The following is a 71,043-nucleotide window of genomic DNA, read 5'->3' on the forward strand; positions in this document are numbered from 1 at the left end:
GGCAAAAATGCAAGAGATGAAAAAGAATAAAATTAGCCTCAAATAAATTTCCCTTCCTTCTAGGTCAGTGTTTCAGAATCCCTGCAGCTGCTTAGATTAAAATAGCTGTTCCTAATGCAAGATCAATGTGTATACGGGGGGAGGGGAGACGTTGAATGCTCCCCCCCCCACACACACACTGCCACAGCTTGTGCAGAACAAGTCCAAAGAATAAGACACAGACCAGGAATGAGAATTCACTGACCGAGGGCTCATCTACACTTTTTATTTATTTATTTATTTGTATCCCGCCTTTTGCCCAATTGACACATGCCATATAACGCTTTCATACCACTTGGTGTAGATGTGTCCTGGGCCCCAACAGTTGTCAGTGCACTTCAATACTGCTATAAAGCAGTCGTGTGGCTCCTGCCTTTTATATACCGCTTTCATAGTGGAGTATCTTGCTTGGTGTAGATGAGCCCAGAGTTTGCATAACATGAGACTGGTTAATAAGCCATGGTAGCTTGTTAACCACCCTGCACACGGCCAGTTGTGTGCAAGTTGGATTTTACCACTGATTGGTGTGGCTTGTTGTGATGTCCAAACTTGGCAAGGGTGTGGTTGAGGCGGTTAACAAACCACATTGAAACCATGGCCTGTTCTAAGGTTGCTGGGTGGTTTGCTAACCACCCCAAACACCCATCCTAGCTAGGTTTAGATGTCACAGCAAGCTGCTCTGGCGAGGGGTAATGCTGTGAATCCAGCCTGCATGCACATGTAGGGCAGTTAACCAGCCACCATGGTTTATTAACCAGCCTTGCGCCATGCGAACTGTCCCATTGTCGTGCAGTGGTTAGTCTGGGCATGGATTATGCAGGTTAGATACTTGCTCAGCCATGGTGTTCACTGCATGGCTTCAGGCAAGCCACTACCACTCAGCCTAACCTCCCTGCGATAGTTGTTGTGAGGATAAAAAGAGATAATTATATACTATAAGCTGTCGTAGACTCTTGAGATAATACTGGAAATAAATCTAAATATAGTCAGCTAGAGTAACTTGGTAGCAGGTAATGAAGATTAGGGCCCAGAGGAATAAATCCCACTCCTGCTAGTTTGCATTATTGAAGAAAGCTGGGAGGGGAATACATCAGGGCCGCAGGCCAACTGACACCTTTGTACCCAGAGAAAACAGCAATACTGTTACTGCAAAGCTCTTTCCACTTTGCATTTGCATTGCTTGACACCAGTGCCGAACAATAATAAAAGCTGACTCACAAAAATAAAGATCACGAGAAAATCCTGCAAGTACATAATGAAAATGTTGTTACGGACTTTTGTGAGCATAAATAGTTTTCAAAATGAAATTGTCAAGGCCCGAATCTGCAATGCACTCAAAGTAAAGTCATTTTAATATTCAAGAGGACCTCAACCAGTATGGATTTCTGCTGCCTTCTTCAGCTGGGTGTTCTGTAATTTCCATTTTTGCAATTATCGGCACATGGGGAGCCATTCAACAGAGAATGGGGGGACGAGAAAAAGACAACTCAGAGGGTGAAGGGAAACAAAAGGTAGAAAAGTGAGTGAGAAGCACTCACAGAATATATCTGGAAGTGGTCTTGTGTAAATGCCACTCATTTCAAGAGGCCTGGGCAGAAGAATATTTATTTATTTATTTATTTATTTATGGTATCCGATGGTATCCAGATGGACCATGCCCAGAGTGAAGAATTTCACAAGATCACATCTATTTTGTGACACCCATTTGTCTGTCTATGATTTATATTCTGCTCTGAATTAAATAACTCAAGTGTTAATTGAGTCAGTCATTAATGTCATTTATCCAGGTTAAATACCACCCTTTGGTATTTGTTTTTGGTCACTAATAAAGAACGTGATCTCAAAGATCAGTTCACAAAAGCTGGTTAATATGGCATAGCCATCTTTTTGCTTAAATGGTCAGTGCTAAGAAGCGGCACAGATGGACATTCTTCCCTCTGCTTTCAACACAGGTTTGTGAAATCTGAGAGGATAGAAGAGGCACAAATAATGGCATTATGCATCCACCATAGTGGAGAGTAAGGAACAGGTTGTCAAGAGAACTGAGTCGGCATGTATGGAACCCAGACGTTACCCCATTCTGCATATTTTTCTGCAAGTGGACGATCTCCGCATGAGCATTGACAGGGGGAGTGTGTCCCTGCTGGTACTTTTGGACCTTTCAGCGGCTTTCGATACCATCGACCATGGTATCCTTCTGGAACGCCTGAGGGGTTTGGGAATCCGGGGCACTGTGCTCCAGTGGTTCCGGTCCTACCTCTCAGGTAGATTCCAGATGGTGATGCTTGGGGATAGCTGCTCCTCAAAAAAGGAGCTGTTGTATGGCGTACCACAAGGTGCCATACTATCCCCAATGCTGTTTAACATCTACATGAAACCGCTGGGAGAGATCATCCGGAGGCATGGGGCGGGGTGCTATCAGTATGCTGATGACACCCAAATATTCTTCTCTATGCCTTCAACAACAGCATCAGCTAAGGCTAGTGTGTCTCCTCTGAATGAATGCTTGGAGGCGGTAATGGGCTGGATGAGGAAAAACAAACTGAAGCTGAATCCAGACAAAACAGAAGTGCTTGCTGTCAAGGGCTCTGACCTAGGTTTGGAGGTGTGTCAGCCAGTTCTGGATGGGGCTACACTCCCCCCTGAAAGACTGTGTTCGCAGCTTGGGGGTGCTCCTGGATCCGTTGCTCCAAATGACGGCCCAGATAGATGCGACGGCCAGGAGTGCCTACTCTCAGCTTCGGCTGATACGCCAGCTGCGCCCCTTCTTAGAGTCAGAAGACCTAAAGACAGTAGTGCACGTGCAGGTAACCTCAAGGCTTGACTTCTGCAATGCGCTCTACATAGGGCTACCATTGTACCTAGTTCGGAAACTTCAACTAGTTCAAAATATGGCAGCCAGGTTGGTCACCGGTACATCTAGGGGTGAGCATATTACCCCAACATTAAAATCACTCCACTGGCTGCCAATTAGTTTCCGGGCAAAGTACAAAGTGTTGGTCATTGCCTTTAAAGCCCTAAATGGTTTGGGTCCAGGTTACCTGCGGGATCGCCTTCTCCCATATAGTCTGCCCCGCATACTCAGGTCCTCTGGGGTGAACTTACTTCAGTCAGCTAAAACTAGGCTGACGTCAGTTTTCCAGAGGACCTTTTCTTCTGTTGCCCCCAGATTGTGGAATGGCCTGCCGGAGGAGATTTGTAAAATTAACTCTCTGTGTGATTTTAAGGCAGCTTTAAAGACTAGCCTTTTCCGGCAGGCCTATCCAGATCAATGTAAAATCAAGAATTTTTAAGATGTATTGATTCATGTTCTAATGTTGTTCCCTGCCTCGATCCAAAGGGAGAGGTGGGTAAGAAATATATATATATATATATATATATATATATATATATATATTTGCCTTTGTCCATGCATGTTCTTGGCATTTGGTCAACATATTATAAAGCTATCCTAGACATCCCCCCACCCCCTGATTTTTAAAGCGGGATGTATTAGGTTATTAGAGAACGGTGTGAAAACATTTTGCTTTAGGAATGAAAGAGAGAGAGAAGAGAACAGAGTCCTGCATTGATGAACGATGGGCAATGTACCAGGAGAAGCAAGGAGACTTGGCTGCCATCCTGCCAGAGACGCAGCTCAATGGATGGCCTCCGGCAAGTCATTTGACCTTCACGTGCCTTTGCCAGTTCAGCCTACAGTCTGCCAAAATCTCAACGCCTTAGCCTTGGTGTCATACCCATCCTGCTTCTGCATGAGCAAACACCCTTTTTTTTCTCAAAAATGCAAGCAGAATGACACAGCTCATTCTTTCGTTTTCTTGAACGATCAGCAAGTAAATCTATAAACTTGCTCCTCTACACTTCATCCTTGAGATGGGTGACGGCTTTGTAGCTTTCACCTGCATACTTAGAAGATTGTGAGCACAAATTATATTTGTATGCATCCCTTGAAGAAGAAAAAAATGAACAGATGGGAGTCGTGTGTACAAAAAGGAATAAATAATAAATAAATAGGAAAATTCAAATTCTGCAAACAAGATGCATGTGCAAAATTAGGCATATTCAAATACTTATTTTGCATAATTTATTATTCATCCAATATCCAGAGAGGGGTTGGAAAAGTCTGAGAAAATGGAGATAGCGGTATATGTGGATTTGACAGAGGTGAGCCGGAGAAGGACCAGCAGCCTGCAAGAGAACTGCAGGAGGGAGATCAGGAACTGTCCAGGGTGCTGAAACACCATGCAACTATGACTACACTATGGCCCTGTTCAGAAGACAGCTTAAACCACGGCGAATAAGGCGTTTCGCCTTATTCAGCCTGGTTAAAGCTGTGGTTTAAGGTGTCTTCTGAACAGGGTCTATAAGAAGGACAGCATTGTATGCCCACATCACACACATACCCAGTATGTGGTTGTTGTTTTACCCCCATCATTACCTGCTTTGTATCTTCAGTAGTTGGGTATTTTAAACAGCTTACACAAATAGGTGCATCCAACTCCACATTCACTGTCTGCATTTTAAACCAAGCTACTACCACTTAATCATTCTGTGCCAACAGACAGCAGTGTATGCATTATAGCTGTTATAAATAATTTGCTTTGATTTTAAAAGCAAGCTCATTGTTTTCAAGAAGCCGCAAAAAAGAGACGTGAATGCCACCTGTCATTCAGATATAGAGTCCCTTTTTCTCATATAGCTTACAATGCGCATTTCTCTCTGCTTTCCCATAAAAGCAAGTTATAGCTTATAAAATGTAAGAATAGCATTTAGAGAAAGTCTGCAACCCAGGGGAGGGTAAGGCTGTGGAATCTGAGAAGTGCTTAATCATGCTTGTTACTAGTGGTTAACGAAACCAACAGGCTAGAAAGGATTTGGGTCTCACACTTGATCTTGCCAGTCATCAACTGCAGAGTTCCAGTATTTGGGAGGCTGTACCCCATTCCTGACTACCTGACCCAGAGTATTTCCTGAGTCAATTTGGTTGCTTTGGCGTGTGTGTGTGTGTGTGTGTGTGTGTGTGTGTGTGTGTGTGTGTTTTAAATCACCTATAAGTGGAAGAATGTGTCCTCACTCCCCCAGTCTTGAGCTGTGCTATGGAAATGAAACTGATGGATTCCTTTTTAACCTCCTATCATGAGAAATTAAATAAGGAGGCATCAATCGACCTCCATTGAACTCTTTCCAGTTGTCATTTGCTGAACAAATGAGATAGGAAGAGTTTCCCTTGGAGGCTCACGGAAGTGCATTAAAATAATAATAATAATAATAATAATAATAATAATAATAATAATAATAATCCAGCAGCTTTCCCCTCCAAAGGGTAGTTTATGTAGGCCTGATTTTACTTGAATAATTGCCTGGAATAAAGTCAAATCCCTGGTGGGAAGACACAAATCAAAATTATTATTATTATTATTTATTTATATAGCACCATCAATGTACATCCTGGGCTGCATCATTTCCCATGTTATCACTACCTGTACACCCATGTTGTAGACTACAGTGTTTAGAACTTTCTTAAAAGCAACTGAAGTGTGATGGCTATGAGAACCGGTATGATACAGTGGTTAAAGTGCCAGACTGGAACCGGAGATGGACCAGTTCCAATGCTTGCTCAGCCCTTGTGCTCTCAGGCAGATCTTGGTACAGTTACCATCTCGTAGCCTAACCTACCAAATAGAGTTGTTGAAAGGCAGGGATGGGGATGGTGTGGCCCTCCAGATGTGGATTCCTGCATTGAGCAGGGGGTTGGACTTGATGACCTTATAGACCCCATCCAACTCTACTATTCTATTATTCTATATTATTGGATTACAACTCCCATCAACCCTAGCAAGTATAGCAAATTATGAGGGATAATAGAAGTTGCAATTCAACATCTAGAGGACCACGTGTTTTCCATCCCTGTTGTAAGAACTCTCTTTACTATCCTGAGATACTTGGAGGAAGGGCAGGATAAAAATCTGATAGAAATAAAGGCCGTGCCTATGCAAGAATGACACAATAGGATAGTTGTTGCAGCTAACATTCTGATTTTGCTGTTGATAATAGAAGAAACTGATGGGCTTCAAGCACCCTATTCTTAATTGCACTTAAGGAAATGGAACATTAAAATTTAAAATGAACAGTAAATTAAGTGGATTCAATTTAACTCAATGGGGGGTCATTTTCAAGTAATTGTGTATAAGATTTCAGTGTAAGGCTACAATTCTACACAGAGTTAGGTATGCCCATGACCACTGTTTTCAAAGTGTAACTCTTACGATGAGGATGCAAGAAAAATAAAAGTAATTTGCAGTTTGACAGTAATTGACAGTAAAAAAATAATAATAATCCAAAGTGGGTGGGGAAAAAGAAGTGTATTAACAAATACATGACATTAAAAATAAAAAAAATAATGAGAAATAAGATACTTCTATGCACCCAGTAATGTTAATACGTTGGTCATATACTTTCATTTTCTGTTTGCATTGTCATATTTTAGAACAATATTCAGATTCTTGTTTATTCTGAAGATGATTTTGTTAGAGAGGGTTTCAGCAAAGCAACAGGAATGTTGGGTCTGTTGTATTTGCATATGGGCAAAGGCCGCTCATAACGTAGCAGAGCTGTATTGGTGAAACAGTGACTCCCAGTGTCAATCATGAAAAACGCACCCTGAAAAGTAATAGCAGGCAGGAGACATGGCGCTAACTATGAGCTCCATCAGACGAGTGTTTTATTGCACTCTCGGTGCTGGGCATGCACGGATTTTCGTGGGTCCCTCTCATGACGCCGTCTGCTTCCCCACTCCCCGCCTCCAGCCTTCTTCACGCCACAAAAAAACACCCCAGTAAGTCCAACTGATTTTTAAAGACGGAAATTGCCGCTGATTCCTGCTATGTGCAGGAGAAGCAGTGGGATCAAAATGGCCCCCTGAATGGATCACATGCTTACTTGTTTACTTCCTATTTCAAAAGAGGAAGTAATAAGGGACAAATGTGTGGGCGGAGAAGCTATGGTAAGCAAACACAATTTCCCCCCATGTGATGATGCTCTATGACCCTATCTGGATAGAGAAAGACTAGCTACACCTATCCATGCCCTAGTAACCTCTCATTTGGATTACTGTAGTGTGTATGTGGTGGGGCTGCATATGAAAAAGGTTTGGAAACGTTAGTTGGTCCAAGATAGGGCAATGAGGTTTTTAGTGGCAAATGGTTGATGTGATCATATTATGCCAATGCTTTGTGATGGCTTCCAGTCCATTTCTGGGCCCAGTTTAAAGGGCTGGTATTAACATTTTAAGCCCTAAATAGCTTGAGGCAAGGTGACCTGAAGGATCATCTCCTCCCATATATACATGCCTGGAACCCAAAATCATCTTCAGATATATCCTCCTTTGGGTGCCCCTGCCAAATAAGATGAGCCATGTGGCTTTTCAGTGGTGGCCCCCAGGTTATGAAATGCTGTCCCCAGAGAGGCTTGTCTGGCATTTACATTGTGGTCTTTTCAGTGCCAGGTGAAGACGTTTTTTATTTTCCCAGGCTTTTTAGTCCTTCAGTTGTTTTTTAAAGGCATTATTGTGTTTTTAAAGCTTTACACTGCTTACTTTTACTCTGGTTTTATTCTGTTTTAAACTTTTAAAAGTTTTATATTTTATCACACTGTAGCTTAGGGTTTTCATATTTGTGGACTACTCAGAGAGCTTTGGCTATCAGGAGGTATAGAAATATAATAAACAAATACAGTGCTCTTTTATTTTCAGAACTGGGGTTTTATGTGCTTATGAGCACTGAAGTTGTTGGGACTTACTTCTGAGTGACAATTGGTAGAATTGCACTGTACAACTCGTAAAATTTTCATTTTAGAAACTGAGTAGATTCAACAATAAACCAGAAAAGCCCTTTTTGTATTTGATGGCCTGTATGGCTGCATTTGGTTGTTTTAATTTTCTGTGTATGAAGAAAGGCATTAATCTTGCATGATTGGCACGTGGAGGGAAGTGGAGATAGGAGCTTCTGTAATATGTGGATGACATAATCTAAGTACAAAAGAGCTGCCAGATTAAAATGTCAAAAGATGATACATTACAGCTGTATTTATGTGGAAAAAAATGTGTTGTGTATATCAGTGAATTTATTTTTCTTCTTTATTTAATAATTGATCATAATGGCTCTGAAAATGCCATCAAAAACTGAGATACTGATCAATTCAAAATGACAGCTTTTTGTCTATTCCTCTGCCTCTTCAGCGTTTTCTGTCTCCAAAGACAGTCCTCTATTTCAGTTTCTCCATAACTAGCATAGCAGTTTCAGGCCCTTTCTACACCTAAGGATTATCCCAGGAAAATGGAGGGATCGTTCCTGCCTGCTCCCGGGATCCCCTGTGTGTCATTTGCATGCACAGGGATGATCCCGGGATAAATGGCTGGTGTAGACATGCCCTTATTCTCAAGTTACTCTTGTTGGATGATAGGATAGCTTCTAAATCTCTCTATACCAAAAAAAAAGAACAATACTACATAAGTAGTATGTAGTATGCAAAGATCATCTTCTTGGCTCGCCGCTCTGACCATGTTACTCCGCTTCTGAAATCTCTTCATTGGCTTCCAATTCACTCCAGAATCCAATATAAACTTCTCCTGTTGACCTTCAAAGCTTTTCACGGTCTAGCTCCTTCCTATCTCTCCTCTCTCATCTCACACTATTGCCCCGCTCGTGCTCTTCGCTCCTCTGATGCCATGCTTCTCGCCTGCCCAAGGGCCTCTACTTCCCTTGCTCGGCTCCGTCCATTTTCTTCTGCTGCCCCTTACGCCTGGAACGCTCTTCCAGAACATTTGAGAACTACAACTTCAATCACAGCTTTTAAAGCTCAACTAAAAACTTTTCTTTTTCCTAAAGCTTTTAAAACTTGATGTTGTGCGGACTTTATACTGTTAGTTTTACCCTACCCTGTGCCTGTTTGCATTCTCTTCCCCTCCTTATTGTTTTACTATGATTTTGTTAGATTGTAAGCCTATGCGGCAGAGTCTTGCTATTTACTGTTTTACTCTGTACAGCACCATGTACATTGATGGTGCTATATAAATAAATAATAATAATAATAATAATAATAAGTCCATGGCAGGATCTACACTGTTCATTACACCGTTGTTTAAGTGCATTGTTGCGTCCTCCCTTGCTACGTTACAAAATGCAACTTGAGCCCAGTCAATCGAAATACTTTTTCTTCTATCGTTTTACGCCGGCACACTCTTCTTTAGAACGTTCTTCATTATGCTCATACCGGCTCTGAAGTAAACCTCCTTCTTCCGGTGACTCTGAGCTAGACCTGCCAGGATAAGCCGGCAGTCCCCTAGAAAAGCCCTCACTTGTCCTAATCAGGAAGCAAAGACCATGGTCACGAGACATGGCTTTGAAACACGGCATTGAATACAACGAAAAGTTGGGGCACATTGTTAGCTTTAAAACGATTTTAACAGAAAGTGGAACGGTTTTAAAAGTCAGAAGAAACGTAACAACAACAGCATCACGTGACTGCTGACGTCATCTCTGCCAACTTGTTACGTTTCATCGAGACAAGTGTAGACGGGCTCCTGGTCTGTCGCCTTTAAAGCGCTTTATAACAGTTTTATAGCGCTTTAAAGCAGTAGTGTAGATAAATAAATACAGATAAATAAAATTCTGTAGATAAATAAAATTCTGCCTTGGAGGTCTCCTTTCGGCAGAAACCATTAAGGCATTTCTTATTCCACCTTTCTGAAGCCAGCCAAGGCGGTTTACCAATTTTAAAAAAACAACAACCAGAAGACAAAACTCATCAAATAACTTGGTAAAAAACAAAAAGGAACTTTAGAAACCAGCTATGTATTTATTTATTATTTATTTATTTAGAATATTTATACACCGCTCCTCATTGAAAAAATTTCGGAGCGGTGATCAGTGTAATCAGTGCTGGTTTCCTGAGGACACAAAGGAAGGAGCCTTTTACAGACGGGAAAGAGAAGGGCGACCTTCTCCCGCGCCTCCTCACAGGCGCCTTTTTCCTTCCCTCAGCCAGCCCAGCCCGCCATTTCATGCTGGCCACGCCCCCTCGCGCCCTTGGCCGCGCCCCTTCTTTCTCTCAGGGCTGGCCCCGCCCCTTCCCCGCCTCGCGCCGTCTCCATGTTTGTTTCCCTCAGAACTGGCGGAGGCGGCGACGAATCAAGGCAGCGGGGCGAAGCGCGGAGCGGCGCTTAAGGGCGGGGCTTGACGATTGTCCGTCCCCCCCCCCCCTACCTCCCAGATGCTGCGGACGGAGAAAGTGCTCCAGCTGCGGGGCCAGCAGGGCCGCTCGGTGCGGGTGGTGCGCGAGCACTACCTGCGGCCCGACGTGCCTTGCGGCAGCGCCCTCTGCCGGGCAGCTTGTCCCCGCGGTGGGTGAGAGCGCGCGAGGGAACGCGGGGGTGGGGGGCAGGAGGAGCGTCCGCCTGAGGGAAAGAGGGCGGGGCTTCGGGGTGGGGGGGCAGTGATGTGACGTCAGATTTGAGGAAGGCGTCTCCAGGGAGCTGAGCCTTGTGGGAAATGCCTTCTTACAGGTCCAGGCTTGGATTTGGTAATGAGCAAGGGGAAAGGTGCTGCTGTGCATGTGCAGAGCGCCTTTCCTGCACTGGGCAGAGCTGATAAAAACTTCAAGTCAGGCTTGAGCCCAGCAGAACTGGTGGGGCACCTACTGTGTGTGAGAGAGTGAGCGATAGACACACACTTTGGCCCTGTTCAGAAGACACCTTAAACCACGGCTTTAACCACAGTGGATAAGCCAGAAAGCAGGGCTGTGTTCAGAAGACACCTTAAACCATGGCTTTAACCATGGCAAATAAAATTTTTAAAAAGCCTTCATTGGCTTCCAATTCACCTCAGAATCCAATATAAACTTCTCCTATTGACCTACAAAGCTTTTCACTGTCTAGCTCCTTCCTATCTCTCCTCTCTCATCTCACACTATTGCCCCGCTCGTGCTCTTCGCTCCTCTGATGCCATGTTTCTCGCCTGCCCAAGGGCCTCTACTTCTCTTGCTCGGCTTCATCCATTTTCTTCCGCTGCCCCTTACGCCTGGAACGCTCTTCCAGAACATTTGAGAACTACAAGTTCAATCGCAGCTTTTAAAGCTCAGCTAAAAACTTTTCTTTTTTCTAAAGCGTTTAAAACTTGATTTTGATCTTACTTTATACTGTTAGTTCTACTCTACCCTGTGCCTGTTTGGTGCATTCTCTTCCCCTCCTTATTGTTTTATTATGATTCTATTAGAATGTAAGCCTATGCGGCAGTGTTTTGCTATTTTATTGTTTTACTCTGTACAGCACCATGTACACTGATGGTGCTATATAAATAAATAATAATGTGGTTAAAGTCGTGGTTTAAGGTGTCTTCTGAACTCGGCCTGGCTTTCTGGTTTAACTGCCATGGTTTAAGGTGTCTTCTGAATGCAACGGGGGGAGGCCCCACACACATACACACGGCTTGCTGATGCCACATGTTTGGGTTCCATGGATGTGGTGTAATGGTCCCTGGATGGTGATAGTGGCACCTAGGGGGTGGTAGTCATCTTGAATGAAGGCATGTCGGTCAATGTGCACCCACAAAGTTTGTACTGTTAGCCACCCTTCCCAATCTGGCACCCTCAGGATGTGTTAGACTATAATTCCCATCGCTTTCTGATGTAGGAATGATGGGAGTTGTGGTCTGACGTCTGGGGAAGGCTGAACTAGAAATAAGTGTATTTTCACCATCAGATTGGTTTGCTGGGTGCTGCTGAGAACAATATTTGTAACTGCTGTAACCCTTGTACAAGTTTTGGGATTCTCGTATTTGTTTACGGCACTTTTCTTGCTTGTGGAAACAGGATTACTAGAAAATCAGGAATGGTGTAGTGATGTGGAGAAGAACCAGTGTCTCCACTGCACTATTTTCCATTAGAACTTAATGTCAAGTGTTTTATAATGGGTAGAACAAACCCTTTCCCCTGAAAGTAAATTGATTGGTAGCCAGCTCTTTCAAGTGACCTGTGTATTTATTAATAAAACATATTATTAATAAAATAAAAAATAATTAAAATAGTTTTTTTAAAAAATGTTGCCAGGCTATTACTGCAATGGTCCCCTATTTGACTTGAGTCACCATTCACAAAGAGAAAAGAAATCTAATGCTATATAAAACTTTATCTGTCTTTGAGGTCCTCCGGAACTTTATACTTTTAGTTCCTATAGAGTAAATTTAATGAACCAAAGCCAGGTTTCTTCTTGTACTTCCTTCAAATGTCTTCCAAGACCTGCCTTTCCCACAAGGCCTTTGGCTCACTTCCCTCGTTCCCATGCCACATTGCAACTTAGGACTAAACATAATGACATGCAACCACATCTGGGTTTTATTAAAAATTAAATACCAGGTACAATGGGAACTTTTTTCTACGATTATTTTGTCAGGGTTACAGGTGGGGAAGGAAGGATTAAATCTCCCCTGCCCTTCCAGTGTTCTGCAATCCTGATGAAAATTCCCCCCCACATGCTCATGTTCCAGGTATTTTTTAAAAGTCCAGACAAAGTTGCCAGTCATGCCATTAAAGTAACATCCAGTTTAGTCCTTAAGCGTGTCATGAAACGAAAGCAGGTGTAACAGGAACAATTACATATTTTCCCTGGGTTTCTGTGGTTTCCCCCGTTTCATAACATAGAATGTAAGTTACTCAGAGATGGGACCTGTGCTTTTGTACACTGTAAAGCAGGGGTGGGCAAAATCATAGAATCGTAGAGTTGGAAGGGCCCTATAAGGCATCGAGTCCAACCCCCCTGCGTAATGCAGGAATCCACCTCAAAGCATCCCTGACAGATGGCTGTCCAGCTGCCTATTGAATGCCTCTAGTGTGGGAAAGCCCACAACCTCCCCAGGTAACTGGTTCCATTGTCGTAGTGCTCTAATAGTCAGGAAGGATCTCTAGATGTTTTGGACTTCGCTGCCAGTGTTCCTGACTGTTGGCTGTGCTGGCCAGGGCTTCATAGAGTTGAATTCCAGAACATCTGGAGAGCTACCTTCTGTCCACCCCCGCTATAAAGTATCTGATTGCTGTAAGTGACTGAATAAATAAATACTTTTAGTAATCTCTGAATTCTGTTTCAGATGGGAAGCTGTTGTCTGATGATGTGACTCACTATGTTGTGCCTGACTGGAAGGTGGTCCAAGATTACCTAGAAATATTGGAGTTCCCGGAGTTGAAGGGCATTGTTTTCATGCAAACGGCCTGCCAAGCGATGCAGCATCAAAGGGGCCGCAGGTATCTAATTTACCTTGGTGGTTCAAATGTTAGTCTCATGTAGTTCTTCTCTATATACTGTCTCTTGCCCTTTTCAAAAATTTAATCTAGAATTGACTCATATTTGAGCACACAGACCTAGGGCCGATCCACACCAAGCAGGATATAACACTTTTAAAAACAGTATGAAAATGATATATCTAATGTGTCCTGGGCCTGAACGGTTGCCATAACCATTATAAACCATTATAAGCAATAGTGTAGATCCTGCCCTAGACAACCAAACTGCACAACATGCATCCATTAAATTTTAAACTGAACAATTTTAATTTGCTTTTTTAATCTTTCTTTTTACTGTTTATACCTATGTTCACTGCTCTCGAATCTTTTTTAGATATTGAGCAATATAGAAATACTGTAAATAAATAAATAAATAAATAAGAATCTTCAGCTGCAGTCCTAGACACACTTATCTGAGAGTGAATCCCATTGATCTCTACAGGGCTTACATTTGAGTAGACATGCATAGGGTTTTGCTCTTCATATTCATTTGCTTTAGGGTGCTGCAATATTTCATTAGGGTCATATGCATGTACATTACTTGATTTTTCAATATGTGATTGCTCAGTATGTTGATGACTTGTAGCTAGATGTTGAAAATGTTTTGTAACTTGGAATCTGTGCTACAAGACATCCCTTGATGTTCAAGCCATCAGAATATGAAACAGTCCAGAGAATCAATTTTTTAAAGGTGAAACTACAGATATTTTGGCCCATCCACTATATAACGGTAACCTCTTCTGCAAGTTAGTTGATATGGCTAAAGTTACTTCATGTTTCAAATTTATATGTAGCAGATTTATTTCAGATTTATCATGACACTGTAAGGCCAAGAAATATAGAGCCAAATTGTGATCCTTTTTTTAGCTTGACAAAGGTTAATGATATGCTGTGAGTACATCTGTATTACAAATGCCCTTGGGACCCCGAAGGTTAATCAGGGATTTCTCTGGTTGACATTAATTATAGCATTATTATCTATGAATATATTTCAGAGGTAAGGGAAGGATTCTAATTCTCTGTCATAACAAGGCAAGTTAATGAAAATGCTTAATGCTTTCTTTCTGCTTGCACTTTTTAACCTTAGGCCACTCCTTAGGTTGTGATAAAATTTTCATGTGGGTGCCTGCTAAGACCACTTTAATCTTTTTCCCATTTATGACATACAGTCTGGCCTTGTCTTTCTGTGTAGCCCTTGGGCAGCCTGAGACTGGCGGGCGAGCTTATGGAACAAAATCTGCAATCTACAAACTGCTTTTTCTACATTAGTTTTTTTTTTATGGGATTAATCTAGAATAAATGGAGTGAGGTTGATGTATGTGCAGAGTGACTACGTATTTTTGAAATCCCAGGCATTTTTCAATTGGGCATTAATTACTTGATGGACACCTTTGTAATACAAATTATTCTGCATATTTTAATATTTTCTGCTTCAAAGGATTCTTAATTGTCTTTTTTAGATGTTATTTATTGGATTCCAATGTTGCGGGTCTTGACCAGAATTACAAGCTTTTAATATACAGATGTATAAGTCTAAATCTATTATTTAGTCATATATTTTGTATTCTGAGTGATATATGACTTAATCCAGATATTGGAAAGTATAGCAAGAACAGCAGAGTCCCCTCTCCAAAGGATCAGTAAGAGGGAGAAGGAGCGTTTGTACTGATTGTGTCTGTCCACACACACCCCTCCAACGGGTGTGTGTGTGTGTGTGTGTGTGTGGAGGGCTTCACAGGTACAGTTTGCTGCTGTATTCATGAATCTCTGGATCAATCAGGATCCACCCCACCAGCAGCCTCTTGTATGTGCAATGGAGAATGGGGAGGGAATTCTGAATTTGGAAAGCATTCTGTGCACAGATTGCCACAAATGAATTAGCCCTATTCTCTATGAACTGGAAAGTGATAGATCTAATAGGTAGGGGGCATCTCTCTCTCTGTCTCTGTGTGTGTGTGTGCATGCGTGCATTTAAACCATATTTAATTTATTAAGTTCTGATAAGATCTCAGTTATTTGCAAGGTAGGCTTTTTATATTTGCACTTTATTTTGAATAGAAAATGTTATCAAAGGATTATTCTGTGAATTGCCAAGGCAATGTATTTTTTGATTAATCATCAATTTTAAATTATAAACTTAAAATGGTCTTTTTCTTTAAATTGATTTATTATCAATCACTTATTATTATTTGTTACATTTATATACTGCCCCATAGCCAAAGCTCTCTGGGTAGTTTACAAAGATTAAAAAAACATAACATTAAAAATCAATATACAAAATTTAAAAACATAAAAACAGCTAACATTTAAAACAATTTTTAAACACTCAGCCAGGCCAAAGCTAGTTTTGGAGTCAGTTAAAACTCAACATATGATGTTAAATTAGGGTGACCATATGAAAAGGAGGACAGGGCTCCTGTATCTTTAACAATTGCTTAGAAAAGGAAATTTCAGCAGATGTCATTTGTATATATGGAGAACCTGGTGAAATTCCCTCTTCATCACAACAGTTAAAGCTGCAGGAGCTATACTAGAGTCACCATTTTAAAAGAGGGCAGGGCACCTGCAGTTTTAACTATTAAAGATACAAGAGCCCTGTCCATTTAATGTTGTTAGACATTTTACCCATTTTACCCAGTGAGCAGATTCCTTGGTAGCAATAGAACTGCTTGTAGATGTTTATAATGTGTACAAGATGGTCTAAATATTAATTATCCTTTGTTACAATTAAAGTTACTATTTGTAAATAATAAAGTTGTATTGCTTTGACACAGTATCTTATCTTCCCTGTTTCTTTTACAGACAGTACAATAAACTGCGAAATTTAGTGAGGGATGCCCGTCATGATTGCATTATGTTTTTTAATGAATTCCAGCTGCTTTCTTATTTGCCGAGACAAAGAGGAGAATCTTTGGAGAAATGGCAGACAAGGTATGAGTTCAGGAAAATGCAGTTAAAAGTATCACTGACATTGTTACAAATTTCATCCCATGGTCCTGTGTGTGACTGTTACTTATGCTCAGACAAAAAATACCTTATAGATGTTTTTTGCATGCAGTTAGGAGTGTAACCAATAAGTAAGCCTGTGTGCACCAGTTGCTGGGGAACATGGGTGGGAGGGTGTGGTTGCACCATGTCCTGCTTGTTCATCCCTGGCCAATGGCTGGCTGGCCACTGTGTGAACAGAGTGAGGACTAGATGGACCATTGGTCTGATCCAGCATGGCATGTTCTTAACATACTGCCATGAATTGGGACTACTTCTGAATAAGTCCCATGTGGGAGAGCACTTAGAGATTTATTTCTTCCAGCAGAAGGCAGATAAGCTAATCTCCCAAAAATGGGCTTCTTAAAACGTTCCCTCTGCTCTGTTAACTTTTCCTCTCTCCCCTCAAATAGGGATAATGCCATGACTAAAATGCTGGCTTTGTTCTCATAGGGCAGTGAAGAACCATCATGGCTTTGTAATTCTATCTCCAGCCTTGCAAGAAGACCATGGGGAAGGAAGGCAAACCGTGCAAATTTAGCCTTCAGTCCTTGGCCTGTTATGGCATTTCTCTCCCTGCCGCTTGTATGAACAAGTCTGTTTAACATATCAATCTTATTAAATGGAATTGATGGGTCACATGACAATACAAATACTAGGACCAATATGAAAAGAGAAGATGTAATGGCATAGCTTAGTAAATGTGAATGCTTGCTCTCCTAGGAGTATTTACAATGCATCTGTGTGGTATTATAATCACTTCTTGGGTCAGATGCCAATCGTTATGGTAACCGATGACGAAGATTCTATCCAGCAACTTGGAAGTGAAACGGAAGGTGTCTTTGTGATTTCGTTCAAGGTAATAGTTCACAATATAATGGTAAAGCCAGCAGTTTAAGACTGATGTTCTTGAAGTTTGCCTGCGGAAATGCCTCTGTTCCTTTCATTAAGTTGCATGAATTAAAAGCAACATAAATTGACCTGTTTTGATATAAACATCAGGCAGCTGGTTGGCCCCTGTGTGAACAGAGTGCTAGACTAGATGGACCCTCAGTCTGATCCAGCATCAGGGCTCTTCTGATGTTTCTTAAGTAACTGTTCAATTCCATACGGAAGAAAAACTGTTCCTCCCAGAAAAAAGAGATGGGACTTAAATGTCTGTTGACAAAGAGTTCAGTGCCTGATAACAGTTGCAGTCTGTTGTGCTTGTTAGTCTCAAACCTTTAAAAGAGAACATATTATTTCATTTTGCTCTTACGACATTTCTCTTAATCGACATAGGGTATATTTGTGGCTCTTCAGAGGGATGAATTAACAATTTGGATGCCTGTACTGTACTTTGTGTATTTTATTGAGAGGGCCAGTGAGATCTGTGGTTAGTGCTGGACTTGAACTGGGGAGACCCAGGTTCATATCTCTGCCCATTCATGGAGTTCACTGGGTATCCTTGAGCCAGTCATTGCCTTGAAACTTAAACCCACCTCTTAGGATTGGGGCCATAGCTCAGTGTGATGGAGCATATGCTTTGGGGGCAGAAGGTCCCAGGTTCAATCCCCGGTTTCTCCAGGTAGGGCGAGGAAAGAATCCTGCCTGAAACCCTGGAGAGCCATTGCTGCCAGTCAATGTCAACAATATGGCAGCTTCCTATGTTGAGAAGGAAACAGACAAGATCATCTTGTATATACTAACCTGAAGGAATGGATATAAATGTAATAGGAATATTACTCAGTAGATGATCTTCAGAGAAGACCAGTCCCCCGAGGTCAGTCTCCTCCCACCTGTTCTCTCATTTTCATTGGCCCTCCTTTTTCCTCTGCTGCTCGTGGTTGTTACCCATGTCCCAGTCCTGATTGCCCTGTCTCCTGAAGATCCTCTGCCTCCATCCATCATAAGGAAACTTGATGTCTGGATTGGATCTCAGTGGCTCTCAGAATATTCAGGTGCCTGGGACAGACTATGGACCTGTGATGGTAGATCAAGCTTGTTTACTGTACAATATAATTACTTTATGGTGGGGAGCCTTTTTCTATGGAAGGCCACTGACCCGTGGGAAAGGTCACTTGGGAAGTCTAGCCAATATTGGGTCAAGTCAGAGCCAAAACAGGGCAGAGTTCATGGTATTTAGTGCTCTCTTGCTCTTTCCTTGTCCCTCTGTCACCGTATCTCTGTGGACCAAATGAAATTAGGCTTGCATGACATTAGGCCAAGGGCTTCACGTGACCCATGGGCTGCAGGCTCCCCACTCCAAGTCTAGGGTAATATGAAACCACTGATATTTAGAACAATCTAGCTCGTAACAACCTCTCCATAGAAGTCTGTAGTTCCATAGAATGGTGTTAAATACCCTGTGCTATTGTGGCTTGAGCCTCACAGGGGAAGTTTGCAGAGTCTGGGCAGGTCAAGCCTAGTCAAATCCAGTCAGGTAAAGTCCAAATCAAAGCAGGCCATCAAGGCAGGTCTCTTGAAGCAAAAAATCAGGGTTGTAGAAAGCTGCTAGTGGGACCTATTGGCTGAGCTATAGAAAGAGGTTGCCTCAACAGGTTGCTGAAGCCCTCAGGGGCCCTTATAAAGGGCAGACATGGCTTGATCTGCATGAGGCCTCCCTGTCTTCTTTCAAAGGCCCTTGCTCCCACAACTTCTAGGAGATGGAGGGGCTGCTGGGAACTATCCCCTGAGCCTGAGGAGGGTTCAGGGCTGCATCCTCTAGCTGGGAAAAGATATCTGAAGGATGCGGCCTGAACCTCAACCTTGTCCTTTACAGAGCTCCATGGGATCCCAGGATCAGGGGCCCTTACATTCAGAAAACCTCCAGTGCCAAACTTCTTCTTTGTCTATTTGTACAGAATTACTTGGACAACTTTTGGCCTGACTTAAAAGCTGCGCGTGAGCTTTTCGATTCTATACGCCAGTCGCGGCGTGAACGGGAGAATGAAAGCCAAGAGAATCATGGGAGGGAGTACCCTGAACACGTCCCCATGGAAACACTGGAAGCTGGGATCAAGTCAGGGAGATATATCCAGGTCAGATTCATGCGTAGAAAGCCTACCTTTAAATAACTGAGGATATTTTCATAGAGACAAAAACTGACCAGATCAGCCTGATGGAGGGTTGGCTTCATGGCTGGCCAGTAGTCCACACACCCAAATTTAGTAAGAGGTTAACTATCAGAACTTTACCTCTTTTTGATGCACCTTATGTGAACTTGGCAGGATGAAAAATAGCTCAGATAGAGAAAAGTGTACAAATAGCTTTGGTAATAATAAAAAATCTTGTCAGTTTAAAGCAGGACATTTTGAGGTTTGTAGGCTAGATCTGATAACAGAAAGGCTACCAATAGTATGAATTCAGTCCCAGGAATTTTAGACATACATGGAAGTGTTTTTTAATATCATTTCTACACCTTTCTATAAAATGTTCAAAGTGGTAATGAATAAAGTCCCTTTAAAACACTGGGGAAACTCCTGCAAATAAGAACCTTTCATATCTGTCTTGCCCTTTTGCCCTGACACTATAACATGGGCATTTATCTTTGTGGGATATGATAAATTGGGAGTCCCTTGCTGAAATGTCTCCAATTGTCTTTATAGGTCAATATAGAGGTGATGGAAAATAAAACCATCGCCTTGGAGATCTGGCATTTTGTTCAGAAGCTATTTATTAATTGATTTGAATCTCACCTTTCCATTTGAAGATGTCCAGTGAAACTAACAAGACAAAATATCAAAACGAAAACACAGCACAGGGGAGAGAACATAGAAAATTAAAAACAAAACAAAAACAGATTAGCCAACACTTGCTGGAACAAATGAGCCTTCAAGTGGTGACAAAACAGATTTCCTGGGGCAAAGAGTTCTGTAATGTGGGTGCTGTGTCACCCAAGAAGTCTTTCCCGCATTCCTGCCAGTTGTGCTTCATATATCAGTAGGATACATTAGAGAACTTCCACTGCTGACCTTAAGAAATGGGCCAGTTCATACAGGAGCAGGCGGTCTTTTAGGTTTCCTGGACTGAAACCATTTAGAGCTTTGAAGATGGTCATTGGCTCCTTAAATATAGCTCGGAAACAGATTGGAAGCCAGTACATCTGGAACAATAGGGGAGTTATGTCATTCAGCAAGTTCAAGTTTCTGAATGCTTTAAGGGTAGCTCCGTGTAGAACCCATTACCATTACAGTAGTCCAGAGGAAAGGAAAGGTAGTTGTGTGTCACCATGGGCAGACCAGTTTTTCTCAGGTACAGACATAATTGGTACACTAAGCTGGGCAAAGATGTTGCAAACTAGAACCACCGGCCTGAACATCAAGCAGCAAGGCTGGATGCAAAAGCACCCCAAAACTTCCAATTGTTTTTTCAGAAGTGCAGCCCCATCCGAAACAGGCAAGAACTCTATTCCGTGATTGGCCTTCTTTATGATCATAAGCACCTCTGTCTTGTCCTGATTAATCTTCACATGTCTAGTCCTTCAGTGTAGACAACTATTTTTAGGCTTTCTGTCACCACCCTGGAACTAGATAGAGATAGAGAGCTGGGTGTCATCAGCATACTGATGGCACCAATCCCCAACTTGCATAACTGTAGAACTGAAATAAACATAGGATTGTATGTGTGTCTTAGCTGTACACGTTTCTGAATTTAATTTATTGTAGGGTGTCTTGAATGTGAATAAGCACAGAGCACAAGTAGAAGCGTTCGTGCGACTTCAAGGAGCCAGCAACAAAGAAAAAGGTTTGGCAGAAAAAACCTGGCTTTGGCTTTGTTATGATTTGCCTTCTTCAGTAATGTATGGCTTGGCTTGCTTCCTTGGGGCCCTGGGAGCTACTTTGCTTTGGTGGTCTGGACTGATCATGTCGGGGGCTGGACTGAACAGGATGGTGGGGGCTGGCGGTTGGGTGGTTGCTGCCTTATGCTACAGTATTTCTTCAATTCTAAGACACGCTTTTCCCCCCATATAAACATCTCTAAAAACGGGGTGCATCTTAGAATCGTGGGTGTGTCTTAGGTTTTTTTTTTCTGTTGGTGCTACTGAAATTAGTGTGCGTCTTACAATCGATGGCATCTTACAATCGAAGAAATACGGCAGGTACCTTTTTAATTTTAGCAAGTGTTGATTTGTGTTTGAGTTGTCCTCTGCAGTCACTTTGGGAACAGGTTTCCCAGGTGCTCAGGAGTAGAGCACCATTTGGAGGAAAGAGTAGATCCCTTTGGGCAGTATCCATTGTTGCCCATGCACCAGAAAGACCCACTGCTGGACCAAAGGGAAGTTAGTGCTCCCTAAAGCAATTGGAAGCGAGCCAAAATGCTTATTTCTGGAACAGAACAGCTCAGTGGAACTCAGAAGGAAGCTTGTTTCCAGGTTGTGCCAGCGTGGGTCCTGCTGGCGTAGTAAATCAGTGGAGGTGGGTGGGGCAGTGTTGGATGCTGCCCATTGCCTCCTTGAACAGAACAGTGGGGGAGGAAGTAAGAGGTGGTCTGACATTTCCCTGTCTCAAGGCAGCACCTCCTTATTGTTTCTGTAAGTTTCCCATAAGGTAACAATTATTAGATCAATATTTCAACAGGAAGGGATTGGATTGCGATAAAAATGAGGATGGTAAAGTCTTGCAATATTGTACAGTTCCTTAAAGACACTTAGAAACCCTAGTATAATACACTTGTTATGTTGACAAACCATTTGCCCATATCTTTTTAATACTTGGTCTTGCCTCAATATTATGTTATGTTATGTTACACGTTTAGTGTTGGGAGGGGTCTCATGGCAGTGTGGATTGGAAGCCTCATAATTTTTTTGCCTGAGATTCCAGCTGCACTTGTACAGGGCAGTGTCCCCCTTTTGTGAGAAATTCCAACACTGGAGGCTTCAAGAGGCAGCTGGACAGCCAACTGTCAGGGATGCTTTAAGGTGGATTCCTGCATGGAGCAGGGGGTTGGACTTGATGGCCTTGTAGGCCCCTTTCAACTGTACTATTCTGTGATTCTATGAGCTAGACTCCAAAATGACTGTCAAAGAAAGGGCATTCAAATCTGCTGCCTGCTCTGTTCCTGCTGAGTCATTCCTCCTTCTCTTGCACTCAGATCTCAAAACCGATGTCCTCATTTATGGCACCAAAGCTCGGAACAGGGCAATCCATGGTGATGTAGTCGCAGTTGAATTATTACCTCGAAATGAATGGAAGGGACGAACCGCCGCCCTCTGTGAGAATGAGACTGAAGAAAAGACCGCTGGGGAGGTTTGCTGTGAGACTATGCCCACAGGTAAGGTGTGGAGACCACAGGACTTGCGCTTGGATGCACTGGCATCACCAACAATTTCTGCTGTATTATCAAATATAGGCCGGGTCTTTGTTGATGGGATACTGGGCCAGATGGACAGAAGTCTGGTGTTAGTTATTGTGGTTAATCATATAATTTGCATGTACAGAAACTAGTTCTTATTTTGTGTGCGTATATGTATCTTATAGAATTTAAAGTCTTTGGGAAACATGTTCTGGGGCTAGACCATAACTACTGTCCCACTTTACAACTCCTCCTCTACCCCCAAGTTTTCTACCTAAGAAAGCCACCAGAAAAATTGCAGGAACGTTTATTCAAACTTCTCCTGAATCTCGCTGCATCCCTGTGGGTAAATTACGTGTTAAGAGAGGAAGGAAGAGTAATCGTGTTTGCATAGCCTCCGTCCCTCCTACAGCATAATTTCCGCACGTGCCAGGGCAGAACACAGCTGGTTAATGCACATCGTTACCCCGGTCAAGTTGAGCAGTCACAACACTCTACTCAACCAGCAGCTTTTTAGTGGCATTTGGTTTATCTACAGTGTAAGCTGGAGTTCGTAAATCATATTGGTGTCCTTTGGGCCTAAGATCATTGTTCCAATCTTGCTAGAAAATACCATTTTTAAAAACAAGCTCATATTTAAGTAGAAGGCATTATTGATCTTGTATAAAATGTATTGTAGCATTTTAGAGTTTCAGGCTAGTCCTGTAAGCACGCTCTGTAGACCTTCCCCTGCTTATTATATCATGTTAGAAATTCTTTTATTGCCCCATGGGTATGATAGATCTTCCTGTAAATGCCTGTATCTATCAAAAGTCCGCTATTATGTTCTTTTGCTTCTCCTTCCTGCCGCAGATGTATAATCATCATCCTTCCTCTTTTAAAGGTAAAGTTGTTGGCATCATACAGAAAAACTGGCGTGATTATGTAGTCACTTTTCCATCCCAAGAAGAGAGCCAATCACATGGCAAAAACGCACAGAAAATCCTTGTGACACCTTGGGATTACAGGATTCCCAAGATCAGGATTAGTACACAGCAAGCTGAGGCATTGCAGGTAAAAACAACCCCATGGTATTTGGCATCCAGGTACCAGCCACATTCCAATCTATACTTGCTGCTTTTGGTGTTCTGATTGCAATATGGTTTTCTACAGGACTTCCGGGTTGTTGTGCGTATTGATTCTTGGGAGTCGACATCGGTGTATCCAAATGGACATTTTGTACGGGTTTTAGGACGGATAGGAGACCTTGAAGGAGAGATTCAAACTATCCTGGTGGAAAATAGCATTTCTGTCAGTCCTTTTTCCGAAGCACAGGTCAGCCTGTATTACTGTTTTTAATGATTTGGCTGATAAGTTGTAATTGTATAGTTGCTCCCAATAGTTTGTAAATGACATCATTTAGTGCAACTTAGTCTCTTCAATTGCATAAAATGATTGGTACATGCATTAGGGAAAAGGTTATGCAATTTTAAGCATTTTGGGGGTGTTTTTTCTGATACTGTGTATGATGGTTTATAGGGAGCTGTCGGGTCTGGGTTTACTTTGCAATACCCTCCACCCACTTTCCAGACAAAGGTAACCTCAAGAAGTCAGATTCCAGCTGGACATCAGGAAAAATTTCCTGACTGTTAGAGCAGTACAACAATGGAACCAATAACCTAGGGAGGTCGTGGGCTCTCCCACACTAGAGGCATTCAAGAGGCAGCTGGACAGTCCTCTGTCAGGTGTGCTTTACGGTGGATTCCTGCATTGAGTAGGGGGTTGGACTTGATGGCCTTGTAGGACCCTTCCAACTCTACTATTCTATGATTCTATGAAATACTTTGCTGATGTCACAATACATCATATCCACAGCATTTCCATGATCTACTAAGAAAGTTACCTGATCACAAAAGGAAATGAGGTGGGCGGGACTTCATTTATTTGTTATGGGTTGTACCCCAGATCTCCTTTCCTTTGACAGAAGGGCTCTAGTCATGAAAGGTGCCTCCACCTGCTCTTCAGGAATCTCCCCTCCGACTGCACCACACCTCACCCCATTCAGCAAGGTCCCCGAGCCTCTACGTTGCACTTTCAAGGGGCTGGAGGGGGGGCTGCCCTGGGGAGGAGAGAGTGGGGAAACTCCTCTTCTGTCAGCCCAGTTGCACCTGCCTAAATCAAGATCCAACCCTGTATTTTTACTCCGTCCAATAACAAAAGCTCTCTCGGTTTCTGCAGATGTGTGAGATGCCGGTCGTTACTTCAGAGAAGCCATGGGAAGTGACTCCAGAAGAAGAGCTAAAACGTGTCGATCTGAGGGATACGCATTTAGTATTCAGCATTGACCCGAAGGGCTGTGAAGACGTGGATGATGCACTATCGATTAGAATGCTGCCCAGTGGAGACCTAGAACTAGGCGTCCATATTGCAGATGTAACTCATTTTGTGGCTGCTAATTCTTACACTGACATTGAGGCAAGAGCAAGGTGAGTTTGTAAATCAGCCACCTGTGTTCAGGCTGTGTTCAAAAGAAGGGGAGCTGCATAAAAGGAGAGCTACGTAAGCTTCACAAGTTTGACATTTCCATGGTTTCTTTCCACTCAATTATTATTGTGAACAAAACATGTTACAACTCCCAACGTTTGTGAATGCTCTGAGGAAAAACATGGATGACTGTTCTTTTGATCGTGATTTAATAACCTGTACCAAGAACAATATTCATGAGCACATTTTCATGTAAGTTCTAGTGGCTAAATAATAAATAGTAAAGAGAAGATGTGGCAGAACCAGTGAAGGGTTGCAGCCAACTCTTGTGCAAGCAGAGGTCTCTTTCTACAGTGGAACTTCCCCATCCTCTCCTTCCCCTGTGCATGCCCCAAATCTGCTCTGGGGGTCCCCAAACCCTCCAGAACATATCTGGGGGAGGGTGCAGGGGGTTGAGGAAATCCATTCCACCGCTGGCGGAATGACATCATTGGATACAACCCTAAGTGTCATCAAAGGGAAATGTTTTCTTGTAACTTTTGTTTGGTTTATTTAGATCAGAGGTAGGCAGTTTTTTGTGGGGGGGGGCCATGGACCCATTTGGCAACTTGAGAAAGTGTCCTGGACACCACCACAAAATGGGCTGCAGATGAGTGTATCGACTTGCAACCACCTGCATCTTCATTTCCTAGGAAAGTCTCTGAACCCTCAGAGGCATTAATGGGAAAAGAAAATGGGAGCAGCTAGAGGCTTTGCAGCGACCCCTGTTGCTTGTAAGATTTGTCATTAAAAAAAATTAAATTAAAGTGGGTGGTGTGTAGGGCTCCTTTGCAGGCACCAAGAAAGGTGTTTGAGGGTACACTAGTAGCTTCCCTGAAACGAATATCTGTTACCTACATAAAAACGTTATTGGCCAATAGCCAATCCTAAATTGTTTAATGTTCACTGTAGAAAAAATGAACCATTTTGCAATACATGTCCAGATTTGCTGAAGCTTCATGAAGTGCAGTAAGAGAATTATAATTATTTCCCCAATTTCTCAGAGCCACCACTTACTACTTCGCTGATCGTCGTTACGACATGCTGCCTGCCGTCTTGAGTGCCAATTTATGCTCTCTTCTTGGGAATGTTGACAGGTGAGCTCCAAAGTCTGACCTGCCCCTGCCCTCTGGGGGATTAAGGCAAGCTCTTGGTTTTCTGCTTTTTCCTGCACTAACCCTTTGGGAACCATGTCTCTAAATAACCTCTTGTGGTACTCTAACTAAGAAAATGAGTTCTGCACCTTTACTCGGTTTAAAAGCATCAGTCATGGTGTGCCTTAGTTCACTAGAAGTACTAGATATGAGGGTGTTTGGACAATTGTGAGGTGGGGGTGGGGGAAGAAGTCATCATGGCTCCCCCACCCCCACCCCGCATGCCATGCAAGTGCCTGTTGTTTACATAATTACCTGCGTGGCAGCATGGGTTCGCATGTTGCCCGTGCTGCACGCCAGGTTCAGATGACACGGCAACCTGTGTTGCAACATGGCTAATTATGTAAATGACGGGTGCAGCACACACGGGGTGGGGAAAGAAGGCATGACTGCCTGTTTTTAGAATCTGCATAAAGATTCTTCATTGATATTTTAAAAAGCACTGCTACCTAGCAAGATATAACTATCAAATCACTTTCTTCTTTATTGACCATTGTCTTTTTCCCCTCCACCAAAAAAACCAAAAGGATGGGAGGATTGGGTGAATTTCATTTCCCCCCCCTATGACTAAGGGCGCAATCCTATGTGCATTGCCAGCAGCTTCCAAACAGAGAGGCTGCTGAGTCTCCAAAGCAGGGCAGGAGGACAGCGGAGGCGATCTCTAACTTGGTGCTCCAGCCACCCTACATTTCTGCTAGATGGGCGATTTTGCCCATCTAGTGCCAGTGCCTTGGAGGGAAAGGGAGGGAGGCTGGGCAGCCATAGGAAACTTGTATTGCAGCTGCTCCGGTTCCCTCCCTGTGTTCCTTTTTCTGAGTGCAGAGAGATGGCCGGCGTGGTTCTCTCCGCATTGGCAATGAGGAGGAAGGGGCAGGGAGTGCGGTTTCCTGGCTCCAAGATTGGAGTCCTATCTCTGACCTTGGAGCCAGGAAACCTAAATATCCTATCTCCCCCCCCCCCCCCCCCCGATACTGTCTGGGGGTGTGGGCATAGGTTTGCTTCCTAAGTATACAAGTGGATTTTGTTTTTTCTGTCAACATAGCTCTATATGTACCATTAAAAGCAATCAATTTTACAAGCATGAAACAAAATAAACCTTATGGGCTTCTCTCTTGTTCAGAATACTCCAGGGGCTATAAAGTGGAAAGTCTTGTTATTTGTAAAACGGTGATGGGCCTGTTCAGACAACACACTAAGCCATGGTTACACCACTAACCCTTTTGCAGCAAATGTCTAGTGAGCATGTTTAAACTGGTCATGTAGTCACCATGGTTCACACGACATGTTAAGGCATGGTTCACACAACACGCTATGCTATAATGTTTAGCTCAACATGCTTAACCATCACAGCTTAGCGTGTTGTCTGAACAGGGTCAATGATTTCTATTTTCAAGGTATGCTGTGAGCATCATGTGGGAGCTTGACAAAAATTCCTATGAAATAAAGAAAGTTTGGTACAACAGAACCATTCTTCGTTCATCCTACCAACTCTTCTATGAGGCAGCACAGGCTTTGCTAGATGGAGACCTGACTGCTGCAGCTGAAATTCCGGAGCTCAAAGAAATGGATGAAACGACGAGGCAACAGAAGATGGACGAACTAGTGTGGGCAATAGGAAAGCTCACTGATGTGGCCCGTCATATCCGAGCTAAACGGGACAGCTGTGGGGCCCTGGAACTGGAAGGCGTGGAGGTCAGAGTTCAACTGGACGACAAGAAGAACATACATGACCTCATTCCTCGGCAGCCGCTGGAAGTGCACGAGACAATTGCCGAGTGTATGATCCTTGCAAATCACTGGGTGGCAAAAAAGATCTGGGAGGCTTTCCCTCACCAAGCTCTCCTGCGGCAACATCCACCGCCACGGCAGGAGTTTTTTTCTGAACTCAGAGAATCTGCTAGCGCAAAAGGGTTCTTGATCGACACGCGGTAAGTAGCATGGGTGCCCTTCATGCAGGGGCTTAGCTAGCTCTTACGCTGCCGGTGGTTCTCTGTCCTGATTTTTTGTACTTTCAGAATAGGTTGGGCATAATTTCGCCTTGTGGTACTATAATAAAGTACTATAATAACCCCTCTAACTAGGCTTCCCTTTGATATAGAGGGGGACGGCACTGCTCTTCGTTCAGAGCAGAGCCAGAGGAGCCGGTGGAGGGAGGTCAGCAGAGCTTGCTATAGAAGGGCCTTCTTGCTGCAATCTGAATTGTGGATTGAAAGGACGCAGATCCCAAGACACAGGGAGAAGGGGAACCCAATCCGTGGAATTACCAGCCTGTTAAAACTTCATACAGCTCTGGCCACTATCCACTGCGTCTTTAAAAACTTAAGAGCTCGATCTTTAGGAAGTGGAATTGCTTCTTGAGTAGGTACATGCACATAAGTCCAAGGACTACATAGTTTTAGCACCACACAAGCTTGTACCTTGCTGAACTATGCAAATGTTAATGGACTATTCTTCCTTTTGATAGGTCTAACAAAGCCTTAGCTGACTCCCTGGATGGAGCAATTGACCCTGCCGATCCTCTTGTGAATAAGCTGTTGAGATCTATGGCCACCCAGGCAATGTCCAATGCTGTATATTTTTCAACCGGATCGTGTCCCAAAGATGAGTTCTCTCACTATGGTATCTGCTGCCATTTATTCTTGTGTGTGTCTTTCAACCCATGTTCCTACTCCTACATTGTGGACTTCTTGTTCATTAGTGCATTTTTTGCCTTAGGTCTTGCTCTGGATAAATATACTCACTTCACTTCACCCATTAGGAGGTATGCTGACATAATAGTCCATCGACTGCTGTTGGCAGCCACTTCAAAGGAAGATAAAATAGGTGCCAAGGATCACTTGTTTGGCAACAAAGAACTTGAGGAACTTTGTAGACACATCAATAACAGAAACAGGGTAAGGTGATCAGCAAGCATATATTTGTCTGCGTTTCTACAGTGGCTGAACAGAGAAAGGCACGTTTGATTTACCATGAAGGTCCATTCACTTCAGTGGAGGTGGAGTAGGTTAGTCCCACCTACTTTGGAGGCAGATGGGGCAGCAGCCTGGCCTCAGAACTCAAGTTTAGGCAAGGTGGGGCCAGCCAGATCCAGGCCCACCCAGGGGACCTTGACAGCTTCCATCAAAGCCTGGGGTTTCTTTTTTTACATAGCCATGCAAGTCTGAGAAGAGATCTGATGGGCTGTTTATTGTTACTCCAAAAATGTGCCCTCTGGGATTGTGATTGTCAGACCTCTGAATATAAAATCTTACTCATCTAGCTCTAATTCTAGTAGTTTGAGAGGAAGCAGAGGAATCCTCAGCTTAAAGATTTAAGGTAAGGGTGGGTCAAGAGGCCACATTACCTCCCTCCAGAACCACCAGGATTCTACTGCCACCAAAACTGCTGTTGATGCTAAAGCAGCTGTGGGGGAAAAGGCCCAGCCGTTTTCCTTGCAACCAAAGGACATTGATGGTGCTATATAAATAAATAATAATAAAATAATAATAGCCCCAGAAATTTATGCAAAATGGAATTCGGACCTCAAGCTCACAGAGGTTCTGCACCCCTTGTTTATGAGATAGCCACCCACTTCTGTTTCTGAGGGGTCTGTTATGAGGTACCACATCTGACTTGCACTAGAACGTGGGTCTGGGCAGGTGGGTGGGTTTGAAGGGGATTTATTTGCTATTTCTTGAGATATTTGTGAGGCTTCTACGGAGGGCAGTCTGATCCGTCAGATGACCAATGGCTTCTATTTGCTGCTCCACAAAAGACTTCATTCTTCCTTTGGTGGATTTAATTTAGTTTCCAAAATTCTCACTAGGACCAGTTTTATCCAACTGGCAAATTCTGGAAGAAGACGCTTAAAAATTACTGTAATTTAGCACCTGTGCTGTCAATGCTATGGCTGATAAGCACTGCCCTCAAACGGCTGCTTTGCCAGTTGGCTGCTCTGGCATCCTGAGAAGATTCTCCAGAAGAGCGGGCCCTGCTGACTTCCTCGTATGCTTGCACCTGCTTGCTAGAACTAGCTAGCTGGGGCCTCTGTTCCTTTGTGGCCAGTTCTAGTTTTCACTTCCACATGCACTAATCAGGGTCATTCTATGAAATCGGTTGGCGGGAGATTAAAACATACAATACATCATTAATTTATGGAATGTGCTGATGGCTACTAGCTTAGCTGTGTTTGAAAGGCAATTAAAGACATTCTGGAGAGACTGTCTCTCGACGGCTATCTGGATCTTCCAGGTTCAGAGGCGGTATGAAACTGGCATTCAGTAGCTAGGGGACGATGATAGGCCTGTGGCTTCCATGCCTTGCTTGTGGACTGATCTAGCAGCCAAGCTCTTCCTTCAGTATTTCAAAGCAGGCATAACTGGTGCTGGGGGGGTCATCTCTCCTCCAACTGGAAGGGAGCAGACACAAAGTCATTTGCAGAGCTTTGCCTCTGAAAGAAATGCAAGGAGTTGAGTTCTCCACTGAAGGAGAATGTGTCTGCACAGAGCTTTCCCCCAAGGATTTATGCTCCTATGAACTGCAGAGAAAGCCTGTTCTGATCCTTCAGCCATTTATTTGGGAGACTGAGGCAGAAAGGTGGTCAAAAACAAATCAGGTTAGCATTTTGTGGCAACTTTCCCCATGCTTCGTTGCTAAAGTGCTGAACTAGTTAATTGAGCGGTTTTTCCATGCAGACCTGACCACAAATAAATGTGGGCAAGGTTAAAGAATACCAATTAGTTTGCTAGAAAGTAACAAGCATGGCCACTTTAGTCACAGAGAAAGCACAGGAACAAAATTCAAAGCCATGACCAGGTAGAAATAGCACTGGAGCAATGGCCACTATTGTTTCAAGCTGGAGCCGCTTTGTCTCCAGGCACCACCACTGAGGACCACTTCGGGGCCTCTCCTGGCCCTGGCTGCCCTCTCCTCTTCCCCTTTCCAGGTCAAGCAGTGATGCTGTGCATCAGTCGCCTCTGGTGGCCTCTTCGCCTTATCCGCCAGTCACCAGGCAGGCAAATTCTGACAGGCTCAGTTGGTGCATGGCTTGGGATGGGCCCTCTCCTCATCCCTGAGGGTGCTCTGCTCTGCTCTACTCACTGCTGCAAAGGCTCTCAGTGCAGGTCCTCGTTTCTCTCGTTCTCTCACCCATATGTTCAATTTCCCCTCCACCCTCAACACCAGCGCAGCACTGCAGCTGGCCTATCGCGTTGCTCTTTGCCTCTTGGGTTCCTCCCCTGCCACACTAATTGGCCACTGACTCCTGCGCTCTCATTTCCCCCAGCCCCCTTACAGCTGATGAGCGGCAGCCCAGATCTCAGCAGTCAGCCCACTGCTAAAGCAAACAGCAGGGCAAAGCTAGAGAGCCCCTGCTGCAAGGAGCAGCTACTGCAAAAAGAGAGAGTGAGAAGGTGCAGGGAACACTGATCAGATTTGCTGATGACACAAAATTGGGTGGGATAGCTAATACCTTGGGAGACAGAAACAAACTCCAAAGTGATCTTGATAGGCTGGAGTGCTGGGCTGAAAACAGCAGGATGAAATTTAATAGGGATAAATGCCAAGTTCTGCATCTAGGAAAAAGGAACCAAATGCACAGTTACAAGATGGGGGATACTTGGCTCAGCAATACTACAAAGGAGAAAGATCTTGGAATTGTTGTAGATCACAAGCTGAATATGAGCCAACAGTGTGATGTGGCTGCAAAAAAAGCAAATACTATTTTGGGCTGCATTAATAGAAGTTTAGCTTCCAAATTGTGCGTGGTACTAGTTCCCCTCTCTTCAGCCCTGGTTAGGCCTCATCTTGAGTATTGCATCCAGTTCTGGGCTCCACACTTCAAGAAGGATGCAAACAAGCTGGAGCCTGTTCAGAGGACAACCAGGATGATCAGGGGTCTGGAAACAAAGCCCTATGAAGAGAGACTGAAAGAACTGAGCATATTTAGCCTGGAGAAGAGAAGATTGAGGGGAGACATGATAGCAGTCTTCAAATACAGAGGAGGGACAGGATCTCTTCTCCTTCATCCCAGAGTGCAGTACACAAACTAATGGGCTTAACTTACAGGAAGCCCAGTAGTGGTTTGTGAACTGCCCAGAGAGCTCCGGCTATTGGGCGGTATTGAAATGTAATAAATAAATAAATAAATAAATAAAGCCAGATTCCGTCTCGACATCAGGAAAAACCTCCTGACTGTAAGAGCAGTATGACAATGGAACCAGTTATCTTAGGGAGGTGGTGGGCTCTCCCACACTAGAGGCCTTCAAGAGGCAGCTGGACAGCTATCTGTCAGGGATGCTTTAAGGTGGATTCCTGCATTGAGCAGGGGTTGGACTGGATGGCCTTAGAGGACCCTTCCAACTCTACTCTTCTATGGTTCTATGGATTAATGAAAGAATGAGAGAGCTCTATACATCAGGTGACTGGGAGTTTCCAGCGGCCCTCGCAGTAAAGAACGCTGCACTAGAGACTGAGCACTTGACGATTTCATGGGCTGCCATTCTAAAACATTCTGAACTAGACATCGTGAGAGAAAGCTCAGTGTTTTAATCGAAATGGTTTTCTTCGCATAGGCTGCTCAGCATGCCCAGAAACAGTCAACTGAACTTTTCCAGTGTATGTACTTCAAAGACAAGAATTCTGAAGGAGATGAGCAGTGCACAGCAGATGGGGTGATCTATTCAATCCGAACAAATGGTGTGCTAGTCTTCGTGCCAAGGTAAAGCAGCCGCGCCTTCAGGCGAGAAAAGCAAGTTGCTTGGCAGGGTGGGAGGCAGTATTGGTAGGTTTGGATTTAATCCGGTGGGATTTGCTACGAACGTTTTTGTCAAGCTAGAATTGATGAGTGCGATGGGGGGAAAGAATTAAATTTAGGAACCACAATTACTTAGGAACAATACCGGTCAAACCATTGGTGCATCTAGCGAAGTATAATCTATACCAGTGGTTCCCAAAGTGGGCAGTATTGCCCCCTTGGGGGCGATGGGATTGCATAGGGGGGCGTTAAGAGGCAAAGGGGCGACAGGGGGGCGCTCGAGGTGGTCTTTTCCGTACCAGGAGTTTTGGTTACAGAAGGACATTTCTGATCGCTCTCCTGCACTATGGAGAGTGGTTCAGAAGCCCCTGGTTGCATTTCCAACATCATATTTGGTGGAACATAGTTTTAGTGTGGTCTGCCTACTTCTCTCTAAGCAAGGAAATTGACTCCAGATTACTAAATGTGGTGATTTAAGACTCATGTTAAGAGATTTTAAACCAGACGTTGGGAAACTGGTATCACTTCATCAAGCCCATCCATCCCATTAAGAATTGACAGAATAGTGAGGTACTCTACCCTAGTTACTAAATGTGATATCTAATATTCTTGCTAAATGACTATCAGACTTTGAAAATATGATATCACTGGATCACGTTCATCAATTATGTTTAATTGAATAAACTTTAAAAAAAGGTAATTTTGAATAAATATTCAATTAATTGTTACTGTTTTGAATTTTATTGCTATTATCTTCCTTAGTGGGTCGTTGAAAACCGCTATTCTGAATAATGATTTTTATAGGGTCGGCGGCACTGGGCATGAGTTTGTGGAACCAAGGGGGCGGTGACCTGAAAAAGTTTGGGAACCACTGGTCTATACTGACTGGCAGCAGTTCTGCAAGGTTTCTGGCACAGGCCTTTGCCAGTCCCTAGAGACGCAAGGATTGGACTTAATACCTTTGGGCCCCTCTTCTCTCTTGGAGGATGCCTTGAGCCTCTGATATAGGGTGGGACAATTCCTGTGAATAAGGTCTCCTTTAGCAGAGGCTGCCTAGCCTTCCAACTATTTTGTACTCCTTGTATTGCATTTCACCCATTCATTGTTGCAGACTTGCATCTTAAGTTTCAATTCCCCTGCCGTTAGATACAAAGTGCAGTGGTGCAAAGCCCTATGAAGAGAGACTGAAAGAACTGGGCATGTTTAGCCTGGAGAAGAGAAGATTGACGGGAGACATGATAGCACTCTTCAAATACTTGAAAGGTTGTCACACAGAGGAGTGCCAGGATCTCTTCTCGATCCTCCCAGAGTGCAGGACACGGAATAACGGGCTCAAGTTAAAGGAAGCCAGATTCCGGCTGGACATCAGGAAAAACTTCCTGATAGTTAGAGCAGTGCGACGGTGGAATCAGTTACCTAGGGAGGTTGTGGGCTCTCCCACACTAGAGGCATTCAAGAGGCAGCTGGACAGCCCTCTGTCAGGGATGCTTTAGGGTGGATTCCTGCATTGAGCAGGGGGTTGGACTCGATGGCCTTGTAGGCCCCTTCCAACTCTGCTATTCTATGATTCTATGGTAATTGGATCTCATTTAACTGCCACCTAATCTCTTTCTGTCACAGGTATGGCATCAAAGGTGCTGCCTATCTGAAAAACAAGGACGGCCTGGTCATCTCTTGCCAAGTTGATGGGAACTGCGAATGGAAGCCTGGTTCTCTCCAGCGTTCTTCCAGTAGAATTAGCTCTACTCCTACAGCTGGGGATTCTGTTACACTGAACCTGTTTGACCACGTGACAGTAAGTTACAAATCTGTGTCGTAGGTGCTGCCAGTTTAAATGCAAAAACAAAATAGAATCTTACTCTTGTGTCTTTTCTCAGGTAAAAATCTCTGTACAGAGTTCTCGTTGCCATACCGATATCATCCAGCTTCACATAACAAACTGCAAGCCCTACAAGTCATCAGAAATGGAACAGTCTCAGAGTTCTCACATATCTAGGACAGATTTGGTGAGGGAAGTAACAAAGACTGCAGAGGAAGCTCAGCTTGCTCACGACATGGCCAAAACTAAGAAGATAGAGGAAGGATACGAGGAGTATCGGCAGACGCAAGGTGTGAGCCTGTATCAGCTGTTGGAGGAAATCAAGGATTTGGCTTTAGTAGATGTATCCGCAGAGAGTGGAGCATGAAATCACAGTTCATACAGTTCTTGTGTAAGGGCTCTTCATTTGCTTAGCTTTATTTTTAAAATATTTGTAGATGTGTTGAACTATTTTTAGTTGGCTCTGCTTTTCATAGAACAGCCTTCCTCAACCTGGGGCGCTCCAGATGTGTTGGACTACAACTCCCACTGGCTGGGGCATTCTGGGAGATGCAGTCCAACACATCTGGAGTGCCCCAGGTTGAGGAAGGCTGTCATAGAACTTAACCCTGTATAATAATACAACATAAAACATCCTGAAAACATCTTTATTCCAAGAAGCCTTTCTTTAACATGCAGCCTTGGATTTCTGTGTTGTTGTTTTTTGCTTCTTTTTAAATTTTGTTTTAACTGTTTTATTCTGTTTTTATTTTCATTTTACCGTGTGCACCGCTCCGAAATTTTTTCAATGAGGAGCGGTATATAAATATTCTAAATAAATAAATATCTGCAAAAGGGGGCAGCTATATTTTTAGATTGCATTTTCAAACACAAACTTAATTCTATGAATGAAGTTTGGGAAATTGTAAATATTCTGATGTACCTCAAAGAATAAAAAAATAATGTGACAACTTAGCAAAATTTTGAAGAGCTATCAAATAATGTTAGTGTACATTAAGTTAACTACTTCAAATTACATTTTATCCAGCATTTAATACTCGAATGGTTTTCAGTTCCACTGATACATTATTTGTTTGTACTCAAATGTACAGAGCTACAACTTTAATAATGAAGCATTCAGGAACTAAGTTCAGAATGTTTTTCAAGTTTCCTTTCTTCCTCTGAATTCAGACACCATCAGGCTTTCCTAAATCCTGGCATCTTCTTCCGGAGAACAGGAGAAGTAAGCCAAGTATAGGACTTCAGAATCTGGGGAAGATATAGTTGAATCAGCTGAGTTTTCATTTTTGATATTTGGCTAGGCCGTTCTCCTTTCCAATGAAGGCACTAAATTGTCTAAAAGCTGGAGTACAGGCTCCTTATTAGGAGCAGAAAAGGCAATTCCCTCCACTCCTCCCCCCATGAAATATAAGCAGTCACTCCTGGTTCATTTGCTTGTCCTAGCTTCAAAGTGGATTCTGACATTCTTGTGGTTCCTCCACACTACACATCACTCCAGGGGAAAGAAAGTGTGCAGTTTCTCCCTTCCTCCACCTTGAACAAATAGTCACACCTCATGTTCTAATGCAAAAAATGTCCTACTTTTTCTTTAAGACCAACATACACAGTTTTCCTTGGTTTCCTAGTTAAAGCTTATGCTTCATCTCTGACTTCCAAGATTTATTATCTACATTTCCAGTATAAAATATGGACAGTGTAATACAAGTATTTCACAATGTGAAAGTTATAAAAAAAAATGGCAGTTGTGTTCTCATTTGTCTATGTGTAGCTTTTATTAATATGTACTGTACAAATGTTGGTTTCTAACTCAAAGTTGTAGGGGATGCTACTCTCATCCAAGCTTCAACTGCTTTAACTCATCCCACTTTAGATGTTTCAAAACGCTGGATGTTAGAGGAATGATTCTGAAGTATAGTGCTGTTCTCTCACCTAAGGAGGCTGGCAGAATTGATCAGCCTGAGCACCCAAAGTTGTTAACGGGAAAAATGCTGAAAGAAAAACACTCACTGACAAACACCCTCATCCCCTCTTTTAACAGCAAGGAATGAAAAATATGTCAGTAATATTTCAGGATGTAGGTCACTTGATTCCAAACAGTTCAAAGTCATTTTTCTTCTTCTTCTATGCTTCCGCTTTGCATCTTCTCAGCAGCTTGAAAAGGCACGCTTCCTGCATCTGCTGTAATCATTTCATCTGGTACCTGTGTCACGATGGTGTTATGCACTTCATTTGGCTGGGTTGCACACAGCTCTATTAGAAACAAACAAACCAACAAACCTGGCTGTTCAAAGTCATTCTTTTTGCATTAAGTCCTTTCCTCTGTAATTTAATTGCTAAGGCTCATAGCTTCCCAGTCAATAACTTGAAGAGTTTTATGAGGAGAGACAAACAATCAATTTCTTTCAACTCAGCTGCTTTTCTTTCTTCCTTTAAAAGTTATCACTAAGGCAGGAGTCAAGCTGCAGGAAATAGTTAACTTTAAAAACTGAGGGGAAACCTTGAAAGTGTGAGAATCGTTCTGGTTAAATATTACCACAATATTCCATGGAATTGAGAGCAGTAATTATGTATTATAATCTCTTTTGCAGAGTTCTTCTCAAAGTCAACATGAGTCCTACACTGTTTAAACACTACAAGGTTCTGTAGGTCAGTCAGATATATGGAACAAAGAAGTTACATTAATGTTTCCTGCACTCTGAGCAGTCTACAGAAGAGGTGGGGAATTTACAACCGGTGGGCTAGATCCTGCTGCTCACATTCATCTAGCCCATGGCTGTCACCACTTAACTCCCAACATCACAATGAGTTTGGGTGCGCGTACGCACACACTGCCCAGTTCCTGTAAGCAACTATTGCATGGTCATGGCAACCTCTGATAGCTAATCTACCTAGGGGTAGGCAAACTGAACCCACTCTAAGGAGCATAGATATAGACATGAAACTTCACATCCAGACCCATCCAAGAGCACTTCTACAAGAGCCTAGTTAGCAATTGGATTTTAGTTTCAAATGATGGCTGAGTCCCTTTACAACAGAGCCAGGAATCATCCTGGCCCATCTACGCATCAGAGTGGCTTTAGTTTCAGCATTATTTCAGAACAAAGCTACTACAAGTTTATTAAACTAGTTTCCCTAGTTTGAAGAGAAAAAAATAGAACCACTCCAAATTAAAGGAAGGAGCCATTTTTAAAATATTTTCAATTGCCAGAACAGAACAAGTCAGTGATTTTTAGCAGTGATTTTAGAATTATCCCAAAATCCTCCACCCAAAATTGGAGATGTTTGCACAGAATGGCAACAAATTGTGGGTTAATCATGATTTTACCACATTGTATGCCAGGTGCATTCCACAGCCTTTTTGCATATTCAATCCCCAATGGGGCCAAGTGGGGGTTTCTATGTAATGCCTGAACCTAGACCTATAGCTTAAACAATCCAGTTAACCTAGGGTGACCATATGAAAAGGAGGACAGGGCTCCTGTATCTTTAACAGTCGTATTGAAAAGGGAATTTCAGCAGGTGTCATTTGTATATATGGGGAACCTGGTGAAATTCCCTCTTCAGTACAACAGTTAAAGCTGCAGGCGCCCTGCCCTCTTTTAAATCTGGTCACTGTAGTATAGCTCCTGCAGCTTTAACTGTTGTGATGAAGAGGGAATTTCACCAGGTTCTCCATATATACAAATGACATCTGCTGAAATCCCCTTTTCAATACAACTGTTAAAGATACAGGAGCCCTGTCCTCCTTTGCATATGGTCACCCTAGTTAACCTACCTACTAATTGTAGGTTAATTATTGGTGTTCTGGTTCGGATGTCACATAGCAACTGGGTTAAATATTCAAAATGGCAGCAAAATGTGGCCAGCATGCACATTAATAAACCCATGATTTGCTACATGTGAACCAGGTAATGGTCTCAATTCATACATTAGAACTTACCATGTTCTTGTGATTCATTGTTAAGCTGCATTTTTGCTTGTCTTCTTTCGAGGGCTAGTTGCCTATTCCTTTCAATTCTCCGCTGTTGCTCCTCTGTTAGTGTGGTACTTAGAGGCAAACTAAACTCTTCTGTTGTATTCTGGATTTTAGAAAAGAAATCTAATTCTTCAGTAGCTGCATTAAGTCCGTTGCTTCCCCCATCTTCACCTGTATTGGATGTAAGAACTCCATCAGCCGTTTCCAGACAACACCTACAGCTCAGCTGGGTTGCTTCAAAATCAAGTATGCCACGACACATTTCGCCTTTTAGGTCTCATCACATTACTAGAACTACATTAAGTCAATATTTCCTCATTTCATGAAATAGCAAATGTAGCTCGAAATGCTGCCACCTACATGGCGACACAGAAGTTCCTGGGTCACTAACTAGGAAGCAATCTGAAGTGATTGCATTCATCCTAGTACCAAATGTCATTAATCTTTCCTTAAACCCAAACTTATCTGTAACTCAACACAGATGTATGGAACCATCGCACAGAAATCTGATAACTCGACAGACACTGTCGGCAGGAACCATTTTGTTAATGTATGTGGCTGCTGATGGGTGCATTGTATTGCTAACAAATGCAACCAATATTCATTGCAGCCACATTTTGTCTTAATTTCTCTGATGCTGGGAGGAATAATCCCTGGATTTCAATGTTTTACACTTTTGAGATGTTTATCATTACATGAGATGTGTGAGAATTCAAAATTTCTTCCTCATTCCAAAATTTATCTCCTACCATATACCTTAGAGAAGTGACAGCATTGAGAATTTTGACGAATTTTAGGAGTGGTTTTCACTAATTTCATCACTGTTGCATCAATTTCCAAAATTTCCACATTATCCCTCTATGAGGAGCCCAGAGCTTCTGAGAAGACTATAAAAGTTTACTATGAACATATGATCAAACTTATTTGTATCTTAAACACAATATAGAATCTAACTGTTCTAAATCCCTAGAATAAGAATCAATTAAATGCATTATACCAAGAGAGGGCAGGGAATTAAACAATTTCCAAGGAACCACTGAGACCTTGCTGTACGTTGGGATTGTTGCATAGGATGTTGGACTAGGTGATCCTTGGTCTGATCCAGCAAGGCATTGACATTCTGGCTCACTCCATATGAATGAGGTAGCACTTTTGCATTGTAATTTTAACATGCATCAATGGAAGACAGATCAGTTCACCACTACATGACATGAATGTTGTGATGCTATTTCACATTAGCACCTAAATGACTATCAGAGGAGGAATGATGCAGGGTAGGATTTACAATGCATACATGCCTTCATTACTTGTGAAGTCTTCATGCAAAATGGGTAGGTCAAGTCTAATTCGCTTTAAGCATGCCTAGAAATGAGAAGATGTGCCATTTATTACAGGTCAAGTATTTTCTGCCTTCGATTAAGCATTACATTTGATCAAAGCTGACACAGTTGACACTCACCTGAACTGGTTTTTTATTTCCCAAGCTCTCTACTCTGTCAACAAAATCTTCAAACTTAAGTTTAGGAAACAGCCTATGAGCCCAGTGCTCCATGTGCCTCATAAGTGTCTTCAGGTCCGCCTCCTGAATGCAAGAACAACACACTTTTTAAACTGCTTGATCCATAAGACTTTAAGAAAGTTTTAATAAGTTTAACTATTGGACAATCTTAAAATACTGAATCGTTAGTTTTGTATTTCTGGGCTAGAAGAAACTAATCTATAAAAGTAATCAGCTCTGAAAAATGGGCAGACTGAAGTCCCTTTCCTGACGACACTTAGGCGAAAGGCCATAGCTCAGTGAAAGAGCACATGCTTTGCTTGTAAAAGGTCCCTGTTTCAGTCCCGGTCACCACCAGGAAGGGCTGGAAAAAACACCTGTCTGAAACCCTGCAGAGCCACTGCCAGTGTAGACAACAGTTTGACTCAATATAATTAATACATGTTTTCTATGTTGTTCCTAAGATAGTGGCAATAAGCAAAATATCTAATTTTTGATTGCAATGAACAGATCACTTTAAAGCTTGTCTGGACAATCGTTGTATATGGATAATGAATGCAACTTTGTTACATGGGATGAAAATGCCTTTACCAAGCATGTACATATACTGCAGGGAAATCCATTTTTTTTCATCTGAAAATTGTATTTTGCTATTGCCAGATAATGACTAGCACATTTAACACAGTTTGAAGTGCTACATGAAGTGTGGTTATCACAAGTGGTAATGCACTACACCAACTTCTCACCATTTAATTAACTTTTTTTAAAAAAGGATTTTTGTAAGACTTTGCAAGGCAAATGATCACCATCCTTCCATCCCAGTAAATAAGTGTTCATATATCTTAATAGTTCTTAAAAATGTAATTTATACTTCTATCTTACCACCAATGCTACAATGCATATCTCCTCTTTTTTCTTTTTCAAAAGTGAAATGAGAGCTTGCCTCTCAGCAAATGTAGTTTGTCTGCAGCAAGATTACCCAAATCCATAAGATACTGCATGATTAGAGCAGTTGTCTGGAAAGGCCTTTTAAATGATTCATTAATCCCGCAAACAACAATCTCTTCAACGCTGAAGCAAATCTTTGTCCTTACCTCAGCTTCCTTTGTATTGTTATAGAGGTATAATATCAAACAAATATTACTTGAAATAGCCACTTTTAGTAGCATCATGGTAACAAAAGCGGCAATTCACAATCAATAAAAATAGCCACACTGGCATTCCAGACTCTAATGTTTTATCCAATCCTTCATTGACAGACTTCCCATTAGAACATTCCAACCCCAATATAGACCCCAGAATACATAATATGCAGGCAATGGCCACAAAATTCAAAAGAAGACTTCTCACCATTGCTTACCTCATGACCTTTACCTTTGAATTTTACATTATCAAACATATTCCGCAAAGTTGGAAGTCCTCTCTCTGAAACTAACCTGTGAATGTTAGAAGTGTCTCCAGTTATTTGTTAAAAATGTATCATTAATAGGTATTCCATCTAAAATCTTTAAATACAATGCCATGTGTATAAGCGGCACAGCATGTGTCTCAATGCCGCACAATAAATACACTATTGAGACCAACAAAACTCAGTCAAACCTCATTAAAACAAAGACGGTTTACAAATAAGGTTGCCAGGCCATTCCTTCAATGGACTCCACTACACAATGGTGTAGTGGTGTAAAGAAGGTCCTCATCCAACCAACAAGCTCTAAAGGTTTTCTGTTGCAGCCCATCTTATCCCCCCCACTCATTGCCAAGGAGGTGATATGGCAGTACAACACAACAAGGGCAAAGCACGACTCATTGATTAGACTAATCTACAAAAAACACCTATTCATTGAAATATTTCTATCCTCTATTTTAGCCCTTCATAACGTGGCTCACATCATTCAAATAACATACAATCCATTAAACAATACTAAAACAAGCTAAAAACCAAAACACAGTTATTAAAATCAAAGGCAAAACAAAAAGTAATTCGCAACATGCCAAAAATACCAAAAAAGAGGAAGCCGATTGGACCTCCCAGGGTAGAGCTCTACTGCAACTGAAAGGGCCCTCCTAGGCAACCAGACCGCTACATGCAATGGAACTCAAAACAGGGCCTGTAATGACAATAGTAGTGAGCGGGCAGGCTCATGTGGGAATTAGTGACCAGAGTTCTACACTGCAGCATTTCTTGTAACCTCAGAAGGGCACTACACAGTTCAACAAAGGATAAAAAAGCACACCTCAGATCCACACTGGGATTTATCTCAGCGATCCAGGTTCTAGAATTCTGGCATCACTAAAAAGGTGTCAAAGCAGCAAATGCATGTAAAAAGGTTTACACACACATGATTAGGAAAATGTTGTTAAATACCTTTGAGCATCCAGTTTAGGCACTGATCTTTTAACAGCTCCCCTAGTAGTTACAGATGAATCCTTGGTTTGTGACAACTTGTTTCCTTCTGGCTCTGGCAAATAAAATAACATATTTAACCATGCAATAATGTTTTATATTTGGGATGCTGTTAGAGCCTGTTATGTCTAAACTAAATTACTTTATGAGAGAGAAGGTATACAAAGAAGCTCCCACCCAGTCTCTTTTTCAGAAGATCAAACATAATCATTACCTATAACTTTGAAATGGTTATTTTCTACTATGTACATAAACTAAATTTTAGCCCTCGTAAAGAGTCCAGCATTAGCAGCAGAGTCAATTTCATGGACTTAGCTTGTAATCTTGTGCACACATCCCTCAAAGTAAGGCCCCTTAACACAGTGAGGCTTACTCCCAAGCGAACATACATAGGATTGTGCTGCTAGGTTCTAAATGCCAAGATTTAGTTCAAGTGACTAGTCACCTCCATTAACTAAGGCTTCTTCAACATCTCCCCCTGGAGAGTCTGGAGGTGGCAGAGGTAGAAACGTCTCATCCTGGATGTGTTCATAATCAGGAAGATCAAACAAATTGCCCTCTATTGGATCTATCATCTTGCTAGCAAAGGTGCTCTACCCTGGAAAACAAATATTGTAAAAAGGAGAAAGGGGTGTGGAGAGGAAAATTAGCACTGGATGATGGATACATTTCAAAAACTTTGTGGAACTGCAGGGCATCTCTCTTGTCCCAATTCAGTAATGAATTTTAAGAGGTACAAGGCAGGGTGATGAGAGGTGAAATTATTTAGGTTACAACATCGAACCCTTACCTAGGCATCTATAGATTAATACAACTCTTATTCATAACACATCTTAATCAGTTCATACTGTCAAATAACTACTCCTGACAGGACTGCACTGTTTTTACAACAAGGAAAAAATGCTAAACAAAACAATGCAAACCACCTAACTTTTACCTTCGGAATGAGGTTTCTGTGGAATTTTTAGGAATATTTTTTTAAATATATATTTGGGTTTTTTGCATTTTATGTATATTTTGAAAACAAAACAGGAAAGCAGCAGGTAGAATAGAGACTGATATTTTCCGGGATTACAGCAGGCAGGTAGGCAGGGGAAATTTAACCCTTTCTTCCCTTTGCTGTGGCCCTGATGGGAGCTTTCCTTCCAGTGCAAACAGCATCTCTAGAGAAGCTGATTCCATTAGGACCGCAGCAAGGAAGGAGATGGCTGAACTCGGCTCCTTACCTGCTGCAATCCCAATAACAATCAGCACTTCACCAACTGCTATTTCCATTTAAAACACACACCCCAAAATGACTTGTGCACATTGAAGTCAGGTCTAATTAATGACTCCATCTCTGAAAGTCCAAAACACAATGAGCAGATCTCCCACCCTCCCATTTTCCTACCACCCTCCCCTGGGAGAATGCCTTATTGACTTATTTTGAATTCCTTGTCCTCCTCAGGGCGAGTTGCCATCCAAAAATTAACTATGCACTTGTGTAGACCCAGTTTAGTAAGGGAAAAAATAAGTTTGTATCCAACGTTAGTCCCACTAGACCAGTGGTATGCAACCTTTTCGGAGCATGGGCACATTTGGCAGCTGTCCTGGGTACCACCACAAAATGGCTGCCATGAGACATATGACAAAGGACAAGTCACCTGCCCCAAAGGCTGAGTAAAAGGCAGAGGTGTTGTCTGAGCCCCAACACATCAAAGGAATCCTTCATTTACCCTATTGCACAATCTCTCCAGGGACAATCCTTATAGACTGCAATCCTAAAAAAAAGAAGTCCTTTAACTCCCAGCATGCCCTAGCTGGCTAGGGCATGCTGGGAGTTGTAGAACTTTCTTATCTAAACATGCATAGTCTCTCCTCTAACATCTCATAGAATCATAGAATCATAGAATAGCAGAGTTGGAAGGGGCCTACAAGGCCATCGAGTCCAACCCCCTGCTCAATGCAGGAATCCACCCTAAAGCATCCCTGACAGATGCTTGTCCAGCTGCCTCTTGAAGACCTCTAGTGTGGGAGAGCCTACGACCTCCCTAGGTCACTGGTTCCATTGTCATACTGCTCTAACAGTCAGGAAGTTTTTCCTGATGTCCAGCCGGAATCTGGCTTCCTTTAACTTGAGCCCGTTATTCCGTGTCCTGCACTGTGGGAGGATCGAGAAGAGATCCTGGCCCTCCTCTGTGTGACAACCTTTCAAGTATTTGAAGAGTGCTCTCATGTCTCCCCTCAATCTTCTCTTCTCCAGGCTAAACATGCCCAGTTCTTTCAGTCTCAATTGAGTCTCTCCTCTAACATCTCAATTACACAGCAAGTTGCCTTATTTTTTAGTGTAGCCCTGCAAACCAGGCCCTCTATGTCTGTTTCACGATTTACTTCTTAAGTTTTATGTACTATTATTATTATTAGATTGTAAGCCTATGTGGCAGGGTCTTGCGATTTTCTGTTTTACTCTGTACAGCACCATGTACATTGATGGTGCTATATAAATAATAATAATAATAATAATAATAATAATAATAATAATAATATATTTTTCCAGCAACGTACTTTATTTTTCCATATATTTTTATATTATATGTACGTGGTCGGTAAACCACAGATAATAAAGGACGGCTGCACTAAACATCCCCTTTCAACCCCAACTTCCCAGTGCTAACAGCAACCCCAACCTGCGAGAAAGAAAGCGTGTATTTATTTTATTTTATTTTTACCGAAAGAGTGGGAAGGGGCCTGGGGGGGGGGGCGCACGTTGCCTACCCCTGGAGTAGACCCATTGGAATGAATGGGACTTAGGTGAGGCTTACGTGGGATACGAAAACCAGTCGCTCCACCTCGGCCCCCGTTTCTTCTCAATTATTTACCTGACTCATAAACGGGGTGTTTATAAATAGGGGGGAGGAGGGGGGGAAGAGCCGCCCGAGCCTCGACGACCCCTGCCCTTCCGAGAGAGAGAGAGAGAAAGGGCGGCTCAGGGCCGCGGGCCTCTTCCCTACCTGACTAGCCTACGAGCGACTCCGGCAGCCACCGGCTCTGCCCGCCGCAGCTTTCATCGCGGACAATTCCCCTCACAACTGGCCCTCCACTTCCGGTTGTGGGGGGGAGGGGCAGCCGAGGCGAGGAGCGAAGCGAAACCGCGCCAAGCCGCGTAACCTCGCGAGAACAGCGGCTCACCGTCTCGCGGGATCCATGCGGGAGATGGTTCCCCCAGGGTCCTACTCGGGTCCGCTTCCGAGTTGGAAAAATCAAGGGTGAAATCCTCTGAGTGTTTTTAGACAGAAAAGAAGTTCTACAACTCCCAGCATGCCCTGGGGCAGTTGTGGAAGATGGTGTTTTCTGAGATTGAAGAAATTGTTGGAATAAAGAGAGAAGAAACTAGGGTGACCCTATGGAAAGAGGACAGGGCTCCTGTATCTTTAACAGTAATGTAGAAAAGGGAATTTCAGCAGGTGTCAATTAAAGAAGGTGAAATTCCCTCTTCATCACAACAGTGAAAACTACACTAGCTATAGTAGAGTGGCCAGATACAAAAGAGGGCAGGGCTCCTGCAGCTTTAACTGTTGTGATGAAGAGTGAATTTCACCCTCTTCAATTGACACCTGCTGAACTTCCCTTTTCTACATTACTGTTAAAGATACAGGAGCCCTGTCCTCCTTTTCATAGGGTCACCCTAGAAGAAACACCAAGAGTGGCATTACTCTCACTATATGAAGATGTAAAATGTAGTAAAGAAATTAAGGAATTGATAACGAATTTGCTGACAGCAGCAAAGCTGATTTTATTAGATTGTAAGCCTATGCGGCAGGGTCTTGCTATTTTATTGTTTTACTCTGTACAGCACCATGTACATTGATGGCGCTATATAAATAAATAAATATAATAATAATAGCTTGGAACTGGAAGATTCAAGGTGATTATTGTATTGAAGAGTGGTATAAAGAAGTATGGGAGATTGCTATCAATGATAAATTAACATGTAACATTAAAGTGAGAAGAGGTATAGCAAAAACGAATGATTTTGAGGAAATTTGGAAACAGTTCCTAATATTTGTGTTTTCTAAGGGAAGTGGGAAACCACCAGCAGAGGAGGTGTTAAGATTTTGGAAGCAGGAATGATCCCGAAGGGAAGGGGGAGCACTTGTTATTATGTTGATTTATGTTGGATTATGTTATGATAAAGCATTATATGTTAATAATTATATATTCAAGTAATTTGAATATATAATTATATAATTATTAACATTATATGTTAATAATTATATATTCAAGTAATTTGTTAGGTATTGGTATGTTAATTGTTATGTTGGTTTGTATTTTATGTAATAATAATTTTTTTTTTTTTAAAAAAAAAAGCATGCCCTGGGCAGCCGTACACGATGGGGGGGGGGATGCCTACAACTCCCAGCATGCCCCAGGCAACCATGCATGTTTAGACAGAAAAAAGTCCTATAACTCCCAGCATTCCCCAGCCAGCCATGCAAATTCATTCAGAAAAAGGCCTACAACTCCTAGCATGCTCCAGCCAGGCACGTTCATTCAGAAAAATGTCCTGCCACTCCCAGCATGCCCCAGGCAGCCATTCATGTTCATTTAGAAAAAAAAGTCCTGCCACCCCCAGCATGCCCCAGCCAGTCTAAACATGCAGAGATTTCATCCTTAATTAATTTGGGTTTATGGGGTTGAGGAGATTTAGGGGGCACCTGACCTAGGGTGAGTTTTCTATAGGAAGGTTTAGGCTGGAAATCCAAACCACCCTCAGCTCCTCCTTTAAACTGCAAATATCAGCAGTGGGTGATATTGCAATGTTGTCGCAAACCCTCTCAGCTGCCTCCCCATCCAGCAATAAGGGTATAATAACATTGCACTACACTGCAGGGTAGTTGTAAACCAAAGCCTCCGCTTGCCTCAATATTCCAGCAAACCCCTCCGCATGTCTATTTAGAGGTATGTTCCATTCAACAGCGCTTTGTTGTTGTGAGTATAGCATTGGACTACCTTGCAGGGCTGCTGTAAAAACCAGTCTATTTCGACTTCCCCAACCTGGAATGCGGAGAGCATTGGCAATTCCCGCTTTACTTTTCATGTCGCTTGTCAAATTATGACGCATACTCTACGCCCCGCCCACTCCCCTATGCGCATGTGCATTTTGCCTCCCTTTTCCCTTCCCCCCCGCCCCGTGTTCTGGCGCGTGCTGCTGCTGTTAGGCGGGAGGAGGGGCGATCGCGCGCCCTATTTACCTCAGAAACAGCCTAAAACGCCTAATAGGGGAAGGGGGAGCATTTGGCGCCAAAACGTGGCCGAGGCTGCGCTTTGGGTCGATTTATTTTAATCTGCTGCTGCTCATTTCATTTATTTTTATTTATTTATTTATTTATTTATTACATTTCTATACCACCCAATAGCCGGAGCTCCCCGGGCGGTTCACAAAACCTGTTCTAGTACGAATTCTAGTTAGTACTGTTTAGGGTGACCCTATGAAAAGGAGGGCAGGGCTCCTGTATCTTTAACAGTTGTATTGAAAAGGGAATTTCAGCAGGTGTCCTTTGTATATATGGAGAACCTGGTGAAATTGGGTGGGATAGCTAATACCCTGGAAGACAGAAACAAACTTCAAAGTGATCTTGATAGGCTGGAGTGCTGGGCTGAAAACAACAGAATGAAATTTAATAGGGATAAATGCCAAGTTCTACATTTAGGGAATAGAAACCAATTGCACAGTTACAAGATGGGGGACACTTGGCTCAGCAATACTACAAACGAGAAGGATCTTGGAATTGTTGTAGATCACAAGCTGAATATGAGCCAACAGTGCGATAGGGCTGCAAGAAAGGCCAATGCTATTTTGGGCTGCATTAATAGAAGTAGAGCTTCCAAATCACGTGAGGTACTGGTTCCTCTCTATTCGGCCCTGGTTAGGCCTCATCTAGAGTATTGCGTCCAGTTCTGGGCTCCACAATTCAAGAAGGACGCAGACAAGCTGGAGCGTGTTCAGAGGAGGGCAACCAGGATGATCAGGGGTCTGGAAACAAAGCCCTATGAAGAGAGACTGAAAGAACTGGGCATGTTTAGCCTGGAGAAGAGAAGATGGAGGGGAGACATGATAGCACTCTTCAAATACTTAAAACGTTGTCATACAGAGGAGGGCCAGGATCTCTTCTCGATCCTCCCAGAGTGCAGGACACGGAATAACGGGCTCAAGTTAAAGGAAGCCAGATTCCGGCTGGACATCAGGAAAAACTTCCTGACTGTTAGAGCAGTACGACAATGGAACCAGTTATCTAGGGAGGTTGTGGGCTCTCCCACACTAGAGGCCTTCAAGAGGCAGCTGGACAACCATCTGTCAGGGATGCTTTAGGGTGGATTCCTGCATTGAGCAGGGGGTTGGACTTGATGGCCTTGTAGGCCCCTTCCAACTCTGCTATTCTATGATTCTATGAAATCCCCTCATCATCACACCAGTTAAAGCTGCAGGTGCCCTGCCTTCTTTTAAATCTGGCCACTCTAGTATAGCTCCTGCAGCTTTAACTGTTGTGATGAAGAGGGGATTTCACCAGGCTTCTGTTATCATCTTCTTCACCATCATCATCATCATCTCTATATTGCCCCATAGTCAAAACTATGGCTAACTTCAAAATCCTTTTTAACTACTATGAGTTTTTATTGATTGGGGTTTTTGTCCTTATGTTATGCAAGTCTTCGCTTGCTACTAAAATGCTAGCAAAGTAGGTCCCAGGTGAGCCTCTCCACTAGGGTGACCATATGAAAAGGAGGACAGGGCTCCTGTATCTTTAACAGTTGCATAGAAAAGGGAATTTCAGCAGGTGTCGTTTGTATATATGGAGAACTTGGTGAAATTCTCGCTTCATCACAACAGTTAAAGGGCCGGAGCTATAGTAGAGTGACCAGATTTAAAAGAGGGCAGGGCTCCTGCAGCTTTAACTGCTGTGATGAAGAGGAAATTTCACCAGATTCCCCATATATACAAATGACACCTGCTGAAATGTCTTTTTCAGTACAACTGTTAAAGATACAGGAGCCCTGTCCTCCTTTTCATAGGGTCACCCTACTCTCCACAGAGGGCATTCCAGAAGCCAGGAGCTGCCACCCAAAAGCTCGCTCTGTGGCTGCCACCAGTCCTACTTCCGATGGCACCTGGAATTGCAGTTCCTGAGCCCGGAGGGAGCCAACAAAGATGTTTCCGAACAGATGAGATGTGACCCCACCACCGCCTGACGCCTCTAAGCAGTCGCGTTGGGGGCTCACTGGCGCTTGAGGGCCATCTTCAAAGGCAGCCTCAGCTAGAGCTCCTGACAGTACTCCCACCTGGTCTGACCAGGCGAGGTTGCGGTGGGCGGATCAGCCTTAGCTGATCCACTAGTGCAGCCTTCCTCAATCTGGGGCGCTCCAGATGTGTTGGACTACAACTCCCAGAATGCCCCAGGCTGGGGCATTCTGGGAGATGCAGTCCAACACATCTGGAGCGCCCCAGGTTGCACTAGAAGGATCCACTGTGCCCCGACCCTTCCGGGAGGAGGAGGACGAGGAGGCCCGCCCTCTTGCAGAGCGCACCGTCCGCTTGCGCGCCATGGCCCTGGGCCGCCCGCACGTGCTGCCCTGCTTGTTGGGACCCTAAAGAAGGAAGTCTCCGGGCAGGGCGGCTCCGGCCGGCCAATGAACTTCCAGGCAGCAGCTCCACCAGCAGCAGCAGCACGCGAACGGCGCCAAGCCAAGCCGCGCCTGCCCGCGTGAGGAAGGGCGGCCCTAGATCCCTGCTGCCGGCGCCAGCGCCGCCCTCCTCCTCGCGCGCCCCCGCTCTCCTGCCCGCCGCTCTTTCCCACGCCTTCCGGGCAAAGGAAGGGCAAGAGCGGCTTCACTCCGGCGTCACGCCTTCCGTGCACATGTGCAGGACTCTGGGCAACACATGCGCCCTGCGCGAAGCCCCAGCCCTCGCACAGGCACCCTCGCCACGGGGCGACCCCTGCTCCGGCGCTGCGCTCCCCCGCCTCCCCTTTTCAAAAAGCGCTCCGGAGGGGGCTCGGCTGGGCTCTCGCTCTGCGGAGGCGACGCAGCAGCAGCAGCAGCCTCCGCCCGGAATTTGCTTGAGTCGCGCGGAAAGGAAGAGCCGGCGGCGCAAGTTGCTTTGCAACGGGATCGGGTGGGATCAAGCGCCGCTGGGGAGGAGGCAGGGAGCGTGCGCGACCGACCGCCCAGCCAAGCCGCCGCTGTAGTCCGGGGCGAGCGCCGCTTCGGCTGCCCAGGACGACTCCTGCCTCCGTCCCTCCCTGCCTCTGTCCCTCCCTCTCTCGCCGCCTTCCTCTTCCCCGGCTCGGGCTCCGCTGGCGGAGGGGGCAACCCAGCAGCGCCTTCCTCGGGAGCCTTGAGCGCCCCGGCGGCTTGGAGAGCACCATGCCCAAGAAGAAGCCGATGCCGATCCAGCTGACCCCCACGCCCGACGGCTCCGCCATCAACGGGACCAGCTCGGCGGAGTGAGTAGGGCGCCTCGGGCGCTGCAGGGCGCGGGGGAGGAAGTGGCAGCCGCCCGAGCCTCTCGCGGGCAGCCCAGCCCGCCTTGGCGAGGTCTCCTCGGGAGGAGCGCGTGGCGGCTGCCTTTGCCTGGACGTCGGGGCAAGTGGGAGGGAAGTTCGCGGTCTTTGGTCAAAGAACGGAGGGGTGAAACAAAACACCCAAATTGCCAACGTCAAGGACTCCCTCCCTGCCTTACGGTGATGAGTTGGTGTTTTTTTTTTTTTAAAGGTTTCTGAAACCTTTTTGGCTTAAAATATCTCTTTTATATATTCTTCGAAATGGTCTAGCTAGCGTGTTATGCTACGTGTTGTGTCCTCTTCAAGTAAATAGAACAGTGAGAATCTAAATATTACGAAATTGCGCTCATTAAACGAGGTAAAAAGGAATATAGGTGTGGGGGTTAAGGATTAAACTGTATGAGTGTAGGGAATAGGATTGGAGTCTTTTTAATTTATTTTAAGTAGCTACAAGTTTCCAGCTGAGGTCAATTGTAACAGTTCTTCCAGTGTTTGCAAATATATTGCAAAACTGTATTTTCTTTGTAGATCACTGAACTGATAAAAGCTGGCATCCTTGATTCATGAGTTGCTAGACTGCCCCCTCCCATCCTTTATTTCAACCCAGTTTTATAAAAAGCAGAACTGTATTAGTTACCTTTAGGAACTGCTGTTTAAAATAATAATAATAATAATATTCATACACTTGTAATACTATACGTTAGCATATCCAAGAGTTTTCTATCCCAAACACTTCCACTTGGCATACTGAGCTGTTGCCATGATCTCCTTCTTCTGTTCCAGCAAAACAGGTGTTCTCTGACATCTCCAGATAATAGGGCTGAAGATGTGCAAATAGAACACAACAATTCAGAGGCGGAGAAGACTGGTGGCGTGCAGGATGAAAATGCAACTCAATGTTTTTCTCTCGCATGTGAAACAGTGCCAGCATTATTGCAGTAATCCAAGAAATTGCATGGGATTAGCTATGAATTGGCTTTGGGAAATCTTATTGCCTGAAAAGTCTATATTGAAGCTTTCTGCATAGTGAAGGGTGGGGGATAGAATATGTGCAACAGTTGTGTCCCCACCACTTCTTCCTTTGGAAGTTGAGGTGGATATAAGGTTTTGAAATAACTTCTCAAAGTAATGTTTGAGCAATTCAGTCTTTGTGAATTCCAGTATAAAGTGACCGGATCTGTACCTCCCAGACTAAGTTGTAGGTTGGATCTCACTTCAGAGTATTTCTGAATATTCAAAAAAAAGTGTCAAAATATATTTAGAAGAATGTATTTTGAGAGAAAATGCATTTAGGGCTCAATCCTATGCATGCTTAATGAAAAAGGTCCTACAAGTGGCTGGAGGATGCTAGGGACTGTAGGACCTTTTTGGCTAAACATGCATAGAATTGTATCCTATGCACATTTTCTTGTCAATTAAAAACAATTCCAATTCCAGATTAATGCAGACTTATGGGTGAAGACTTAAAAGTGACACCAACTGGAAATAGACCAATTCACTCATCCCTAATTCAAAGTGAGGTCTGTGCTGTGGCTTTGGCAAGCATCCTTTAATGCTTTCCATCTTTTCAGATGTCTACAAAAACTATGGATCATAATTGCCCACATAATTGGTAACCTCAAGATTGGATTACTGAAATGCGCTCTATGTGGGGCTGCCCTTGAAGCTGCTCCGTGCAGAACGCTGCAGCTCGGCTGCTGTCTGGAGCTGCCCCTTTCCAGCATGGAACTCCTCTGCTGAGGGAACTGCACTGGCTGCCTATTCGCTACCGGGCCAGGTTGAAGGTTCTTGTACTTGTGTACAAAGCCCTAAACAACTTGGGACCAGGATTCCTGAGAGAGCGCCTTCTCCCTTACCAACCTGCCCGGTCACTGGTCATCCGAGGGCCTGCTCCTGGTGGTTCCACATATATCCGTCCTCTGATTGGAATCCACCAGGGGAAGAGCCTTCAGCGTGGTGGCCCCCCTCCTGTGGAACTCCCTGCCTCTGGAGGTCAGGCAGGCGCCAACCTTGTACTCCTTTCGGCACCTCCTGAAAACATCTTTCTTCCAAGAAGCCTTTCTTTAACATGCAGCCTTGGATTTCTGATTTTTGCTTCTTTTTAAATTTTGTTTTAACTGTTTTATTCTGTTTTTATTTTCATTTTACCTTGTACATCGCTGCGAAATTTTTCAATGGGGAGCGGTATTCTAAATAAATAAATAAAATGATGTTTTATGTCTAGGAGAACCATTTTGATTCCAATTCAAGCATATATGGAAGAAAATTTACGCTGTCATTGGGCATCCATGTGGCTGCTCTTTTTCATTAAGCTGCCATGAATATTAAATGGGAAGGGAGGGTAGGAATTTTGGTTTTGTTTGTTTTTTTAAAAAAGCTTTTCTTTTTTTTAAAAAAAAATCCACATGGTTTGATGGATGGACAATGCTGTGCCATTTTCTGCTCCTTAAGGATACTCCCATTAGCAGAATTTGTGGGAAGGTCGCTGAAATGACAAACCCGTCATCTGGAAATGGTCACATCCTCAACTGAAAATGGAATATCGGTTCTGACTCTATGTATGTGCAAGCCTTTTGACAAAGTCTTCTGAGTAAACTTGGCAGTTATGGGATAAATAAATGATATTTCCTCTTATCAGTTGATAACTGGCTAAAGATCCAGAAGTAAATTATTGTAGGAGTAAAAAGATAGTTTTCACAATTCAGGAAGTACTAGATTCTCCTAAGAATTTGTGTTGCGACTCGTACTTTTTAAAGTTCATATATAATCTGGAGTTAGGGGTAGCCATGTTTTCTGATGACATCAGATTATCCAGGATGCCAAAACCCCTACCTTTTGGCGCTCTTCACACTAAGAAGAACTCCAAAAGGATCTCTGAACTGCAAGAATGGGCAATACAATGGCATATAAACTGATGGGGACTGAATTGGTGGTGGCTGACCAGGAAAGAAGTCTTAGGATCATGGTTGATAGTTTGATGAGAACATCAGGCAACTTTGTATGCAGCAGAAGTGGAAAAAGGCAAATTCCATGGTGAGGGTTATAAGGAAAAGTATTGAAAAAGCTTCCAGTATCATCATGTTTTTATATGTACATCTATAGTGCAGCAGCATGTAGATATCTGTGGACAGTTTTGGTCACCCCATTTCAAGAGAGATCATAGAGCTGGAAAAAGTGTTAAATAGGACAACCAAAACAATTAAGGAACATCTGTCTGTTGAAAGGCTAAATTGTGTGTGTGTGTAATTTGGTTTAGAATGGTCTTCCTCAATTTGATGTTTTGTACATGTGTTGGACCACAACTCCTGTGATCCCCACCAACCAGCATGCCAGTGTTCAGGGATGATGGGGGTTGTGGTCAGGAAAAGACAACTAAAGGGGGACTTAATAGAGAGTAATAAAATTATACATTGTGGATGGATATACTTCCCCCCCTCCATTTCTCAAAATAGTAGAATGTGGGCCACCTAACGAAAATGTCAAGCCGTCGATTCAGAATGGAACAAAAGTGCTTTGCATAATGCAATAATTAACTTATGGAACTCATTGCCACAAGGTGTAATGATGGATGCTTGTCTACACGGGGATTAGCCCAATTCATCGAGGACTGTTATCAATGGTTGTTACAGAGGGAGACAAAGAATCAAAGGCGCTAATTTAGGATTGGGGAGATTTTGCTTCGAAGCAGTATATGAGAAAAGTATTGTGGGATTTTAATCGGTTGTAAGTTGAATGTGAGCCAGCAGTGTGACGTGGCAGCTTAAAAAGTGAATACAGTGAAGACTACATAAAGAGAAACATCATGTGCAGATCATGAGAACTAATAATTATTCTCTATTCTGCCACATCTGGAATGCTCTGTGCCGTTCTGGGTGCCACATTGTAAAAAGGACAATCTTCATTTGATGTTTGCCTAATAGATTAGCATGTGTTATTCAAATACCAGGTTACTATTTCATCTGATACGCTCTTGCTTCCTGTTGTACTTGTTAGGAAACCTCACATGGAGCTGGTTTCAGGGCTGGCCTTATCATGAAACAGTTTCCAAAGAGGTGCCTTTTTTTTTACTGCTTGCAATAACCCATCTTTGTGCATCATCATCATAACCAACAACAATGACCTAGGGCAAGGCAACATGGTTTTGACTTTGTTTTGTTTGCTTCTGATGTTGGAGGCTAGGTCTGCTAGGTTTCTTGCCCAAGGTATGATCAGCGTGCTTTCTTTTACAAATCAGTTAAGATAGTTTACTTCATTTTTGAGATCAGGAAGGGAATAATGTATTTTTGCTCCTTAGTCATGAATGTGTTTTATCTGGAAAGTTTTAATTATGCAGCCCAGAGTTGGGAATGCCAGAGAGAAAGCCAGGCCAGTTTCTATCATCACCTTTCTGGGGTGATGCTCCAGATCATCACCTTTCTGGCTTATATAAATGTATCGCTTATATAAATGTATCGCTTACTGTGGTTTATGACTGCAATTTCATCTTTGGCATGCTTCCAGGAGGCTACCCCCTCTGACTTCGTTCATCCCCCACCCCTCAAAATCCACCTTTTCTCTGAAGTCTTGGGCAAAAATTCCCAGTCCCTACCATAATTAAGCTGATGTATCTGTAACTGCAATAAATCACATGTTCTTCTATTTCCCTTTCCTTTCGCTGTTGTCTAGATTTTAAACCCCTTGAGGAAGGGACCTGTCCTCATGTCCTTTGTAAAATGTCCTGGCCGTAGGCAGCATTACGTAAACAAGTATGTATATATGCAGGGTTGATAAAAAATCAAAGCTCTTTAAAAATAAAAAATAAAAACATGGATTATTTTTATTTTTATTGGATTTTTAAAATTTAAATCGGATTTTTTTAAAATTTAAACCACATTCCGAAGTTTTCATAAAACAATTAGTAAAAAATTATCCTAGGTCAAAGATATCATCAGGAATACTAATTACACAAGTTCTAATTATAGTTTATGAATATGTTAACAGCGGTTCATGGAGATGGGAGATAACCTGATCAGCCCTATTCTGCGCTGCAGGAGGTTTACAGAAGTGCAGGCAGGCCCTTTGTCTCGGTCTGAGTGCAAAGATGGAGACGCTCAAGGAGTAGTGAATTTGGGGAGATTTAAGCCTTAGCTAGACCTAAGGTTTATCCTGGGATCGTCCCAGGGTCGTCCCTGCCTGCTCCTGGGATATCCTGTGTGTCATTTACATGAACAGGGATGACTCTGGGACGATCCCGGATAAACCTTAGGTCTAGCTAAGGCCAGAGTAGAACTTAACAAGGAGGAGCAGAATGAATATAAAAGCCAGGGGTAGGGTAGGGTAGGGTAGGGGAATATAAAGTGACACCGAACGGGAACAGAACATATCCATGCAGTCCTGACTCCTGAGGAAACGTCTGCTGCATGCATCCTCCCTTGTAGAAGGGAAATACTTAGCTTGGCGGCAGCAGCTTGTAAAAGAGACTTCGGCCTTAGCTAGACCTAAGGTTTATCCTGGGATCGTCCTGGGGTCACGACACGCAGGATAACGCGGGAGCAGGCAGGGATGACCCCGGGATAAACCTTAGGTCTAGTTAAGGCCTGAATCTGAGAATGTTTTGTTTCTGTACCTGCTGAAATTGCCTAAATTTTTTTTTTTTAAAAAAATTACATTGATCCAAAAACTGCAACCATTCAAAAATCCATGTGCGTGTTCTATTAATGTTGTTGTTGTTTTATTCCTTTGGTTAGTTTACTTCAACAACCTTATTGGTACAATTTAAAAGCCTGTTTGGTGGCAGCGATTATGACAAAATATCATGATTAATTGCATAGTTGGAATTGGTTCATCTCCTGAATGAATTCACAAGTTCATTCTGTTTTAGTATTAAAACGACCAAATTATCATGCCATGTTTTGGATGAAAATCAATCTGAAAACAATTCAAAATAATTGCTTAGTGTGTACCTAATTCTGAATATCTATTAAGGTTATATTAAACAATAATGTACTTCTACTAAAAATGATGATTAAATAGAATTTTCCTCTGCAGTTTCAATCTTTAAAATTGAGTCCTTCAGAGAAGCGATGTAAATCATGATTTAAATCAAATCAACCCTGTATCCACCAGGCTGCAGAAGGCAAAGTTCTTGGTCCCAATCTCTCCCCCGGCCCCATTTTATACTCACATCAGGCTGAGAAATAGTGGCTGGCACAAGGTAACCCAGTGAGCTTCAGGGCTATGTGAGGATTTGAACTTGGGTCTCCCCGGGCTTAGTTTAGCACTCTAACCAAATCATCATAAAAATTGGGGGTAGTGAGGATATTACAGAATTTTTCACCCCTCTTTAAGAGTTGTATATTCTTAGCTGAACTAGTGAAAAGGTAACAAGATGTCTCTGAAACAAAACAGCACTTGTGACATGTACAGGTGGGTAGGGTTGCCTGTTCTCAACAAAAGCGGATCCTCTGCTGTGCTTTGGGGCAGGGCCTCCTTCCTTCCAAGCTGAGTCAGGCCAAATCAGAGTCCAGGAAATTCTATGATGAGGACACAATTTTGGCTTGGAATTCAGTCTCTAATGCATTTTGCAAAGGACACTCAGTGATTTATTCATCTTGCAGATTTTCATATTTGTCAGGTCATTTCAAAACCTTCAGTGATGGGAGTAGTATAGAACTTTGGCTGCAAATGGTGACACCTTAAAATACAGCATTGCATTTTTCCTGCCCCCTTTTCTCTTTCCATTATTTGCTCAGGCCCGGAAATTGCAAAAATGCCATTTCCAGCCTTAATTTTTTTGCTCTAATTATTGAGAAAATAGGATTCAATAAAATCTCCCTAATACAGACCGCTGTTTAGAAGAGCTACCAGTTAAGGTAGCTGCCAGTGCTTGATATAGGTAGCTGGGACAGAATAACATTTTACATAAAGCAATACTGTTGTGGGAGACAGTCAAATGTTTAGATAACCAGTAGCTTCAAATTAATAGGACTACATTACATTATTTATATGTGAAGAATTCTAACCTATCCTACTCTCTCGAAGTGTGTAACAAAATATATAATAAAGCATAGGGTAGATTAAAATGCACTTTCCATTAAAAATGTCTCTGATGATTCCTGAACTAATAGTTTCTGGAAATTTTGAAGCCATGGGGAAAAAAACCCTTCATTTTTTTTCTGGGGGGAAACGGAAATTTTCAGAAAAATAGAAAAATGCAATATTGGCACTTTTTACAGATTGAAAGTCACTTTGTTACTTTAGGAACATAAAATGTAAATATGTACAAGTTGATTTGGCATAAAATTATCACATATGGTATATTAAAAGTACAGTGTATTCAAACAATTATGAATTGAATTTACTCTTTACATTTTTAACCTTTTTTTGAAACAAATGAAGCTGCAAGCTCCTGAACTGTAAGGAACCTCTTTGGTTTTGCCAGTTTATGAAGAACACGCAAAAAATTTTTTAAAACAACAACAACAGAGGAAACCATCAACATTAGTAAAGACGAAAATTATGTCTCCGCTAGTCCTCCACAGTGTCAAGCGGACATAAAGCACTCATTCCCATAAAAAGAACTGAGGGGGAAAAAGGGGGGGACCAGGATTCAATGAATATGCATGAAATTTAATCAGACTCATTTTCTGAGCTATTGCCATCACTATCAGTTTCCGTCTCTGCTTCAGTGGCAGTGCTGCCCCCTAGAGGCAGAATTGCTTCTTGCGCTTGCATTTGAGAGTTGTAGTCTCAGTTTGCATCCTAGGACTTGCTTGTCCTTGGTGCACAGAAGTTGTAATAATTCGATACTGAACATAGTTTTTAGAAATCATTTGGAGAAGTAAATATATGAACACCTTATCTTAAACATTTTATTCATCATGCTAAAATAAAACATCCAATAATTTTTTCTTAATTTTTCCCCAGTTTTTCAGAAAAAAACAAAAAAGGCTTTGGGAAAAAATGGGGGGGGGGAGGGCTTTTTTTAAAAAAATTGCCAGCGAGGTTTCCGGGCCTTCACATCTCTATGAGTCTGGCAGCATTTTCAGAATGTAGTCGTAGCCTCTGGAGCCAGGCTGCAGCCGTCCTGCGTTCCTTTTTTAGTCTAACACACTCTGCTAAGGGTCCCGTTAGGAATGCAGAGACATGGCAGTAGCACCGTTGGTGGGGGGCTTCCAAGCTATGCGGGCCAAATCTTGGTTTGTATATGATTTCCCTAAAATTATTATTATTATTATTATTATTTATTTATTTATTTATATAGCACCATCAATGTACATGTAGATGTACATGTAAATCTACATGTAGATTTGTTGTCTGAATTCCCGGCGGCCATCCCTGAGAGCTTTTTGTTCATGAGAAAAAAAGCCGGTGCAATTCTAAAATTTGGTGGCAGTTAAGAGGCACACAGGCCAAAGCTGGCCCTCAAAACAGGTTTTCCTTCTGCGACTCATAGAATTATAGAGTTAAAAGGGATCTTGGAGATCATCTAGTGCAGTCTCTAGCTCAATGCAGGTTCTGCACTGCCTGGTGCTGCTGCAGCCTCCCTGACAGATGGCCATCTAGCCTCTTCTTAAACACCTCCAGCAAAGAAGAACCCACCACCTCCAGAGGCAGTTTGTTCCACTGATGAATAGCCCTCACTGTTAGCAAGTTTCTTCTAATGTTTTGCCAAAATCCGCTTCCCTGCAATTTCTTCAACCTAGCTCAAGGATTTCCTCCTCCTCCTCCAGGTGCTCACATGCAAACACCTCACACACACAGTGGGTGCATTCGGTCGACACAATTGATTATTGGCATTGGATATTTCTGTGAAATAATCAGCCATGGTGTGATGTCCACCTGGCAGACGACACAATAGTCAGCGGTGGACTATGTAGTCTACTGTGGACTATTTAACCAACTGTTGTTTTTAAGAGCTATTCGAAAGCTTGAAGTGAAGGAGACAAACAACACATTCTGCAGGGAGTTCTGCAGCGGTGGGGCCACCACTGAGAAAGCCCTCTTTCCTCCCACTAGCCTAATTGTTCTTACCAAGGAGCAGACACGCAGGGCCTCTGATGCAGACCTTAATGTGCAGGCAGGGGCATGTGAGTCATCCTTTGTCATTGATTACTGCTGTTGTGAATGGCCACTGCACTTCTTTTGCGTACATTTAAAATTATTGTCATTTATGGTGCTCTTTGCATTACATTTCCATTTGACATCACTGTTTACATTTTTCTCTCCGCATTCCCATACCTGCCTCCTCAGGATAAGACGTCATGCCTCTTTCAAAGTGGACTACAGTCCACAAAAGCTTATGCCATAATAAATTTGTTGTTCTTTAAGGTGCCCCAAGATTTTGTAGTGATACGATAGTCTCCCTTTTCTGTTTCTCCCATTCTTTCCAAAGTAATTTTGTCTTCATTTACCATTTGTGCTCCAAAGTGTCTCCTTTCCCATTTCCTGCTGAGAACATGCTAACAGTTTCTCTAAATACTTATTGCCTGTGCCATGGTGTACTTGGTGGGTAGGACATTGTGAATTTAGCACAAATCCAAACCAGCAATGGAACAGTTTGTTATTAAATACATTCAAATCCGGCTTAAATCCCTGTTCAGTTCTAAGCACAGATTGGTGTGCCTGCTTTCCAGTCTGACCCCAGAAAAAATAGAATATTCTCTCTCTTTTTTTTAATTATAAAGAGCCTGATAAAACAATCCATATTTAGAAATATAAAAAGAAAAAACAGTTGGGAGTCTTTCCCAATCCTTTCACTTGTCTTATGAGTAAAAAATATTTAGAAGTTATTGTCAGTTCCTTATTTCCTGCTGGTGATTAACCATGCTAGATGAGGATGATGTGAGTTGTAGTCAAACACATCTGGAGGGCACCAGGTTGGGGAAGGATGTTCTAGTTGCACACTTTTAACTTTGTGTGCAAGAGGTTCCACACTCCATTTCCAGACAAGGCTTTCTTCTAGGGATTTTTTTTTTATCTTTTCATACAAATTTGAAATCATATATCATTATATTTTGATATAGAATTGTGGAGTTGGAAGGGACTGGAAGGATCAACTAGCCCAGTGGTTCTCAACCTGGGGCGCTCCAGATGTGTTGGACTGCATCTCCCAGAATGCCCCAGCCAGCAGAGCTGGCTGGGGCATTCTGGGAGTTGTAGTCCAACACATCTGGAGCGCCCCAGGTTGAGAAAGGCTGATCTAGCCCAACCCTCTGCAATGTGCTGGAAAACCAATTAAACCATCTATGCTGTCCAGCCTCTTCTTAAAAACCTCCAGAGATGGAGAATTCACAACCTCCGTAGGTAGGCTGTTCCACTGTTGTACAGATCTTACTGCCAGGAAGTTTTTCTTTATATTTAATCAAATACTAGGCAGCTGCAATTTATAGCCATTATTTCGGGTTCTAATTTCTGTGGCCATGGAAAATAGTTCTTGACCCTCTTCCCTGTGGCACCGTTTGATGTACTTGAACGCTGCTAACATGTCTTCTTTTCAATGGGGTGTTCAGTCTAGAGAAAAGTAGACTGAGGGGAGACAATTTTGGGGTTTTCCGTTTTGTAATATGTCCTGGAACCAAACCTGGTGAAGGAGATTATATACATATTTTAAATAAAGAGGAACCATGGCCTTGAGAGAGGGCTGTAGCTTAGTACCAGAGCACCTGTTTTGCATGTAGAAGGCCCCAGTTCCGTCCCACCATCTTCACATAGGCTAGGAAAGACCCTGGAGGGATCTCAGTAGGCAATACTGAGCTCAACGAACCAATAGTCTGATTTGGCATAAGGCAGCTTTCTATTTTCTCAGTGGTTACGGCTTCTAGGTCATGATCTGTAGTGGGAACAACTCCCAGTATTTCTGGGAATTGCTCTCCCTACTTCTAGGCCAAATCCCAGATTCCACACTGAAGGTGCATGTCAGAGACTACAAAATGATTCTCTAGGCATCTTCATTGATAATCCAGTGATGCTTGCTGCTGCTGTTGTTGTTATTTTAAAAAAGCAAATATCCCATTTTTCTTCCATAACAGGGTATTTGCCCAGGCAATCTCCCATCCAGGCACTGACCAGCTCCAGACTTGCTTAGCTTCAGTCAGGTTGCTATATCATGTACTTTTGATATTTACATGTTAACCTATAAATATTAAAGCCTTTAACTGTAGTGCCAATGGTTTTGCAGGCTCAAACCAAGGCATCGGTTTTAACTTTTAAAGCTCTGAACGACTTAGTGCCTGGCTCTCTGCGGGACCACCTAGCATGAACCCACTTGTTTATTTAGATCAGTAGGAGAGGTCCATTTGAAGACACCTCCAAGGGCAGAGGTCCACTTGTCATGCCTGTTGGAAACGGCTTTCCCCTGTATTGTGCCCAAACTTCGAAACAGACACCCTCTGGAGTTGAGTTGGTTCCTGCTTGCTCTCTGCTTAGGGAAGGCATCAGGGCACATTGTTTTCTTGCCTTTTTAATCTGACTACTGTGTTTGTTTGTTTTAAAAAAAGTCTTTACTGCGTGTTGGTCAGTTCTAGAAACGCAGCAGGTATAGAAATACCATTCCTAACTGATGAAATAGTGCTAGTGGGAACCCGGGTAAGGTGGGAAGGCAAATGATGTAGTAATTTTTAGGGCTGTGCATGGACACCCCGATCCGCTTCGGATCCCGATCCACAACTTCTGGATCAGGTCCGCTCCGCGCCGATTTGCCAGTGGTCCACTTCGCTGCGGAGCTCCAGATCTGAATTGGAGCTCCGCAGTGGCGGCAGCAGGTAAGGCCCTCTTCCCTCCTCCTCCCTTACCTGTATCCATCTGCGGTCCGGTGGCTTTTTCAACTGAGCCCGAGGACTCAAACAGGAAGACCAGGCCGCGGCTTGGTCTTCCGGTTTGAGTCCTCGGGCTCAGTTGAAGCCGTGGACGGACTGCAGACGGATGCAGGTAAGACCCTTCCCCCCTGCCCCCTTACCTGGCTCCGCCGCCGTCACCGCACAGGCGGCTGCGGCAGGGCCAGGTAAACCCCCCCCTCGCACACACCACTTACCTGGTCCGTCGTGGCCCGTCGCCGGCTTCACTAGAGCCCGCAGCTCAACCCGGAACTGGGGCCGGCGACGGGCCACGACGGACCAGGTAAGACCCCGTTGCACCCTTACCTGACTCTGCCACCGTCGTCGCACAGGCAGCGGCAGCCCCAGGTAAGGCCCCTTTACCTTTTTTCGGAGCTCCGGATCGAGGCAAAGGATCCGCCTTCATCTCGATCTGCGACGCTCCACTCCCCCTCCCCCAAATCCTCTTCGCCTCCGCCTTAAGGGGAGGCGAAGCACCCCGATCCGCTTCTGCTTCTCCGCACAGCCCTAGTAATTTTGTTGCTGCTGCTGCTAAACTGATCCCATTCTGGTCTCTGCCTGGATGGGAGATTACTTGGGTACCAGGCCTTTTACTTGCCCCTTTGAGTTCCATGATGGGAAAAAGGCAGGACATACATGTATTATACAGATAAATAAATGCCTTCTCCCTCTCTCTCACACACACACCGTGTATGTTTTTAAAGTGTCTTCAGGTGCTCATGCTCTCTTAAGCACCCTTAATCTGAAGTCAAAAAGAGCACAGCCAAAAGGACTCGAGGTCCTCGCAGCCCCAGGGAGGCTGACGAGCAGCGTGAGCGAAGGGATGGCCCTACTGGCTTAGACCAGAGAAGATGTCCCTCGACCAACCTTCTCTTCCATTCTCAGCAGTGGCCGTCCAGGTGCCCCTGGGAAACTGCCCAACAGGTCATGGATGCAACATCCCTCTTCCGGAGCAGCATCTGCTGATGCTCTGCGGTTTGTTGCCACGGCTAATAGCCACACATTCTTTCTTTGGCCAGACACCATTTTCCTTTGGGGGAGCGTCTCCAGTCAGTCATGATGGCTTCAGGCTTGGCAGGAGATTCCATTCAGTTTTTCTCCAGACGCTCTGGTTGGTTTTTTTAAATCTTTGTTTACTCCTTCAGCTGGGAAAGCATTTGGCTGCAAGAGGTTCCCAATTATTTTTGTTGCAGGAACCTAATGCTGAAGGATTTCCCCTGCCCTCCAAAACGGCAAGTTTTCAGAAGGGTTGCATCCGAGGACACGGTGTGCCTTAGAAACGGCACGCCAAAGGACATTGCCAGCTGCAGCCTGCAGGGAACCAACAGCTGTTTGGTGGAGGAAGGAACCATTTGCTGCTCAGAAATTCCTCCCCAACATCTGCACTCAGATGGAAGGTCTCTTCTACCCACAGCCGTGTCTGTACAGGAAAAGAGCAAATTCCTTTGGAATGTTGTTGGCTGGCATTCCTTTGTGGCTGTGACACAGTTTGTGACCTCTCTGAGAGATTTCATCACTCCTTAGACATCCCATCAGGAGTGTGTGCTTGCTGATGTCGGTAGCAAGAGAACCTGCAGAAAACTGATTAGTTTCCACTACAATCCTATACATATCTGCTCAGAAATAAAACCCATTGAGTTCAATGGGACTCACTCCCAGGTAAGTGTGTATAGGGTTGCAGCCTAATCTTCTATCTCCGGCAGAGGTTTTCTTCTAAGGAGATCTGGGAAACTTTCAGATTCCTAAGAGCCAATATTTTACACCTTAAGAGCCATATAGATAATCTGGGGTGGGTGCGGGTGGAATTAGATGCCAGCATCAGATTTTTCAGATCCTAAGTGATTAGGTACTTAGAATTGTTCTTAACCCCTCTGACTAAAAGTACTTATAAAGTAGTATAGATATTAACTTGGCTATTAGCTTCAGCTATTTGGTGGTATAGAAATGTAATAAATAACTAAATAAAACTCTTATTCTTGCCTTGGCGTGTGTGTGTATATTAGCCAATTCTTGGATTTAAAACAATCTCTTCTAGTTTTTTGGACAGAAATAATGAATTGATTGTTTTGTTTACCAATGAAGCTTATTCTGGGGTAGCTGGATTTAGTCCATCATGTAACAGTATGACAGAGGTTTTCTGGAACAGATGGGAAATTATAAAATTCTGATGCTAAGTTTCAAATCCTGGAAAAAACCACTTTATTCATTAGCCTTTGTTAATCTTCCTTGAAACTACCATCCAATTTCAACAGTTGAGAAATTATTTTCTTTCCTAAAATCACTACTCTCACTGTAGTTGCAGCCCCCTTTCTTTACCTAGAGCGTCTGCATTTCTGGATTAGAGCCCTAATGGATCAGGCTAAAGCCAGCTATGCTGACTGGGGAGATTATGGGGGTTGGAGTCCCAACACACCTGGAGGGCATCAGGTTGGAGAAGGCTGGACTGAATGGTCCATCTAACCCAGTATCCTGCTTTCATGGTGGCCTGCCAAGTGCCTTGGGGAAACCTTTGAGCAGGGTACGAAACCAATAGCGCTTCCCTGCTTGGTCACTGATAGACGTTTCTTCCATGCATTGGTCTAGTCCTCTTTTAAATCCATCTACACCAGTGGCCATCAGTACATCTTGTGGCAGTGATTTCCAGAAGGTTATGTTTTAATAAATAAAATGAATTAAAACTCCATATTAAAAACACAGCTTTCTCGATCTTCCCAGAGTGCAGGACACAGAATAATGGGCTCAAGTTACAGGAAGCCAGATTCCGGCTGGACATCAGGAAAAGCTTCCTGACTGTTAGAGCAGTACAACAATGGAACCAATGGCCTAGGGAGGTTGTGGGCTCTCCCACACTAGAGGCCTTCAGGAGGCAGCTGGACAGCCATCTGTCAGGTATGCTTTAAAGTGAATTCCTGCATTGGACTCGATGGCCTTAGAGGCCCCTTCCAACTCTACTATTCTATGATTCTATTCTCCAAGGTAAACAAAATCCCATAGATTTAACTAATCACAGAATATCCCACCATTACCCCACTCATTCTTGCATCGAAGACATCTCTTTACTTTTCCAGTAACCAGCCTAGCAGCCACACGTGCATTTAATACTCCTACCTCATTTTATTTCGTACAAGGACGGGGAATGAGTAAATCACCAGATGTTGCTGGGCTGCAGCTGTCATGATCCCTCACCATTGGCTGGGATTGATGGGCATTACAGCCTAACAGCGTCTGGAAGGCCACCCCGTTCCTCAACCCTGTATATATACCAGATATATACAACTAAAATGCCAAATGAAGATATCAAGGTAAATTAACACTGGAAAAGGACAACATTGCTTGGATAATCATTTCCCAATATACCTGAGCTCTGAAACACGCCCATCATAATTCCATCAATTAATTGGGTGTTGTGTGAAGAAGTATTTGCGTTTGTTTAAGAGGAGAAGAAATGGAAAGGAACCCTCATAGCCACTCTAGCATCTAGGAAGGGCTGACCATGGCTCAGCCTCTGAACCTATTTTTCATGTATTGGGTCTCTGTCCCGGAACATGGTGGGCAGGGACTGTCTTTTTTGCTAAGTGTAAGCCGCTCCGAGAGCCTTTTTTGGCTGAGGAGCGGGGTATAAATATGACAAATAAATAAATAAATAAATAAATAAATAAGGGCACACCAGAGGCAGTGTTTACATATCTGGGATTAGAGTACAGCGCTTCCGGATCAACGGATGTGATCTGCAGGCAACCTAGAGCCCCTGTACCTCTTGTTTTAGACATTAATCCCTGACATCCAAAGTAACCCGAAAAGGAAAAGTTACTGGAGTGTTGACTAGGAGCTATGTACTATATGCACCTAGCCGATAACTTCCTGGAAAGAGCATTTGCTGAACAAGGACAGAGGCCCGGTTTGCATGCAGAAGATATCAGGTTCAGTCCTCAGGTTCTCCAGTTATAAAAGGGTCACGTAGTATGTGATGGGAAAGTCCTCTGCCTGAGCTAGACAGTTTGGGGTTAGATGGCTGGTGATGTTTTATTATGGAGCAAGTATTTTCTGCGGCCGGTTCCTTGAGAGCCTCTTCCGCTTGATTGGGAGCTGTGGGTGGGCATTCCGTTCTGTGCAGGTGTGTGTTTCGTTTTTAAATATGGAAATAGCTGTTGTAAGGGGCTGAACCAATGTGACACCATTCATACAATTGACAGTTCCTTGAGTGCAGAGGCTTTTTGGGGGTGGGGTTTTTGGAGTAAATAGCTGGCATGTGAGACCCAATCCATATTGGACCCTTGGGGAGGGCAGGGGGCTTTAACCCTTTGCCTCCCTCTGAGACCCGGATTGCCCCCTCCGTCCCTGCGGATTGCATTGTTCTCGCTATTTGATATTTACCCTTTCGAAAACCACCCCTTCGCACACTTGCATGAATGGCTCCACTTCTACTTGTGTTTCAAGCCTTTTGATGTAGGAAGGTATAGAGATCTGTGGGGTTAGGCGCAAAGACACGAGCGCTCATGGGAGCACCTACGCACCTGTCGCCTTTTGAAAAGGTAGGAGGCAGATGACAGCGCAGTTTGCATGAACAATTACAACTGGAAAAATTCCTGCGGCGAGAGAGTGGAATTGTTTTTAATTTCCCAAGACAGTGCCACGCATTTTGAGAGGCAAAACCTTTATTTTCCACGTGACTACTGAAGCAGAAGGTGGAGAAATGTCTAATTGCTTCTCAGGAGGAGCATCTCAAACAACAATTGCATGTTTAACATTTGGGGACATCGAAGGCTGCCTTATGCCGGTTCATATAGACCAATATTGTCTACTTAGGGGTGACCACATTACACCAACATTAAAATCACTCCACTGGCTGCCAATTAGTTTCCGGGCAAAGTACAAAGTGTTGGTCATTACCTTTAAAGCCCTAAATGGTTTGGGTCCAGGTTACTTGCGGGATCGCCTTCTCCCATACAGTCCGCCCCGCACACTCAGGTCCTCTGGGGAGAATTTACTTCAGTCAGCTAAAACTAGGTTGACATCAGTTTCCCAGAGGACCTTTTCTTCTGTCGCCCCCAGATTGTGGAATGGCCTGCCGGAGGAGATTCGTAAAATTAACTCTCTGTGTGATTTTAAGGCAGCTTTAAAGACTAGCCTTTTCCGGCAGGCCTACCCAGATCAATGTTAAATCATGAATTTTTAAGATGTATTGATTCCTGTTCTAATGTTGCTCCCCGCCTCGATCTAAAAGGAGAGGCGGGTAAGAAATAAATTTTATTGTTGTTGTTGTTGTTGTTGTTACTTTGCTCACCTGGAAGGGGCCATAGCTGAGTGATGAAGCCCCTGCTGTGCATGCAGAAGGTGCCAGGTTCAATCCCCGGCTTCTCCAAGTAGAGCGAGGAAAAGAATTCTGCCGGAAACCCTGGAGCTCCTCTGCTGCCAGTCAGTGTTGACAATACTGGGATAGATGGACCAAGGGGCTGACTCAGTAGAAGGCTGCACCCTATGTTCCTGCTCCGAGTCTCTCTGGGGCTTCAGACAGTGAAGGGTCTTTTCCCTCACCTGCTTCCTGATCTGTTTTTAACCGGAGATGCCAAAGATTGACCTTTTGCATGCAAAGCAGGTGTTCTGTTTCTAAACTATGGTCCTTCCCGTACAGACAAAGGGTCGGTTCACACATCACACAACAAGCCACCCTGAAAATAAGCCACGGGTTGTTTGTTTGCTCACTAACCCTCATTACTCCCAACAGACAGTCAGGCACTCTGTGGCTTGCCGTGGCTGTTTCCCCCTTCGTTCTCCCGCCCACTCCCGGCACGTAAACCATGGACCTTTGCAGGACAACTGCAAATGCACTTATTAGCAGAGCAGAGTTTATTTTGTAGGGGTTTCCCCACCACCACCTTTGGGAAGATTGGCGCATGTTTAATGGTTGTTGGTTTTTTCCCGCCTTCGGGGAGATTTGCACAAATTTAACTTCTATTTTCCTCTGGATTTCATGACAAGCCACCCTTAAACAAACAAGGGTGACAACCCATTGAGGGTTGCCGTGTCGTGCAAATCCGGTCAGAGGGCGGAATCCAACGGGGTGCTTAGGCCTCCACCGATTCTCTTTCGGCCCGCCAGTGCCATCCACAAGCAGCACCCACCGCGTGTGGAACAAAGGTTTAGCTCTTCCAAGGCAGCCAGAAATGAGTGAAAGCGTCGTTTCTGGAGTGGGGCAGTTGGCGAAGGTTACATAAGGGAGTTCCACTGCCCTGTCCCCATCGAGAAACAAGTGTTGGTAGGAGCCACTGCTTGTATAACAGAATCTGTGGGGTGGAAGAGAACTGGAGTTAGTGTAAACGCCCTCTTGGATTCAGCCCAAAGATTCCAGTCCTCATTGTTCTGAATAAAGGCCTGATTTAAATAGGAACATAGGAAGCTAATAATCCAATTTAGGTTATTAATCCCTCTGGTTCAGCATTCCCTACTCTGACTGGCAGCTGTTCTCCAGTGCCTCAAGCAGAGAAGGTGTTTCCCTTCTCTGCTTGAGGCACATGTGTTTCCCTTCCCTTCTCAATCCCCTTTTAACTGGGGATTGAGACATGGCTCACCCAGTGAACTATGATCCCTGCATCCAAGACTGAGGGCTTAATCCTATGCATGTTTAGACAACAACAACAAAAAAGTCCTACAAATCCCAGCATGGCTGTCTGGAGCATACTTGGAATTGTAGGACTTTTTCTGCATAGGGTTGCATCTTTAGTTTTGCACATTAAAAAAAAATCTTGCTATTTTTCTGTTGCTTTGCCTAGCATATTTTTCAACTGTTGAATAACAAGCAGACCTCAAAAGTCTTGTTTTGTTGTTTTGGGGGGATGGGTGAGAAATTTGTTCAGTTCCCATTTCAATACAAACTTATCAAATTCCCGCTTCCTGAATATGAGCACAGACCAAAGTTTGCTACAAAATCCAACATTTCTGATGCAGTTCAGGAAAAAGTGCGTACAAAAAATGTGCATATTTAAAAAGATCCCTACCCAAACGGTGTATATTTTGGAAAATGTGCCCAGAAACTGACATATTTGCAAAACTGTGCATAAGAATGCATTCTTCAATAGAGAGAAATGTGTACATTTGGGAGGAAATGTGAACAGAAATAAGGATTCTTTTTTTAAAAGGTGCGCAAATCTGTTTGATTTGACAAAAAACAAAATTTGCAATATTGTGCAGAATCGGGACAGAATTAATGTAGCATTGGAAAAAATAAAAATCGGAGTAAAACTGAATTTGACAGATTTACACATCCCTAGTTGCTTATCGTGTGTGGGGCAGGAGTGGGAAAGCTACAGGCGCTCTTTAATCGTTCTGGATTTCTGCCTTTAAGCGGTGTGTTCTGTCTGACTTTTGCTTAAGGCAGCAACCTCACCTTGGGGATGGTGGACACGGTTTTGCCGTTATCTCTCTCTGCCAAAGCAGAGGTCCGGCACACGGGAAATGAAGCGTCTGCTGAAGCAGGATTCAGCCATCTGATCTTTCACTGGGGAAGCTCCCGGGTGTTTTGGCTCAGCTGCTGCGAAGCCAAAGAGTTCAGCTGGCGAAGTGGGCCTGCCAACGGATGTTCTTTGAGCTGCTTATTCTTCTCTCCTGTCAAAGAAAAACCCTTCCAGGGCAGGAAGCATATAATCAGATTGCATTGACATGCGAATATTTACTGTGGTGCAGTAATGCAAGCTCTCTCCTCCTCCTCCTCCTCCTAATGACAGCCTGTTCTAATTTTGTTTTCTGATTGTCGGCACAGAGACAAGGGGCAGAAGGCAGCTGTTTTCACCAGCTCTTGCTCCTAGCTGATGCTTTAGCTGTTTTGCGCCAGGCATGCAAGAGGAGCTCTGCCTCATTGACTTAAGAGGAGGAGAGTTGCTCGAAGAACATCACCGTTCTGCAACAGATGCATATTCTTAGCACGGTGTCATGTGCATTTTGCAAATGTTGCAGAAACGATCATTCTGAGCCGTGGCAATCTCAA

General features: G+C 43.5%; 3 protein-coding genes and 1 non-coding gene across 5 annotated transcripts in view; 2 read left to right on the top strand and 2 right to left on the bottom strand.

Moving 5' to 3' along the window:
- Nucleotides 1–10,173: 10,173 nt before the first annotated feature.
- Nucleotides 10,174–35,864, top strand: DIS3L (DIS3 like exosome 3'-5' exoribonuclease). The gene is made up of 17 exons (XM_063142528.1): nucleotides 10,174–10,438; nucleotides 13,176–13,329; nucleotides 16,171–16,299; nucleotides 17,077–17,212; nucleotides 19,197–19,373; nucleotides 21,000–21,078; nucleotides 22,426–22,605; nucleotides 23,510–23,679; nucleotides 23,779–23,940; nucleotides 24,844–25,091; nucleotides 26,133–26,225; nucleotides 27,677–28,210; nucleotides 28,747–28,901; nucleotides 28,998–29,176; nucleotides 32,834–32,979; nucleotides 34,636–34,810; nucleotides 34,893–35,864. The coding sequence occupies exons 1-17, from the start codon at nucleotides 10,309–10,311 to the stop codon at nucleotides 35,199–35,201; spliced, it is 3,156 nt and encodes a 1,051-aa protein (XP_062998598.1). The 5' UTR covers nucleotides 10,174–10,308; the 3' UTR covers nucleotides 35,202–35,864.
- Nucleotides 35,847–45,808, bottom strand: TIPIN (TIMELESS interacting protein). Of its 2 annotated transcripts, XR_010026206.1 has the most exons (9): nucleotides 45,703–45,808; nucleotides 43,158–43,310; nucleotides 42,674–42,767; nucleotides 41,669–41,744; nucleotides 40,270–40,392; nucleotides 40,109–40,172; nucleotides 38,775–38,981; nucleotides 36,764–37,084; nucleotides 35,847–36,082 (listed from the first exon to the last, which is right to left on the bottom strand). XR_010026206.1 is itself a non-coding variant. In XM_063142529.1 (8 exons), exons 2-8 carry the CDS (start codon nucleotides 43,285–43,287, stop codon nucleotides 36,939–36,941), a joined length of 840 nt encoding a protein of 279 aa, XP_062998599.1. In that variant the 5' UTR covers nucleotides 43,288–43,310; nucleotides 45,703–45,808; the 3' UTR covers nucleotides 36,514–36,938. The 2 variants fall into 2 exon arrangements, 1 of the variants encoding a protein (XP_062998599.1); XM_063142529.1 differs by lacking the exon at nucleotides 35,847–36,082 and having other exon boundaries at nucleotides 36,514–37,084.
- On the bottom strand, nucleotides 39,291–39,424 carry LOC134409911 (small Cajal body-specific RNA 14). The gene has a single exon (XR_010026232.1). It is a non-coding gene; the product is annotated as a small Cajal body-specific RNA 14 (non-coding RNA).
- A 5,218-nt stretch (nucleotides 45,809–51,026) lies between the features above and the next one.
- The window catches only part of MAP2K1 (mitogen-activated protein kinase kinase 1), a 46,794-nt gene continuing 26,777 nt past the window's right edge, over nucleotides 51,027–71,043 (top strand). Inside the window, exon 1 of the mRNA XM_063142155.1 lies at nucleotides 51,027–51,192. Coding sequence (XP_062998225.1) covers nucleotides 51,113–51,192 — 80 coding nt within the window. The 5' untranslated portion in view covers nucleotides 51,027–51,112. The remainder of the gene's footprint in view (nucleotides 51,193–71,043) is intronic.

The sequence above is a fragment of the Elgaria multicarinata genome, chromosome 16, assembly GCF_023053635.1.
Source record: "Elgaria multicarinata webbii isolate HBS135686 ecotype San Diego chromosome 16, rElgMul1.1.pri, whole genome shotgun sequence".
Classification (NCBI taxonomy): Eukaryota; Metazoa; Chordata; class Lepidosauria; order Squamata; family Anguidae; genus Elgaria; species Elgaria multicarinata.

Coding starts and splice junctions, on each gene's coding strand:
- DIS3L (XM_063142528.1), top strand. CDS start 10,309: ATGCTGCGGACGGAGAAAGTGCTCCAGCTGCGGGGCCAGCAGGGCCGC. Junction 16,300..17,076: donor TTGGAGAAATGGCAGACAAG/GTATGAGTTCAG, acceptor TTGCTCTCCTAG/GAGTATTTACAATGCATCTG. Junction 28,211..28,746: donor GGGTTCTTGATCGACACGCG/GTAAGTAGCATG, acceptor TCCTTTTGATAG/GTCTAACAAAGCCTTAGCTG.
- TIPIN (XM_063142529.1), bottom strand. CDS start 43,287: ATGATAGATCCAATAGAGGGCAATTTGTTTGATCTTCCTGATTATGAA. Junction 40,393..41,668: donor TCAAAGGTAAAGGTCATGAG/GTAAGCAATGGT, acceptor TCTTGCATTCAG/GAGGCGGACCTGAAGACACT. Junction 37,085..38,774: donor CAATGAATCACAAGAACATG/GTAAGTTCTAAT, acceptor TGTTTCTAATAG/AGCTGTGTGCAACCCAGCCA.